General features: G+C 50.2%; 2 protein-coding genes across 2 annotated transcripts in view; one reads left to right on the top strand and one right to left on the bottom strand.

Moving 5' to 3' along the window:
* Positions 1-19439: 19439 nt before the first annotated feature.
* Positions 19440-49918, bottom strand: NOVA2 (NOVA alternative splicing regulator 2). The gene is made up of 4 exons (XM_082710622.1): positions 49138-49918; positions 40259-40402; positions 34930-35096; positions 19440-26792 (listed from the first exon to the last, which is right to left on the bottom strand). Exons 1-4 carry the CDS (start codon positions 49412-49414, stop codon positions 25710-25712), a joined length of 1671 nt encoding a protein of 556 aa, XP_082566748.1. The 5' UTR covers positions 49415-49918; the 3' UTR covers positions 19440-25709.
* A 13670-nt stretch (positions 49919-63588) lies between these two features.
* Positions 63589-68597, top strand: part of CCDC61 (coiled-coil domain containing 61) — a 20683-nt gene continuing 15674 nt past the window's right edge. The window contains exon 1 of the mRNA XM_082711153.1: positions 63589-63658. The gene's annotated coding sequence lies outside the window, so the exon portion shown is untranslated. The remainder of the gene's footprint in view (positions 63659-68597) is intronic.

The following is a 68597-nucleotide window of genomic DNA, read 5'->3' as shown; positions in this document are numbered from 1 at the left end:
GAATAAATTAATGCATCCAAGAGCTCCAGAGAGTCTTCCAGACCATCTAGTCTAGTTTGCCCCACTTTCTTATTTTGCTGATGTGGAAATAGGCCTCTGGATGAGAAGAATTCAAGAATTCAGTTCTTCAAGCCATGGTTCCTGGCCAAGATCCCTGGATTCATGTGCACACCAAGCACTTTCTGGAAATCTATAAATAAAAGGACCCCCCTGGTCATATGGTCAACTGTGAAGTTTTCTGCTGGTTCACCGCCCTCCCCCGAAGAAGTGAGTCTAGCACTCTCTGTTCTAGAGTGTGGGGGGGCATCCTTGGGTCAGGCAGTGGGGTGACTCGAGAACAAAACACCCCAGGTTAGTTGGTGGACAGCATCATGGGTAAATGCTTGTTAATCAGCCGTGGAGTCTAGCTGCTAGCCGAGCGGGCTTATTACCTAACGTGTCCTAGCCTTGGTTTCCCCTCTGTCAAGAGAGAATGATGTCATTACCTGTCCCAGAACGTAGAGCCTGGTTCCTTGGATGAGTTTATTAAATATTAGCTAAGATAATTAAGACACAGGTAAGGCGATAATTTTAAGGGCCCTTATTTCCTGAGCATTTTCTTTGGGTCAGAATTATGCCCTACCCAGACCCTGTACAATGCATTAAAAACCCCACTTATCAGATGAGCCATGGGAAGCTCAGAAGGGTGGAGGGGTTTGTGCAAAGTTATATGGACAGTGAGGGTAGGCTGGAGCCGAATTCAGGACATCCTCCCATTTCCTGTGAAAGTCTGCAAAAGTGGTTAGCAGAGAGCAGGGGTGAGGCGCCTGGATGGCTCCGTCAGTTAAGTGTCTGACTGTTGATTTTGGCTCAGGTCATGATCTCAGGGTTGTGGGATCAAACCCTGTGTAGGTCTTTGTTTGTTTGTTTGTTTGTTTGTTTGTTTTAAAGATTTTATTTATTTGACAGACAGAGATCACAAGTAGACGGAGAGGCAGGCAGAGAGAGAGAGAGAGAGAGAGAGAGAGAAGCAGGCTCCCTGCCGAGCAGAGAGGCCGCTGCGGGACTTGATCCCAGGACCCTGAGATCATGACCTGAGCCAAAGGCAGCGGCCTAACCCACTGAGCCACCCAGGCGCCCCTGTGTAGGTCTTTATGCTGGGCATGGAACCTGCTTAAGATTCTCTCTCTCTCTACTCTCCCACCTCTTCCCCCACCAAAAAAAGCAGGAGACAAGGTGGGACTTGCCAGGTGTGGGAACTGTAGGATGAGGTGGGAAACTGGGAAGGATGGGGGTAGCTGAGTCACATAGGTTTTCACAGACTGAACACATGTCCCCGGCTGGACAGGGATGTATCTTCGTGAAGGCAGAAGAGACAGGAATCTACCACACAGAAAAATGAGGCTCCTGGAGGGAGGGACCAGGACGAGTATGGGGGTCTCTGGGCTAAGTGCTTTCCACAAAGTCATCACAGTCGGGACCTTTCGCTCAGCAGGTGTGAGTCCTTGCGTGTGGACCCAGTGCCGGTCGCCAGGGCGGTGGGATCTGCTGGGAGCGTGAGGGTGACTATGGACAGGTGGAGGTTTCAAGGTTCCATGACTCCCCTTAATAATGGCACCTACTGTCTGGAGACTCTCCCATTCTGTTGCTCGCAAGACTTTGTGTGTGTGTGTTTTTTTTTTTTCTCCCTTTATTGCTTATCCCACGCCCCACCCCCACTTCCCACCCCCAGTCGTTTTTTTTAGGACTTTGTTATTACGGCCATTTCTACCCTTCCTCCACCTCCCGGTGGTGTTTTACTGGATCAGTAACTGAAAGACATTGCTCCTCAGACAAGCCTTCTTCCCTGGAGTGGCTGGGGCTGTGTACTGAGGGAAATGCAAAGATGATACTGATGAGAAATTCATCAGCCCTGGTGTTTACTCTCTCACAACCTCCACCCCCACCATGGCGGCTCCAGTCTCCAGACTGCAAGACTGCCTTGTTTACTGGTGAGTTTCCCTCTCTGCCTGGTGCCTAGAAGTCCTGAGAGGGGCAGGCGGGGCAAGGGTGAGTCAGGAGGAGGGGGACCCAGAGAAAGTGGGGGAGGCACACATAGAGAGGCAGTCCAGATTCCCAGAGGGACTGTAGGGCATGCTTGTGCAGAGGCCAAGATGGGGAGGCACCTGGGTGGCTCAGTCAGTTAAGCGGTTATGCGTCTGACTTCAGATCAGGTCATGATCTCTGAGTCCTGACATTGAGCCTGGCTTTGAGCTTGCACAGGGAGCCCCAACTCCACCTGGCTCCCGGCCCAATAGTGGAGTGTGCTTACCCCTTTCCCCTGCCCCTCTTCCCCTGTCCCTCCCCCTGCTCATGCTCTATCTCTCAAATAAATAAATAAATAAAATCTTAAAAAAAAAAAAAAAGAAAGAGAAAAGAAAGACAGGGAGGTGAGAGACTCCCTCAGGACCAAGGAAGTCACGGTCATTGTCCTCAAGATCTCTGTTGTGCCTGGCGGGAAATCTTGGCACTGCCACTCCCAGCTGTGTGGTTTTGAGCAAGTAATTTCACCTCTCTGGACTCCGTCTCCTCCGTTTAACCAAAAGGGGATCACGGCAAGGGGGATCCTGTTAAGGGGTTATTCTGAGGATGGCAGCTGACAAAACAGGTAAAGTCATTAGCAGAGGGATGTCCATGGTGAGTTTTAGCCGTTATATTTAATTTTATTCCCTCACTAAAGATTTACTGAGGAATGCTATGCAGAGGTATAGAGACACGGGGAGAATATTTGCTCATTCATTCTGCAAATATTTACTGTTACTCAATGTATATCTGGCATTGTTCTAGGTGCTGAAGATACAGTGAGGAACAAAACATACAGAAATGCTTGACTTCATGGAGCAGAATTTTATATAGATAACAAGAGAAACAAATGATAGAAATTTACTGGGTAAGGTTATATACTATAGAGAAAAAAAAATAAAGAGGGTAGGGAAATAGAGAGTGGTCAGGGAAGGTCTCTTGGAGAAGGTAAGAGAGGACATGTGGGGAAATTGTCTCATAGACATGTGGGGAAATTTGTTTCAAGCAGAGGGAAGAGCCAGGGCAAAAGCCCTGAGGTCAGAGCACACCTTAGGTATTTAAGGAACATGGGGATGATGTAGAACCATGTGGGCTACTGTTAAGAAATCTGCCTCGTGGGATGCCTGGGTGGCTCAGTGGGTTAAAGCCTCTGCCTTCAGCTCAGGTCATGATCCCAGGGTCCTTGGATCGAGCCCCGCATCATCGTGCTCTCTGCTTAGCAGGGAGCCTGCTTCCCTTCCTCTCTCTCTCCACCTGCCTCTCTGCCTACTTGTGATCTCTGTCTGTCAAATAAATAAATAAAATCTTAAAAAAAAAAAAAAAAGAAATCTGCCTCGTGCTCTGAGGAGGGAGCCAGGGAAGATGGGGTTTTCTGAGCAGAGAAGGGTCTGCTTAGATTCAAGATCTAAGGGGTCCATCTGGCTGCTGGATGGGGGAAAAGACTATGAGAGTTGAGGATAGAAGCCAGGAGCTCTGTTCAACCTACGGGAGGGATGATGGTGGTTTGGACAGGTGTGGGGAGAGAAGAAGGGGAAGGAAGCAGTTAGATGTTGAATATCACATAGCAGCAGGAAAAGGTTTCTTTATAAAGATTTTATTTATTTATTTGACAGACAAGAGATCCCAGGTAGGCAGAGAGGCAGGCAGACAGAGAGGAAGGGAAGCAGGCTCCCTGCCGAGCAGAGAGCCTGATACGGGGCTTGATCCCAGGACCCTGGAATCACCACCTGAGCCGGAGGCAGAGGCTTTAACCCACTGAGCCACCCAGGTGCCCCCAGAAAAAGGTTTCTAAAATGCAAATCAAATTGTGTCCCTCCTGCTTCAAATCTCTTATTCTCTGTGAACCTCAGAATACAGTCCCAAAATTTAGCCATGACCTACAGGTCCCTAAATGCCATGTCCACATTCCCCTCTGGCACCCACAGCCTCCACTGTGATCTCTCTGACCTCATCTCCTATCTCTCCCCTGCCATCCAAGCCTCCTTTCTGACCCTCAAATAGGCCACAGGGCCTTTGCACTTGCTGCTTCTCCTTTCCTGAGCCGTTCTTCTTTCCCTTTTATTTATTTTGGTAAGGCTGGCTCCTTAGCTCCATCCAACTCTTGGCCCAAGCCCAAATCAGCTTTCCCTGGCCATGCTTTCACTAGAACTCACCCTCTCACCCCCAGGTCCTCTGTCTCACCCTCAATTATTTTTTTACTCTGTTATTACCCTGTTGATCATCTAGTTTAACAATAGCTGGTTTTACTAGAGTGTAAACCTCACAGGGAAGCATCTGGTTAGTAGTCTTTCTAGTATTCCCAGGCTTGGTACATCAGGAACAGTAGAGATGGGTGAGTGAATGTAATGGATCTTCACAGTTCCCCACACCCGCGCCTTTGTTAAGTTGACATGGAGGGAGAACGCGCTCTGCAGTCACAGGCTTGAATCCCAGCTCCGCTACTTCCTGTGAACAACTGTCATGACCTCAGTTGAAGGCAGACACTTCACCAACTGAGCCCCCAGGTACCCTGACAATGAGACTTTTTATTTTAAGATAAACTGTAGAGTCCCCAGTCAGTCATAAGAAATAATAGAGATCCCATGTATTCCTAACTCAGCTTGCCTAAATGATAATATTTTACAAAACAATAACATAATACCAGGATGTAGACATTGATATAATCCCCTCCCTGATCATGTCCAGATTTTGCATTACCTTGAACTCATCTGTGTGTGTGTGCGTTTAGTTCCATGTGGTTTTAGAACGTGTAGGTTTGTATTATCTACCACCATTATCAAGATACAGAACATTTCTTGGGGTGCCTGGGTGGCTCAGTGGGTTAAACTTCTGCCTTCGGCTCAGGTCATGATCTCAGTGTCCTGGGATCAAGCCCCACATCAGGCTCTCTGCTCAGCAGGGAGCCTGCTTCTCCCTCTCACTTTGCCTGCTGCTCTGCCTACTTGTGATCTTTGTCAAATAAATAAATAAAATCTTTTAAAAAAAGATACAGAACATTTCCATCACCCCAAGGATCACCTGATTGCCCTTTTATAAACATGCTCATCCCTCTCTTGGCTTTTACCGTCTTCTTAATCCCTGGCAACATATTCTAGTGTCTATTTCTATGATTCTTGTCGTTTCAAGAATGTTATGGAAATATAATAATACAGTGTGCAACCTCTTGGGCTTGGCTTTTTTTCCCCACCAGCATACTTCTCTGGAAATTCATCCAAGCTGTTATACATGCCAAGAGTTCATTCGATTTTATTGCTGAGTTGTCAACCACGGGCTGGGAGTATCACAAGGTGCTTAACTGTTCACCTGTTGGAAGATACCCAGATTGCTTTTGATTTTTGGCTGTTTGGATGAAGCTGCCGTGGCCATTCTTGGGCCCGTTGTATGTGTGAACATGTATTTTCATTTCTCTGGGAAAGCACCCATCGTGTGATTGCTGGGTTCCCTGGTAAGTGCCTGATTCACGTTACAACAAATGGCCAAACTGTTTTCTCTTCATTGCTTCTGAGATGGGAAAAGACAGGTAGCCAGCATTTCCCTTGGGTTAAGTGGGAGAGTTGACACAAATAATTCAACCTGCCAGTATCCGAAGCAGAGAAAACTAAACTTGCCAACCTACTATCTTTAAGAAGATGGCCAGACTACAACTTCTCCATGTCCGCACCTTTCCTAAAGCTCCTTCCTGATTTCATTCTCATGTTCAAGCTCACTAAAGTGAATGTCTTTTTTTTTTTTTTTAAAGATTTATTTATTGAGGGGAGCCTCGGTGGCTCAGTGGGTTAAAGTCTCTGCCTTCAGCTCAGGTCATGATCCCAGGGTCCTGGGATCGAGCCCCGCATCAGGCTCTCTGCTCAGCAGGAGCCTGCTTCCTCCTCTCTCTCTCTCTGCCTGCCTCTCTGCCTACTCGTGATCTTTCTCTGTCAAATAAATAAATAAAATCTTTAAAAAATAAAAAAAAACAACCAAGAGTGGTACACTTGACTGACTGATTCACCCAGGCGCCCCTGAGCGTCTTTTCTTAGGTTGATTACTTGTTTGTTTTTTAAAGATTTTATTTATTAGACAGAGAGCGCACAAGCAAGCAGAGCGAGAGGGAGAAATAGATTCTCCACTGAACAGGGAGTCCAATGTGGGTTTCTATCCCAGGACCCTGGGATCCTGACCTGTGCTGAAGGCAGATGCTAAACCCACTGAGCCTCTTTTCTTATGTTGATTACCTGTTTGTATTCTCCCGTCCAGCGTGGCTGCTTTGCTGTTTCCAGGAACCACCCTAGTCACCAGAGAAGCGTTTTCAGAAGGTGGAACAGGGGTGGTGAGGGGAGAGAAACACTTGGGGAGGGGCGGGGAAGAGATGAGGGGGTCTGCCCAGGATGCAGGGGAGAGGTTTGTCCCGAACCAAGAGCCTGGTATCACCACCCTCCCTTCTGATTAAGAATGGGATCTGACCTACAGGTCCGTCCCTCCGCTCCTCACTGTGGGTGGCTTCCATTAGCTTCCACATCTGCCCTTCTCTTCCCAGCGCTGTCTCATATGCATCAATGCGATCTGGCTTCCCATTGGATTCAGCCAACATCTTCCCACCCCACCCCCTGCTGCCCCCCATTTCCCCTAACAGTCCCCAGCCTGGTGAGGCCACTGTTCCCCACATTACCTGCCCCAGGGTACAGTACCATCCATTGGGGGTTAGTTATACCCTTGTAAATTACAACCACTCAAATGAACTGAACAGAATGTGCCCTCTGCTTCCTTTTGGGACGGTAGTCTGGCCTTCCCTGGGGGGTCCTGAGCTTCCTTGGGGATGGGGTGGGGTGAGGATAAGGGTCCCCTGAACATGAATTGGGCTCTTCAAAAATCCTGATGGCCTTGCCTCTCCCCACCCCGTGCTGCCTCATCTCAGAGAACCCTTCCCCTTCCCGAGTCCAGCACCCCACTTCTTTGAACAAAACGTACACAAACACACAACTCTACGGCTCAAGGACCCCCGCCCTTCAGAGAGGCTCTGTGGACGCTCCACAATAAGGACCCCTGGTGTGCTTTATGTCAATAATTTCTTTAAATTTAATTTTTATTCTTACCCAACCACTTTGAACTCTTGTCACCCCTTCTTTTGGTGGTTTACTCCCAGGATTCTAGATAATGTGTTTAAATTGCTACTTATTTTTCGATTTCACATTACCCTTTGACTTCCACTGTGGAAGGTGATGGAGTTTCTTACACACAGGCCCCCTCCCCTTAAAGCACTCGCTCTCTCCTTCCTCATTGTGGAACTGCTTCCCAATTTATTATTAGATCAATATTCATGCCTTTATTATTAGATCAATATTCATGCCTATATTATTATGAATAAGTAAAACCCTGTCCCCAGCCGAGCCTTCTAGTATGCTATGATTACACGTCTTTTCTCGGACAACAGTTTTCAGGAGATTGAACAGTCCGTAGTTGTTGGCCTCATCTCCTACCACGAAAAATTCTTCACCGTAACACTAAAAGCTCCTTGGGGTGCCTGGCTGGCTGCTCACTAGGAGGAACACGTTACCCTTGACTTCAGGGTCCTGAGTTTGAGCCCCACATTGGATGGAGAGATTAGTACAGAAAAAAAAAAAAAAAGAAAGAAACTTAAAAAAAACCCCTCTTCTCAAAGGTCCAAACATGATGCGGAGACACGGCAGTTATATCAAGTGATATTAGGAATTTTTCTAAAAAAATTTTCAGGTGTGATCATTGTATTTTAGCGATGTTTTAAAAAGCTGCCCCCCCCTTTTAAGGATTTATTTATTTATTTGAGAGACAGAGAGGCACAAGCAGGGGGAGGGTAGAGGGAGGGGTAGAGGGAGAGGGAGAAGTAGATGCCCTGCTGAGCTGGGAGCCCAGTGCGGTCGGTGAGGGACTCCATCCCAGGACCCGGAGATCATGACCTGAGCCAAAGTCAGACACATAACCCACCGAGCCACCCGGGAACCCTAGTAGCTGTATTTTAAACCAGCACTCTGGGTGATTCTGGTGCACACTGGCATTTGAGAATTCTCCCCAAGAACTTTTTATTATGGAAAATTTCATACATACACTGTCATGGGCTAAATTGTTCCCTTCCTGCCCCATTCATTCGGCATTTGGTGAGGGGGTCATTGGGGAAATAATTAGGGTTAAATGAGAACATAAGAGTGGGGCCTAATCTGATGACATTGGTATCCTTAGAGAGAAAGAGACATGAAAGCACACATTTTCTCTGTTTCTGTCTCTTTCTCTGTCCCCCTAGCACGTAGGAAAGGCCACATAAGGATGCCGTGAGAAGGAGAGAAGGCAGCTGTCTGCAAGGCAGGAAGAGAGCTCTCACCAGAAACCAGACTGGATGGAACCCTGGTCTCAGACTTCCAGAAGTGTGCGAAAACATATTTCCATTACTGAAGCCACCCAGGCTAGGGTATTTTGCCATAGCAGCCCGAGCAGATTAACACACACACAAAAGTAGAGAACATGGTTTAGTGAAGCCACAGACCCATTACCCGCCTTCGCTGTTCCTGACACGTGGCCATTTTTCTTTCATCCTTGTTCCCACCATGCCTCTGGCATCCGTTAGATTATTTAAAGATCCACTCATTTATTTTTGAGTGGGAGAAAGAGAGTGTGTGCACACAATCAGGGGGGCGGGACAGAGGGAGAGGGAGAGAATCTCAAGCAGACTGCCTACTGAGTGGAGCCTCACTCCAGACCCTGAGATCGTGACCTGAGCCAAAAATCAAGAGTCAGATGCTTAACCACTTGAGACACCTAAGCGCCTCTCTTCGATTATTTAAAACAAACCCCGACCATAACATCATTTCAATCACATATGCTAGAGTATGTAATTCTAAGATTTAAAGTAGAGCAATACGGTATGATACCTAAATATTAATAATAATTTCTTTCTTTCTTTTTTTAAGATTTATTTATTTGACAGAGATCACAAGTAGACAGAGAGGCAGGCAGAGAGAGAGGAGGAAGCAGCCTCCCCGCTGAGCAGAGAGCCTGATGATGTGGGGTTCGATCCCAGGACCCTGGGATCATTACCTGAGCTGAAGGCAGAGGCTTTAACCCACTGAGCCACCCAGGTACCCCATAATCATAATTGCTTAATACTATCAAATACTCTCTTTTAAATAAAGATTTAATTTTTTAATTTTTATTTTTTTAAAGATTTTATTTATTTATTTGAGAGAGAATGAGAGAGAGCACAAGATGGGGGAGGATCAGCGGGAGAAGCTGACTCCCCACTGAGCAGGGAGCCTGATGTGGGACTTGATCCGAGGACTCTAGGATCATGACCTGAGCTGAAGGCAGACGCTTAACCAGCTGAGCCACACAGGTATCCCAAGAAAGATTTTATTTTTAAGGAAGCTCTATACCCAACGTGGAGCTCGAACCCACAACCCCAAGATCAAGAGTCACACATGCGCCACCAACTGAGCCAACTAAGCACCCCAATACTATAAAAAGTTCATGTGTTTAAAATTCAAATGCTCAAATATATATATATATATATATATATTTGAGACATCATTCATCCAGACATCATTCATGACTTACTCTGGTACATATTTCAGCATGCACATATTTCCTAACAGGAAGTACTTTCTCCTAAACGGCCATAGTACAGTTATCCAATTCTGGGAACTTAGAATATAAATAGAGTACTATTATCAAATATAGGTACTCAAATTTTCCTAATCATTTCAGTAATGTCTTTTACACCTGTGGGGTTCATTTTTCTCAACCAGGATCCATGCTACATTTAGTGATAACGTCTGTTCCATTTCCTTTAATCTAGAACAGTCCCCTACCTTTTTTTCTTTCCCATGAGATTGAGATAAAAAAAATAGACTGGGTGTTTGGTAGAGTGTCCCTCAATTTGGGTTTGTCTGATATTTCTTTATGATTAGATGTGTACATTTCAGGCAATTGGGCAAAGGTGCTATCCTGTCCTTCTATGTGGGGAGTGGTGGCATGTGGGGGCATGTGACCTTTGTTTGTGGAATTATCAGTGATGCGGAGTTCCATCCCTTGGTTAAGGTGCTGTTCACATCTCCCCATGTATAGGTGCCTTCTCCTCTTTGGAATTACCAAGTCATGTCGGGAATGACACTTTGAGACAATATGGAGATCTGGCTTAGGATACATTTTAACATTTTAAAAAGAGCTGGAGACCTGAATTCTCCTTGCTCTCCGGGAATAAACATTTTATTTGGGGATGGGGTGGGGGAGGAAGACAACAGAGCAGCAAATAAGCAAATACTTAAGAGGTTCAGAGTGTGAGCCCAGTGAAGGCAATGGCTGTCTTGTTTACTGTTGTGTCTGTTGTCTCGATCAGCACCTGGCACATACACATTTTAAAGACATTGAAATCAGTGAATGAATGGCATTCTGTGCTATAAAGACTCTAAAATAGGATACTGGTTAGAGACTCTGGGGTGGGGTGAGGTGAGTTGTGTGACTGTTTTAGGTAGGATGTTGAGTTGAAAAGAAGATGAAAAGCAAATGTAAAAGGTCCCTGAGGCAAGGCAGAATTTGGTGTGTTGATGAGCAGAGAGAGGACCAGGAATGGGGGTAGGGGGAAGGAGAGCCAGTCAGGCTGAATCCAGGTCCCCTCAAAATCGGCCTGATGGGTTGGCCAGTGGAGTGGGACTCTGCAGACCATGTTCGGTAGTGTGGCTTTTACATGGAAATCCTGGGGTCAGGGTAGGGGTTATAAGCAGAGAGTGATGTGATTAGGGATCCCTTGCTATGGAGAAAGACATCTCTTTGTGCCTTTCTGTGGATTCTTTTACCATATGGGGGGACCCACTGAGGAATCTAATAAAAGCTGTAAGTAAATGCATGCCATTTTGTGCACCGTTTCAGACGTCCATTTGGTCCATGCCAAGCCCCCCAGACAGATAAACTGATAAACTGAGACTCACATCTACTAATAACTAGCACCCTTAGTCTGAAGAGCCCTTAGTCTGAATCAGGCTGTGTTCTAAGTGCTCTAAACATAACTCAGTCTTTGCGGTAATCCCAGAAGGAAGGTCCTTGATGATCCCCATTATGTAGATGGGAAAAAGAGAACTAGAGACAGCCTTTCCCACGATCCCATAGGCAGTCAATGACAAAGGAAGGGTGAGTCTCTCTCTTCCTAGCTATTAGGTGAAGACTCCCTCCAAGTTAACCCAATCTCAGGGGTCAAGGACACCCTGAAGTCCATACTAGGTCTTTCCAAAGGTCTCGGGCTCAGTGGCTAGAAACTTTGGTTATTTAACCCTAGTTATGCCAGGAAGGCTGGACAAAGGCTAGGGGTGTCATTGTTGGGTCCCGGGAGGACCCGAGGCTTGGAAGGCGGGGAGGCTGAGCTGTGGAGTCCCACGGCGGGCGCGGTGGGCAAGGCGGGGAGAGGAGCATCCAGTCAGGGTGTGCGTTGTGTACATTTGCTGCTTGTTACCTTGTGTCTGCTCCCGGAGTCCGTGGGAGTATTTGAGTCTTAGTAAATCAGAGCATAGGCTCGGGAAGGAGGTTGCGTGGCTTCAACTCCCGCTCACGGCTCACTAGCTGGACGATTTCGGGCAAGTTACTTAGTGTCTCTGTGCCTCCTTTTCCTTGTCTGTAAAATGGAGATAATCACAGTTTCTATCTCATAAGGCCTTGTGAGGGAGGAGTCAAGGAGATGGTGCATGTCAGGTGCCACCTAGCCTGCAACGGGGAGGCGGCGGGGGGGCTCCTCAAGGGCAGCCAATTCGGTCTAGTGTGTCATTCAGCACCGTGTGCGGGGTGACATTCCATCAGCTTCACAGCGCTTCCCCTGGGTGTTATTGTTACCATCCCGTGTATTCCTGAGCGCTTGGAGGAGCTACATCGATACTTTCCGGATCTTCTGTTCCTGTGGCTAGTTACAAGGTTACCCCTGGCATCCACTCTTAGACCCCGTCGCGAACCCGGGTTCCAGAACCACTCCCTTTCCGCAGCCTTGCGACCCCGGGTCTACAAGCCGGAGCTACCTCCCCTGTCTGGGAGGCCGGCGTTCCTTAGCCACGCCCAACCACCCCCGTCACCCCTAAGCCCTCCAATCCCAGGAAGGAAGCCGTGAAGCCACGCCACCTGTCAATTCCAGGTCTCTGTGTGCACAAACCCTCCCACACTTTACCACGCCTTCCTCCGTTCCCGCTCTAGCCACGCCTTCTTCCCCACCTGGTCCCGCCCCCCAAATGCCTTAGGCCTTGAGCAGTCACTAGATTGTGGAGGGGTGTGGGTCCTGGAGACTTTATTTGCCCTCAAAAAGTTCTTGCCATGGGAGGTTGGCGAAGTACATCTTGCCCTAGGGACACATGAATCTCTGGGCCTTGGGGTGTAGGCAGCAGTGGAACCGAGAGATCTCTGCCCACCCCCTCTTTGTCCGTAAGTGATCTGTATTTCCAAAAACCTCTCCAGGGATCAGTCTTCCGGTGGGGAGAAGAGAGCCAAAGGCACCTAGGGTGATGTGGGGATACCCCTCACCAAAGGCCACTTGTTTTCTACCTTCATCTTCAAAGTTCCACCCAATCTCTGGAATCTATAGCAAGAGAGGAAAGTGTTATGATTGTTTTGTTTTGTTTTTAAAGAGGGGTGGTCAGAATTGGGTAGGCTCCCTCTTGCCTCTAAGATACAAAACTTAAAAAAAAAAAAAAAAGAAAGAAAAGAAAAGAAAGGGAAAAATGACACTTCATTTACTAAAATCAACAAATGAACTACATATTGGGGACGACCCAGAGTGGGGGTCATGCCTCACTGAGTGAAGAGAGTGGGGAAGGGTGGCTCCAGGAAAGGTGAGGAGGGGGCTTCTGGGTTTTGCCCCCAGCCATCCTGTCTGGATTTCTCTATTTTCAGTTCTCTTTTTCTCTTTCTCTGGGTCTCTACTCACCCCCTCTTGATCTCTGTCTCCCTCACTCCGGGTCTCTATCCCCCATCTCTCTAGCTCCCCTCTCTTTTGTGTCACTGTCCCAGATCTAAGTCTCTGTCCCTTTCTCTGACTTCTCCCCTCCTCTCTGTGTTCTCTGTCCATTTCTCTCTGTTTCTGAGTTTCTCTGCCTTCTCAATCTCTGCCATCTATCTGGACTTTTGGCCATATCCCTTCTCAGCCCTTGAACGCCAGGCTGAGGATTGTCCATGGATATCTCTCCCCATCAATTCCAGGGCTGTAATCCATTCTTCTCCTCCCAGATTCCCCTTTTGTATCACTGGTAAGGGCCACGTGACTAGTGCTCGTGAATGGAAGACTGGCAGAAGCGACAGAAAGAAGTTAGAAAGGCTTCTGCACCTTCCCCTTCCCGGTGATGGTGGAGCCCATAAATGGACACCTGCTGTAGGCCCGCATTGTACTGTTGTGTGAGCAGGAGCTAACCTACTGTTGCCCTAAGCCACTGAGATGTCAGGGTTTATTTGTTATAGCAGCTAAAACTACCTTACCTAATACCATGCCCACCCTTCCTTCCCATACAGAAAGCTAACAAGACCACGCTAAAATTCCTGAATTTTCAACTCACATCCATCTCCAGTGGTGGGACAATGTCCTCTCATATTAGGACCCAACCCACATCCTGCCAAAAACTGAGTCAACATTTAAAGGTAATTTTACCCCAATCTTAGTCTCTACCTTTGACCTACCTGACTCTGACCTCCGGTAAATTCCTAGTTCTGTTTCTGTTATAACCTACCTCAACTTTGTCCTTAGTGCCACTCCTGTCTTGGCCTAATTCTCTTTCTAATGGCCTTGGCTCTGATGCAACCCTTAACTGTAAGTTTGATTATTATGACCCACTTATATCACAAGTCTAAACCTTAATCCTGGTCCTGAGAAGAGATTCACCCTGACCTTGATCCCAGCGTCAGCCCCAATGCAGTCCTAAGATCCAAATCCAGCTCTGATTTTAGATATAATCCTAGCCTTGATTTTGAGTCTGGCTGTCTTAACTTTATAACCAATCTTTACCCAGGTCCTGGTACCTAGCCCTAACCCAAACCACAGCCATAACCTGAACACCAGGGCTAATTGTCACCTTTACCTGAATCTTAACCTTGTCTTCAAACCTCAAACGAAACTCTACCAATAACGATTGCTACTGATCCTTAATCTTAACCTTAGCTTGATCCTTAATTTCTAATCCTAATTGGACTCAAACACCAGTTCTAAGAGTTTCACATGATTTGGAGTCATCCCTGACTCTTCTTTCTGTTTTACTTCCCACCCCCAGTCTGCCAGTCAGTTCTGAGAGTGCTACTTTCACATTCTATCAGTGTCCGACCATCCCTCTCTACCTCCACAGTCACCAGGTCTGACTACCATCATCTTCTTCCTGGACTGCTGCAGCCACCCTCCCCCGGGCTCTATGTTCATTCCACTCTTCTAACCCTCAACCCAAAGGGATCTTGTTAAAACCCGAGTCAGCTCACATCTCTTTGCTCAGAACACTCCCATGGCTTCCATCTCACTGGGAGTAAAAGTCAAAGTCCTATATTGGCCCCCAAGATTCTAAATAAAATGGCCCCCTTTGTTTCCTATCTGACCTCCTTTCCTCCTCCCCTTTCCTCGCTCACTCTGTTCCAGCCACCCTGGCCTCCTTGCTAGTCCACACATACTCCAGGCACATCCCACCCCAAGCTCTTTGCATTTGATGTTTTCTCTGCCTGGAATGCTCCTTCCCCAGATATCCACATGCCCACCCCCAACTCTCCTTCAGGTCTTTACTCACATGTCACATGTCCAGTAAAGTCTTCCCATTCAGCTTATTGAAAATTGCAGTGCCTCTCTCTTCCAGAATTCTGTTTTCTTTCTCAGCCTCATTTTTCTTCATGACATGTATTATCATCTAGTGTAGTGTGTGGTTTATTTATCTTGTTTACTGTCCATTTCCTCCCACGGAACACAAGCTCACCAGGATAGGGAAAATTGTCTCTTTTGTTACTCAATGTCTAGAACACTGCCTGGCACATAGTAGACACTTAATGAATATTTTTGAATGACCATGTACTTCCTGAGAAGGATGCAGCTCCATTTCCCTGTAGTTCTAAGATGATTGTGTAAGAGGAAGAAGAGTGAAGAGGGGCTGGGGTGGCAGGGGCCACAGCTTCCACAAAAGCAAGTTGAGTGTTCAATTACACCTGGTCAGCAGAGGGCGTGGCTCTGTCCCCAAGCCCCTGTGACCACTTTTCAGCTGACCAGGAACTCCCTAAGCTTTTGGCTCATGTCCACCTGCAGTGAGAGCCGCTGAGAAGCGCGAAAGCCTGGGTTCTCTTCCTAGTTTGTCCGTGGAACCAGGGGCACCCATATATTCCGCCCCCTTACGGCTCTGAGCCTCCAGTTCAGCTGAGAATAGGGTGAAGGCTAAGAGGGAGACTCCCCTCACACTGGAGCTGGAACTGGAGATAGGGGTGGGGATGAGGCAGGAACACCGTGGGGCTCGGTACAGCCAGTGGCGACGAAGGAGAGAGAAGGCCATAGAGATGGAAGGACTAAAATACAGCTGGCCGGCGAAAAAAGAGTCAAAAAAGAGAAAAATAGAGACAAAAAGAAAGGCCCAACGTGAGAAGCACAGGAACACAGAAACAGAGGTGGACAGAGGACGAGTGTGTGCAATAATAGGGGAAAACGGCTCCCCCCAACATCTTTCCCGCCTAGCGTCTATTCGCTCTTGCCTAGCACTTTCCGGTGACTGCACGGACTGGTAAGCCCAAAACTACAGCTCCCAGAATGCCTTGCGGTGGGGTTCCGGAAGGGGGTTTAGGTTCCACCAATCAGATGCCTTCGCGGGAAGCTTGAATTTCTAACTCAAGTCAGGGGGGAGGGAGGTAGCCGCGAGGCCACTGCCCTGCTTGGGGATTTCTCAGAACTGGTGCGATTGCGGAACCAGCGGCAGGCTTCCTGATCGCGCTGGAGGAGCGGCAGTTCCCGGGCGGATATTTCTGGAGGGTGGATTTGGGGGTGCCTTCAAGGCTCGGACAGGCTCAGTATCCCTTCATAAGTCCTTTTCTGTTTACACTGGCCAGAGTGGATTTTGTTCACGCCACTGAGCCATACTGGGTACACAGAGAGGGAGAAAGAGATGCAGAGGCGGACAGAAACAGAAAGTCGGAGAGATTCCATCTCCAGCGGGGACAAGGAGAGAGACAGAGCCCTGCAGGGATACAATGAGATGATGATTTTTTTAAGGGGAGGGGGAGAAAAAGAGTGATAGAAGGAGGGAGATGGGGTGACACAGACACCCAGAGAAATACTGAAGGTAAACTGAGGCAGAGAGGAGCAGAGGCAGAGGCAAGGATAGGGAGGGGGGCAGAAACAATATCCCAGAGCTTTCCCTGGAATGTTGGCGTGGGAGTGTTGGAGAGGATCCTTTAGAGACTAAACTTCTCCAGAAGGCAGAGTTGGAGGCCAGAGATTGACTTGCCAGACTCACCAAAGCCTCGCCTGCTGATGGAGCGGTTTTCCTTTTCTCATTTTTCCCCCCATGCTTATTCCCAGCCCCAACCTTCAACAGCCCTAACTGAGGAAATCATAGTGTCTCTGAATAGACTCTCCACCTGCTTGCCACTTCCCTCTCGGGCCTTACGCCTGAAGACCAGCCTACTTGACTTGGGCAGAAGTGACAGTGGTGATTCAGCCACCTTTGAGGACTGAGGCCGATTCCTGAGCTTAGAGGACGACTGAGTGACCAAGAGGGGTGGAGGGAACAGAAAGAGGGTCTGCAAGAGAGGGAGACTGAGGCAAAGAGAGGTGGACCCAGGGGCAGAGAGATGGGGACCCAGGGGAGGGATGGGGCAGTGAGCCAGGCAAGCCGGATCTAGGATTCCAGGTAGTGGACTCAGATGACCGGGCTTCTCTAACTAGTTGTCCTGAATTCACTGTTGCCCCTCAGATGTCTTTCTTCTCTTCCTTCTAGAGTTGTCAGATAAAATACAGAATGCTCTGTTACATTTGGATTTTAGAGAAGTGACAGCTAATATTTTGTGTAAGTACAGCTCCAATATTGCGTGGGACATATTTACACTTAAGAAATTTTTTAAAAATATGAAATTCAAATCCCACTGAACATACTGTATTTTTATTTGCTACGTCAGGCCATCCTATCCCCATCTCTGTTTTGTTTCTGCCTCTTTTTTGTTTCCTCTTCGTGCTTGTCTTTCCCTCTGTCCTAGTCTGCCTCTACCTTCTCTGTTCTCTCCAGGCCACCTTGCTCTGATGTGTGATGGCCTCTCAGAGCCACTCCTGAAGACCCCGTCCCTCCACCTAGGCCCCCTCTTCCCTCTGTCCTCCCATCCCAGGCCTGTCTCTAGGGCCATCTCCCTCCTCCAGGCCACTCCTCCATCTTCTTTCTTCATCTCTCTTTTCATCGAGGCCCTCCACCCCTGAAGCCCACCCCCACCCCCACCAGAGGACAAGGTTTGAAGGCTTTCAGGGAGTTAGGAATCCCCCATTACTCACCTGCATCCCGACCTCATCTCCTTTCCTTTTCACCTCCTGGGTCAGAGAGGTCAGAAAGTTTCCCAAAGTCACACAGCAAAATAGAGACCAAACCCTCACCCCACCCCCAAATCCCTTCTAAGTTCCCTGCTTCCTGGTGGAAAATTCCTCTATTTTGCCAGAAAACGGCTGGTCTTGGCAATATTTCTGAACCCCAGGCAAAACTTGAGGGCCTGCAGGCAAGGACCAGAGTTGCCTGGGGTGCAGGGAATGGTAGACTTTTGAGCATCTACTATGCACTAAGAGTTGGAGATAACGGCTTCTGGGCTGGCAATATGGGAGTGGTGACTTGTGGCTGTTGCCATGTCCCTAGGCCTGAGAACATAGGGAGTGCTCGATAAATGTCTGTTGAACAAATGAATGAATGAATGAATGAGTGGATGAACAAAAAAACACACCCCAGGCAGTTGAGGACCCTTCTCCATGTCTGCTGCTCTCTTCATTCCCACCCCCGTCTCTTTCTCACTTTGTCCCTGCTCTGTCCCTTCTGCCTTGGTTTCTGTCCTTCCCTACAGTTATTTTATTATTCAGATTCGGTCAGAGGGGTCTCCACAGTGATCACCACGAGCTGAGCATCTCTTCTGTGTCAGGCACTGATGGGGTGAGGCACTCGTGGAATCATTCTGGAATATTCCAGAAGGATAAGTACAGCTTTGGAGGATCTTTTCCATACATGAAGACTGAGACCCAGAGAGAGGAAACGAGATGCCCAGGTCACAGCAGAACCTAAACCTGTCTCTCTATCTCACGTGCCATTCTCCCTCCCCCTTGGCACGTTGTCACCTGCCCAGCCATCCCTGACTCCTCCACAAGGTAAGGACATTCATACTAAACCCTGACTGCAGGGTCGTAAACTGAAATGTGTCCAGGGTGGGGCACATAACACAAAAAAGTAGTGGAGGGTTGGGAGGGGCTGAGGTTGTCTGCCTTGGCTGATGGGGAGAGCCTGGCCCGCTCCAGCCAGTTCTGGCCACCCAGAGATGCTACATCGGATTTCTCAAGAGGGTCTTGCAACCCACATTTTCAGAAGTCTCCTGAGGCTTAACTGCTGGCACCAAATTCACACAAAACGCTGTTCAGGTCAAACGAGATCACGTGTGCCCCAGATAGGCCTGCTGGCCGATTGTTTGCAATGTCTGAATTGTGTTTAGTTCCAAGTGCCAAAGAAGAATTTCCAGATTTCAGTAGAATATATGTTCCAGGAAGACAGAGATTTTGGGGGTCTGTTTCGTTAACGGCTTTACCTCCAGCACCGAGGAAGGTGCCTGACACCTTGTATGTGCTCACTGTTTTTTTTTTTTAAGTGGGTGTTGTACTGGATCCTAGCATGAATCATAGAAATACCATTAAAAACATTTCCTTTGTATACATAGGGAGACAGAGGCTCTGAGGGGCAAATTCCCAGGGTTCTGGAGCAGCACTGGGATCTGAATCTGGATCTTACCTGACTCCAAAAGGGAAACCCGAGGCTATCCTGACTCTAGTTGGGGTTGTGCATTTGCAATTCTGTGTGTGTGTGTGTGTGTGTACGTGGGTCCAGGGGTGCGTTTGTGGGACTGTGGTGCCAAGTATTTGTGGTGGCGATGGTGGCATCGACCCTCCTGATTGGACACTGAGCGCCCCCCTCACCCCCCAGTTAAACCTGGAGCCTTGCTTCCCTCTGACACACTTTCTCTGGGTGCTCACCCAGTCCAGAGAGAATAATCCACCCTTCCCCTCCTTCCCCCTCCTGGGCCCATCCTCAGGGGTCCCCCCACCCCCTCCCCTAGATACCCAAGAGCCCAGAGGGAGAGGGGGGGGCAAGAATTTAGGATGAGGGTGAAGGTGCAGGGAAGAGGGAGAGGAAAGGGGATGGGTTAAGAAGGAGTGTGTGATGTCAAGCAAAAAAGACAACATTAGACACAGATGCTGAGATGGCGTTTATCGCGGCAAAAAAAGGTGAAGTCGCCGAGGGAGGGGGGGAGGGTGTGGTGGGGGCCGGGGTGGGGGCCATGGAAGCTAATACATGGTGCACTAGGTCACACGACGGACACTGGGGGTGGGGGGGTGGGGGGCGTGGCCCAGGCATGGCAATGTGCGGAGGGGGAGAGGAGAGGGCAGCGGGCCCCAGCCAGGAGCTTCTGGAGGTGGTGGGGTGGGGGGTGGGGTGGAGGTGGGCGGCGTCTCTGGTCGCAGAGGATGAAAGGAATCAGTTAGAGGGGGTTGAATGGAGGCACTGGAGGCATGGCCACATGGCGGATGGTCTGGGCCCAAGAAATGGAATGTCAGGGCGGGACAGCAGGCAGCGGGCCAGCTCTGGGCTTGGGCTGTTAATCTAAGGATTGGGGACACCCAAGGGACCTTACAGATCCTCCAAGCCCCCCATTTTCCCAGAGAGACAATAGCCTGGGAGAGGCGAGCTTAAGGTCCTGATAAGGACTTAGCAGTCAGTTGTCCAAAGATAGTCATGCCCTCCTCCAACTCTCCTATCCCGGCTGCCCCAAATAGAGAAAGGGGACAGAGAGAGTCTAACTCCACCATTATCTCACTGAGGCTCCTCAGGGAACCCAGAGGGCGAACCCATTTTGTAGATGGGGCCAACTGAGACGTTCCTGTCAGACTACTCCTTTCCACGCCTCTCCCACCTCCCTGCCACCTGTCACCGCATCGCTCTAGGAGTAATACTGATATATTGAAATCCTTAGCACTGGAGACAGGTAAGAGGACACACGTTGGGATTCTCCCAAATGTAACCGGGATGTGGGCCATGCCTCCAGGGGCCTGAGATGCCAACACAAAGAAAAAAAAAAATGACTCCCCACGTCCCCTGGCTCAAACCCAGTACAAAAGTGACTATTTACAATGAAGGGGTGGGGAGTGGTGGGGGCACAGAAAGGAGTGGGGCCAGAGTGAGCGCTCCGCTGGCAGGAGGCCACGCCCCTGGCCCCGCCTTTGAAAGGGACAAAGCCAAACAGCTGAGATATTTATAAAGGTCACTCTCCCCAGAGCGGGGAGGACCCTAGGGGTGAGGGATGGGGGTAGGGCATGGGATAGGGTGAGGGTGGGGAGGCATGGGCGGTGGGAGGAAATGGAAGAAAGGTAGCTACTGCCCCTCGCCTACCCCCTCCCCCTTGCCGGACACACAGTTTTCCGTGGGATGAACACAGAAAGGGTTAATCAAAAAGAGTTCGATGAGCGAGTCTGACGGTCGAGTGGGGCGGGCTGGAGCAATGAGGCCGCAGGTCCCGGTGGCCGGTGGTGATGGAGTCACTTAGAAGATGAGAGGTTGGTGGTTTTGGGGGGGGTGGAGCGGGTAGGGAGGAGGAAAGGGTTGGGGGGAGGGGGATTAAGCAGCCCCCCTCCCCCAATTATCTCTGGGAGACAAGAGTGTCCTGGACTGGCTGAGAGGGGGTTAAATACCAGCAGCCCCCACCCCCACCGAGCCTACCCAGAGACGTTCCGCTTCTCCCTCCCTGCCACCCAGCAACCCCCAACGCGACTGGCAGAGGGCACCGAGACGGACCTTACACACACCAGCAGCGGCGCCACGGAGACAAGTCTCTCAACCACGGCGTCCAGACAGCTGACTGCAGTGGCGAGGGATCGGATAGCAGGGCTGGGTGTCGCGACTCCACGAGAGCCGTAAACTTGTGTCCCCGGCCCTCAGAGCCCCAACTTAGGCATCGCGATCCCGTTCTCCCCGTCGTGACATCCGGTTCAGGCTTTCGCGACAGCCGGCCTCGGAGTTCAAAGTCGGCGGGGCGGTGCGCGGCAAACAGCGCGAAGGCCTGCCTGGCTGTCGCGAGAGGTGTGCACCCAATCAGCAGCCTGGACGCCCAAATTGCCACCCTCGTCGCCACTCTTGGTTAATACTTTTCCCACCGCTCAGCGCATCACGACCTCAAATCCTGGTCTTGCAACAGCAATAATGAATGCAGGGGGATTCCCTCACTTTCCACAGTCGGCCACCAATCAGAAACAAAATAAGGAGGGGGTTGGGATGGAGGACTAGGCAAGAGAAACAGAAAGAGGGGGGTATTGACGTACTTGGGGATTAAGAAGGGGGAAAAGAAATACCACGCAGAGCAAAGTGGTACCATATTCTTCCAAGTATAGGTCCCCAACCGACTATAAGTCAACTCTTAACCAAACTCCACTTGGGGTACCCATAATAATTCCCACCTACAAGTCCAGGGCAGGAGTTAGGGCAGATAAAGATGGCACGATCTTCACCTTCTAATCCCCTAATAGTTATTGCAGTGAAGTCTCCTTGCCCATGGAGAGATGGTTGGGACAGGGCAGAAGAAGGTTGCTAGGGCAGGTTGGCTCAGAGCCCCCTTAGAGGGGGGATGAAAGAGGTGAATTTGGCACATTTAACCCCTCCTTCTCATAAGTGCTTTGAGGTCCTTCTCTGGAATCCAGCTGACACCATCCTTGGGGCCAGCAGAAGAGGGGCTGGGCTTGTCCCCCCCTCCCCAATTTCTACAGATTTGCCAGAAGGAGGCAAGTGGGGTTCTCCCCGGCTGGTGGAATTGGGGGGGGGCTGTCCAAAAGGTTAGGGATTAGTTTAAGGGGAGTTTTTTTCTGTCTTTTTTTTTTTTTTTTTCTTACAAAGATTCTAAGAAAAACTCAGGGTGGGAGGGGTGAGGAAGGGGGACCCAATTTAGCTAAGTGTCCACAGACTTTTTCAATGCCTCTTAGGGACCTCCTCAGAGAGGGATGGTCCCATTTCCTCCCCTCTAATCTGAGGTTCCCTCCCCCACCCTACCCCCCAGAGCGGCTCAGTTCCAAGGAAGTTTGGCACTTTTTTTTTAATCAGTGGGAAGGTGGGAGCAGGAAAGAGATTTAAGAGGGGTGAGAAGAGGGGAAAAGACAGACAAAGGTAGAGACAGGACAGGTGACAATGGGAGCCACAAGGAGAGAAAGTAGAAAGCCATAGGGAGCCTGAGAAAGAAAAAGAGAGAAGAGAGAGAGGGAGACTCAAGAGGAAGATGTTGGGAGCTGAAGGGCAAATGGGAAAGAACAGGGAGATAATTCAATGCAGCAAACACTTATTAAGCACCTACTGGGTGCTGAAGAGCAGGGGGCAAGGAGACCACTCAGAGTCTCTGAGATCTGACTGGCTAGCAGGGAAGAGAGGGGAAAAAGAGGCGGTGGGTTTTTTTAATGATCCCCATCCCTGACCCCACATCTGTGTCCCCTCTGAACATACTGCAGCGCAAAAGATTGAGGTCAGAATGCAGAAGAGACTTTCAAGGGACAGGAAAGATGGTAGAGTGAGTTTCCTAGGGTAAAAACAGGGAGAGGTGTGTGGCTCTCCACTCACCAACCTGGTGAGCAAACTAGCTCACTGAGCTAGCAAACTACCTTTCAGATAGTCCTGGCTGGTGGGGTAGGGGGTCCCCAAGAAATGTGAATAGGGAGGGGGTTGTCACACAGATACCTCAAGGGAACACTTTTCGGGAGGCCCAGCCTCCAGAGACGTGTCTGTGTGAGAGGAGTACTGGGTCCCTCTGATGGGGACCCAGACTCCCATGAATAGGGCTATAGAAAGCATAGGACAGACTGGGGCAGCTGAGGATGCAAATGATATGCAAATGAATACCTTCAAATCCCACCTCCCCACTCCCAGACCGTGTTTTACCTCTCCCTGGCTCCTTCCCCTCCTCATCAGGGCCTGGGGGGCTGTAGGGGGGATATTCCAGCTAGACACTGCACCCAGTGGGTGGAGAGACTGTGAAATACCATAGGGTCTTCTGAGAGGCAGAGGGGAGCAGCGGCCCCCAGGGCCACCTCCACCTCCAACCCCAAAAGCTTCCCCCCCTGCAGAAGATATGTACAAAGTTACATCAAGAATTGTTTTGGCACTCGAATCTCCATCTGGGTTCAGTCTGGAGATTAGGGGTGGGGGCAGCAGCGATGGGAGATGGGGGATGGGGAAATGGGGCCTGCCCCCCACCCTGGAGATGAAGAGGGCATGGAAAAAGTCACCCTAGTGCCCAGCTACAGCCTCCCATCAGGTGGAAGGGCCAGGGTGGGAAATTCAGTGCAAGGTACCTTGAAGGCTATTGCTTTCTAGGGATTTTCACATTTTGATTTGGGGGTGGCTCTCTAGCGAGGGGCAGGGGTCTCCCAGGCTTTAGGGGTCGGAATTGTCTCTGGCTTTTCTTCTCTCCCTTTGTGGGAGAGAGACGAGGAGGCCTGATTCCCCCAAAGCCATGGAGTAAAGAAGGGTCTGGAAGACCTAGGAGGGGAACAAATGGGGGAGAGGGTGGGCATGGGGTGCCCCTCCCCCAGAGATGCTGATGATGGAACCAGGGCACCGGAGGCCCTGCTTTGGGTTGGAGGAAGTGGAGGTGGTCTCCAAGGGGGAGGGGGAGATGGATGAGGGTAGAGGTGGGTCTCAGCTATCCTAAGTCCATAGGGTTGTCAGGCCCTGAAATCTCAGCCTGCCAACAAGGCCTTAGAGCTGACCACAGTCACAGTGCTCAGGGAGCCACTCCCAAACCAACTCTCAGGGCTGCCTGGCTTAGCAGACTCTGTCATAATATTCTAGCTCCTCAAGGCCCATGGCAAGAGCACCGAAACATTCTGATCCCTCCAATACTGCCAAAGTACTCCAGCTTGCTGGAAACCACAAGCCAACTTAATCTATTAGACCACACAAAACATTCACGCTCCAGGGACCCTACCGTGGCTCACTGAACCCTACACTGGGTCATGGTGGCCCGACCAAGCCACCACACATTCGGCTCACCAGACTCAATGAAACAAAGCCACGCAGACACAAGCATGCACACAAAAGGCGGGGGTGGGAATGGGGGATCTTTAACAGTTTTCACTAGCTCCATCTCCCACCCCTCCCTGTCAGGTGAGTTCACAGACTTGGTGTATTTGGATAGAGATGACCCTGACAATATTGGGTCTTTTTCCTTAGAGTTCTCCAGATAGGATCCAAGTCCCACCCCTTATTCTCCTCCTAGGCAAGACCCCCAGGCCAAGACCCATGGAGGAAGGGTGTGGGTAGAGAAGGAGTGTCAGTGACTGGCCATGGCCCAATCCAGGAAGTGCATGCTCCATTCCAATGACATCACAGGAAATAACCTGGAGCTGCCACAGGAAGTACATGCCCCCATGATGTCACTGAAGTAACCCTCAAGGGAGGCCCACTGAGACATCATAGGAAGTACCTGTCTGTCCTATCATCACAGGAAGTGACCTCTGGGGAACTACTTCCCGTGACATCATAAGGAGTACCAGCAGCACCCCAGAAAATACTTGACTCAGTGATATCCCAACAGGGAACTTCATTCCCATTACTCTAGGTAAAACCACAGGAAGTTGTTCCAGCCTCTCACAAGAGTCTTGCCCACAGGACTGGACCAATCCCAGAGCTGGCCTCATTCCCAGCAGCACTGCACCCCCTCCCCCCCTAGGGGCTGACAACAAAACAGTGAACAGTCCCACCTAGGAGAGGCAACTCCAATAGGGGTAGAGTCGCTGAGAAAATCTGGGAACTCTGGGGTCCCTGCTCCAAATACCCCATTTCAGCTCGGACTCCTCAGCTACCTCTATTCCCGTCCCTTCTCTCAGATCCAGAAATGAAAGCAGGAGAGGTGGGGTGTTGTTTGGGGGAGACCCCTCATTCTAGGCGGCCCAGAGGCTCCCTCCCCTCCTCCCATATGAAAACAAAAACTTACAAAGGGGGGGGGGAATCCTCACCAAAAAAAAAAAAAAAAAAAAAAGGAAAGAAAGAAAGAAAAAAAGAAAAAAAAAGGCGGGGTGTGGAGAGGGGAGAAAAGAAAAAAAAAAAGAAAGAAAAAAGAAAAAAAAGGAGGGAAAGAAAGAGAAAATAACACTTTGTTTTCTATTAAAATCAACAAAATGCAATATATACAGATATCACACAGACCCGGGCCCTGGGAGAGGAGGGTCAGGCCCAGCCAAGCGTTGGGAGGAAGGAAGAAGGGGGTCAGTTCAGAGCTGGGGGAGGGGGCTTCTGGGCCCCTTCCCCAGCCATCACTCAATCCTGCCTATGACTACCAGAGGGGGGGGGGTGCAGTCAGGCCTACCCCAGCCCCTTCCCACGAGGAGCAGGACTATACCCGAGCTGAGGTCAGGAGTTGGGGATGGGGTGGGGGAGGGGAGGAGAAGGAAGAAGGGGCCGGGAGGAGGGTGGGAGCACACACCACAGGCCTCATCCCACTTTCTGGGGGTTTGAGGCCCTCACTCCCTGCTCGTAGGTGACCCGCTGGCTGATGAGGTATTGAGCGGCTTGTGTGGCCGCAGGGCTGCCTGTGATGGTGACCCGCCGGTTCCGCGTGCCAGGCAGGAACTCTCCCTTCTTGGAGATCTGGATGCGCGCGCCTGTCAGCTCCTGGTACTCCACCAACGTCTTGCCCCCTTTGCCCAGGATGGCCCCCACCAGGTTCTCAGGCACCGCAATCTCCACCAGCTCCTTGGCACTCTCGGCTGCCAACTTCTCCGCCGTCAGGAAGCCCCCGGCGGCCCCGGCTGCAGCTGCGGCGGCCACCAGCGGGCCACCCCCACCGCCCGCCCCGCCGCCGGCTCCAGCCCCGAGGTAGCCGTTGGCGGCTGCGGCCAAGGCGAAGGACCCCAGGGCTCCGGGGGGCGGGGGTGGAGGCGGGGCGGCCCCTCCGGCGGGCCCCGCCCCAGCCTCCCCCGCGTAGGACGCCAGGAGGTTGGCCGCAGCGGCGGCGGCGGGGTTGGCACCGGCGGCCACGGCGGCCAGGACCCCGGAGGCCGCGGCCGAGTTGAGGCCCAGGCCGAGGGAGTTGGTGTTGTAGCCGTAACTGGCCAGCGTGTTAAGCGCCGTGCTGATGGCCAGCAGGTCGGTGCCTGAGAAGGCAGGCAGGGCGGCCGGAAAGGCGCCCACGCCCGCCAGCCCCGCGGGGCCCAGCAGGCCCGAGGCGGCAGCGGCCGAGGCGGCGGCGGCGGCGGGCAGCACGTCGGCGGGGCTGGCGTACGGTGAGCCGGTGGGGTTGGAGTTGGCCACGGGGCCAGCCACGTTGGCGTAGCTGATGTTGAGGCAGCTGCTGCTCTGGGGGTCTTCCTGTACCTTCTGCACGATGGCGCTCACGGCCTTGTGCACCTGCTCCGGCTCGCCGCTGACGGTCACGACGCGCTCCTGAAGGTTGATGCCCTCCGGCTTCTGGGACAGCTGCACCCAGGCACCCGACTGTTCCATCACGGCTTTCACGGTGGCGCCCCCTTTGCCGATGATCAGGCCCGCGGTGCTATTGGGGACGATCAGCTTGGCCTGCGTGTGGGGCGAGAGGGAGGGTCTTTAGGACGGTGAGTGGAGACTGAACCTTAACGTTAGGCAAGGCCTTGCACTCTTCACTCGCCCCGCTCTCCCCTGGCCCAGATCAGGCCTGCTGTGCCCCCTTGAAAAAATAGCGAAATACTTTCATATTGGTTGGTTAAAAAAAAAAAAAAAAGAGCTAGTACTCCAAGTTCTCTTGGTAGGTTCTCAGGCACCCTGTCCTGTGTCCCTGGGACCCCTGGGATTTCCCTTCCCTCCAGCACCTTAAAGACTTAATGGCTAACCCAGTGGGTGCCCTCCAGGACAGCGGGTGCTCCCAGCTTGCACTGGTGTTCACGCCTTCTAGAAATACTAAACACTCTGACTCCCAGCCCCAGAAAAGGAGTCATTAAGTCTCATTTTACAGAGGAGTCACTTGCGACCTAGGAGAGAAAGGGACTCCCCCCAGGGTTACCCAGATTGTGGAGAAGCTGCAGTCTGGCCTCTTGGATTCCTGCTCCGTGGTGTTTCCCACCCTACTGGCAAGGTCACTGCGCTTAACCCTCTTTTTGTTATGGGTCAGATTGTTGCCCCCGACATTCAGATGCTGCAGTCTGATCCACCCCTCCCCTGTACTTCAGGATGTGACAGCATTTGGACAGAGGGTCTTTAGAGAGGCAATGAAGGTTAAGTGAGGTTATTGGGGTGGGTCCTAATCCAAAAGGAATGATGTCCTTATAAGAAGGAGAGCTTAGAACACAGGCGCACACAGAGGAAAGACAGCGTGAGAATGCGGAGAAGAGGACAACCATCTCCCAGCCCAGGAGAGAGGCCTTGGAAGAAACCAGCCCTGCCCCAGATCTCAGACTTCTAGCCTCCGGAACTATTGAGAAAATGAATTTCTGTTGCTTAAGCCACCCGGTCTGCGGTCTGTTGTTACGGCTGCCCTAGCAATCTAATGCAGTTGTCCTAGCTGTAAAATGAAGATAAACCTCACATCTGAGAGGATTGGGCACTTAAATACACTGGTCCCCTTCTCGGGTGCAGAAAGGCCCATCTTTTGCTGCTGCAAATCTGATCTATCTTAATTCTGGGGGTGGGGGAGGGGGAGCTTTCAAAACCAAAAGTCTCCTTTGGCATATCCAAGAGCACTTCTACACATAGGTTCCTCTTGCTCAATCCTCTCACACCTGCCGGTTCTACCCGCTAAAGCCCCCGCCTCCCCTCTCTGCCTCTGAGCTGGACCCCAGGGTTGTTTGGGAAATTTGTGGGAGAGCTTCTGGTTGTCATGACGACTGAGGGGGCAGATGCGGGCACGCTGTGGGCCTGGGCTTTGGATGTCAGTTCTTTACAACATCCAACCGACCAATCGTCCGCCCGTATGACTTTTTAAGTCACTCCCTGGACATTCGTCTTGGCAAAAAGTCCGTTTATAAAATTCGGAGCCCAGACCTGAACCCCACGATCCATATAAGTGCCGACTATTTTCTTTTTCCCACGTGGTTAAGAGCTACTGAAATTTCCAGGAATGCAACTAATCTGTCAAGGAAGGGAAGATTGTACTTCATTTTGTTCTGAAATTTACCAAGACTGGTTCATCGTTTCAAAAAAAACAACCATGATAACAGTAGTAATGCCATGTGTCTTATTTGCATCTCTGATAAGACACCCTGGTTCACTGTGTTTGTCACTGTCTCGGACTGTGTTAGGTGCGAGCAGCTAACTATGGCACTACATCTGCTGTAGTAACATGTAACATTTACCTATTAAAATTCATCTCATTTCATAACACATCACCTTCCTTTCATTTCTCCTTTATGTAAAAAAGTCTTACGGGATAAAGAAATTATACACGCATACCATGGAATATTCCTTGGCAATCAATTTAAATGAACAAAGTACTGATCCAGGCTACAACATGGTTGAAGCTAGAAAACATGCTGTGTGAATGAAGCCAGACACAAAAGACCATATATTGTAGGATTCCGTTTATATGGATGTTCAGAACAGGGAAATCTATAGAGACAGAAAGTAGATTAGTGGTGGCTTAGGGCTGGGGGCTGGTGCTGAGCTGTGGGGATTGAGGAATGCTAGCTAAGGGGATCAAGGTTTCTTTATGAGGAAATGAAATGTTCTAAAATTGATCGTGGGCATGGATGCACAATTCTGAATATAATAATAACTTTGAACTGCATGCTTTCAGTGGGTGAATTGTAGGTATGTGAATTAATATCTTAATAAAACTGTTGAAAATCTTAAGGGATTTAGATAGGTAATGCATCTACATTATATGTGCTTTCCATGCACTGAAATGAGTGTGTGTGTGTGTGTGTGTGTGTGTGTGTGTAATTTCAGAGGAAAGAGGGCTGGGAAAATATTTGTAGGAGAAAGAGGGCATGGGGTTTGACAAGCCTGAGAAGCACTGCTCTACTTGCTCTGTTCTTTGTTGATCTGAGTTCGACTTTTCCCTCCCTCCCTCTTGCTGACTCCATGGCAGGCATACTAGGCTCCCTGATGTTCCTCCAAGTTGCAAGCTTCGTCCAGATTCAGGGCCTTTGCTCCTGCTATGCCCTCACCTAGAATGCTCCTTCCCAGAAAAGGAGGCTCACCTCATCATTCAGGTCTTTGCACTAAGGCACAAAGAGGCCTTACCACCCCAATTATTGATGCTTGTTTATTTGCTTATTTTATGTCCCTGGCAGAGACACCTCCAGACTTGTATCCAATTGCTAACTTCATATCTCTGGAATGATGTCGAATGGACACCTCAAACTTAAAATCCAAAGTGGAGGGGCGCCTGGGTGGCTCAGTGGGTTAAGCCTCTGCCTTCGGCTCGGGTCATGATCTCGGGGTCCTGGGATCGAGCCCCACGTCGGGCTCTCTGCTCAGCGGGGAGCCTGTTCCCTCCTCTCTTTCCGCTTGCCTCTCTGCCTACTTGTGATCTGTCTGTCAAATAAATAAAATCTTTAAAAAAAAAAATCCAAAGTGGACCACCTCATCTGCTCAGATGTGTTTCTACCATGATCTTCCTCATTTCAGTATGTGGGAAATGCACCCTTTCCCTTCTCAGACTCAAGACTTAGAAGTCCTCTCTTTCCCTGCCACTCAGCATCCAATCAGCAATTCTGTTGACTCTATCTTCAAAATATATAGTAGATAGGGTGCCTGGCTGGCTCAGTCAATAGAGTGTTGTGTAACTCTTGCTCCTGGGGTTGTAAGTTTGAGCCCCATGTTAGGTGTAGAGATTACTTTAAAAAAATCTTTAGGGGCGCCTGGGTGGCTCAGTGGGTTAATTGGGCCTCTGCCTTCGGCTTGGGTCATGATCTCGGGGTCCTGGGATCGAGCCCCGCATCGGGCTCTCTGTTCAGCGGGGAGCCTGCTTCCTCCTCTCTGCCTGCTTCTCTGACTACTTGTGATCTCTCCCTCTGTTAAATAAATAAAATCTTAAAAAAAAAATCTTTAAAAATACATGTATAGTAGACTATTCTAGATTAAAAGAGACTAATAAGTTATAACAACTCAATGCAATGCAGAAATACTGACTGAATTTTGGATAGGAAAATACTTTATAGACATAACATATTTTGGAACAATGTGAATGTGAACTTTTTACTAACCGAGAGCATGGAATTGGTGTTAATTTTTGTAGGTGCGATAACTAACATAACAAAACAGGACACATCCTTAGTCTTGGGAGACACATGCTCAAGAACTGAGGGATAAAGAGTCACGAGGTCTATACTTATTTTCAAATGGATCAGCAAAAACAAACAAACCACCCAACAACCAAGCAAATAAAGCTAACAAGTGCTTGTGTGTGTTCATGTGTGTAAAGAGATAAAGCAAATGTTAATGCTTACTGAGTCTAAGGGCAGTGTATAGAGAGTTCATTGTATTATTCTTCAACATTTTCAAAATAAAAGGAGAAAAAAATGCCCCAGGACTCTTTCCCCCTCTTTTTTCTGCTTTGTCTTTTGTCATAGCACTTTTCACTCTCTGACTTTTTTATTTGCTTGCTTGTTTTCGGTTTCCACATGAAAGAATGTTAGATCTACAAGGGTAGAGATATTTGTCTGTATTGTTTATTACTGGGTTCTCGGTGCCTAGGGGAATGCCTGGTATGCATTCAGCAAAGACTGTGTGAATGCCTTGGACTCTCCAGACATTTGTTCAGGTTGGAAATCTTGGCTCCACCACTGATGCTGGGCAAGTGACCTAACCTCTTTGAGACTCAGTTTTCTCATCTATAAAATGGGGATATCCATCCCTCCTCCACAGATTTATTATGAAGCTTAACTGAGATCATTCATGAAATGATGAGCTTGATTCAGGGACCAGTGCCCCTTAGCTATGTTTCTGCTTGGCCCTTATGGGCAGGCAGATCATTATCCATTAATCAAACAAGCAACATTTTTTGAGCACCTACTATGTGCTGAGCGTATGGTGCTATGTAAGTGTCCAGGTAATATGTGCTCATAGTAGATGCTCAAGAAATGGTTGTTGTCATTGTTACCTCCATGGGCTGACCTGGATTTAAATCTCACATCTGTGGTATAGTTGTTTTAAAAAATAGTCTGACAGTTCTTCGAAAGGTTAGATCTATCATCTGACCCAATTCCATCCATAGGTATATGCTCCAAAGAACTGAAAACCATACCCACACATATGTTCATAGCAGCATTCTTCATAATAGCTAAAAGAAACAACCCAAAGACTATCAACTGATAGACAGACAAAATGTGATAAATGCATATGGTGGGATATTATTTGGCCATAAAAAGGAATGAGGTTTTGATATATGTTACAGTACGGATTAATCTTGAAAGCAGTACGCTAAGGGAAAGAAGCCAGACACAAAGGCCATGTGTTATGTCATTCAATTTATATAAAACATCCAGAATAGGCAAATCCATAGACACCAAAAATAGGTTACTGGTTGGAAGGGACAGGAAGGGGGAGCTGGGACAATGGACAGTGACTGCCAAAGCATGTAAGGCTTCTTTTTGGAGTGGTGAAAACGTTTTGGAATTACATTAGGTGATCAGTGCACAACTTTGTGAATATATTAAACAGCACTAAATGGTATACTTTAAAATGGTGAACTATACAGTATGGGAATTATATCTCAATTTTTTTAATATCTCAATTTATATATTCAAAAACATCGTCAGAAAAAGAGTCCGGCAAGTCAAGAGGCTAGAACCAGACCTAAGAATCAAAAGGTATTTAGTATGATACAGCATTCAGAGGAAAAAAGAAAGGATGAATTAACTATTCACCAAAAATGGTGAGAGCAAATGCTTTCACCTTTCTGTGCCTCATTTCCTCTCCTCCAACACAGATGTAACCACAGCTACTCCATACAACCATTGGGAATATTCAATGACTGGAGTGCCTGTCACATGGGAAGCCCTCGGCAATGGTTAACCGTCTTCCTGATGGGCCCAGGTGGTAGACCCACAGCATCTCAGAGAGATCACAGGTGCAGTTTCATAGAATCCTGGAGTGCCAGGACATCAGTCAGAACAGTAGAGTCTTAGAATAATGTACATCAAAAATCTTGAAATCACAGAGCCATAGAATTGTAGGAGTTTTAGGGCCAGAAAGACCTCAGAGAACATCTGTTCTCCTGATTTGCAAGTCTGTGGAGATTTTCAAATAGTAATAGTAGAGTAATAATTTTACAGCTAACGGTCCTTCCATTTGCCCGACCCTTTGGTAAACACTTTCATATGGTTTTTCACTTTCAAACACTATATGAACACTTTCAAACACTTTTCATAATCATATAGTCACTTACTTAATCTCTACAGCAACCTTACAAGAAAGAATAGGCAGACACTATTATTATCACATTTTATGGCTTGGAAAACAGAAGCAAGAGAGGTTAAGTAACTTGCTCAAGGTCATACAAATAGTAATAGAGCCAGGATCTGATCCCAGTCCAGAATCTATGTTCAGATTTCCAAGCCTTCACCCCAGAAATTCCGATTCAGTGGCTCTAGGCTGGGAACCAAGAATCTGGATTCTAAGACACCTAGATGATTCAGATACCAGCCAAAGCTGATAACCACTGGTATAACCCAGAGGTGGCAAAGTGGGGGTCCTTGGGCCGCAGGTAGCCCCCAGCCACACAGTGGTTTTAAGGTTGAGCCAACCTTTAAAAATCAGTTGATTTCAAATATTTCTGGCTTCTTCTGAAAAATTTGTGAGATGTGGCAACACTTTGTCTACATTCCCAAAGGGTAAGAATTGAGTTGAGTTGAATAGTAGCTGCCCCCTTTAGGGATAGCATCATATCTCTCTGGTGAGGCCAGAGTCCTCAATTCTTTATGTTCCCTGGCTGAATCTTGGAGGCATTTCAATTTATAATCCCTGGTTTGGCCCAGCTTCCACACTGTAAAGTAAGGAAACTGAGGCTTACAGAAGGGAAAGGAACCTAGAGTAACACAGCAAGTCCAATGTAGAAAGAGAGTAGACCCGTCTCCTGACTTAAAAATCCCATAATAATATCAGCAGCTAACATTTTTTGAGAACTTTCTATGAATTAGGAATTCATGCTAAGTGCTTTTTAAACAACAGTGAACACTGATCACTGCCCTTAAGTAGGTGCCATAATGAATCTCATTTTGCAGATGAGAAAAATGAGGCATGGAGAAATCAAGTCACTTATTCAAGGTCGCCCAGGTAAAGAAATAAGTTATCAGACTAAAATTCAACTCAACATCTGACTCCAGAGCCTTCAGCCATTATCTCTTTCATTCTTTAGAGCCCCCTAAGTAATGAATAAGGAGAGGAAAAATCCTGGTCCTATAACCTTTCGATTCCACTATCTAAGAGTTTCTGTGGATTAGAGGGAGGGGTGAAAGGATCAGGTGCAGACGGTGTTGACCCCATTTTCCCTGAAGCATGTGCAGACTCTTCATGAACTCTTAGCCCTCTGTGGCCGTGACCAAGGTGGAGGAAAAAGGTGATATTCTTGCCACCGTGTAAACGGCGTGGCCTGCTGGTGGGAAGGAATTCGGGAGAGACCCGGCAGAGCCGCTTCAGCACCAAGGACAGCAGCCACTGTCCAAGCCCCAAGCCCCAAGTCTTTTTTGGGAATGATTCGCTTGGCAGCATTCTTCCAGGGCTTTCCGCCCACCATTTCCCCAGGAGCTCGGGGGAACTCAGGTCCGTGGTTTCTCCCATCTCAGGGTAACTGAATTCCTAAGAATTCCGGATTCCTTTTACCGAGAGTCTCTCTCTGGTCTTTGCTTCTAGGCAGAAGTTAAGGAACCCTCATAAGGGCCCTGTCCTCCTGCCAGGGGCTCTTGCCCCTCTGCGTCGTGTTTGCAAGTATTTGGGAGTGGGTAAAGGGGGAGAAAATGGGGAGTGTGCACAGTTCCCCTGCCCTCTCCCTCCTACCCACCCAGGGCCACGCCAGGGGCTTTGCAGCAAGCCCACCTGCCCGGTGAACACCGTGGTCATGGCAACCAGAGAGGCCGGGGTACTGATTGGTCCGCTCCCTGCCACGCCCCTACGCCACCGCTTCCCCGTAACTGAGGCAACCAAGAGGAGCTGTCCTCCTCCTTCCATCCCTCCTAGAGAGGGCTGTGTAGGAGAAGGACCTGCCCCCTCTCTCACTAGCAAAATACCCATTTCTCCCAAATGGTGGCTACACCATACAATAATTAAAGGAGAGAGGGAGTATGAGGCCATTTCTAAACTTTTCTGGATGTGGATGGGTTGTCAATGAAGTCACTTCCGGTGAGAACAGGAAGTGGGAGGCGGGTTGCTCTGGGAGACAATGGGATGAGGTGGAAGGAAGGAAAGGGTCTAGAGAATCCCAGGAAGGAGGGATAAGGTGTGCGGGGGGGGGGGGGGGGGGGGCGGGGGGGACGCTAGTGGGTGGCGTCTAGGGCAAATTCTCCCAGACCTTCACTCCGTCTCTGCATCAAGCCCACTCTAAGAGGTTGGAGTCCCTAGGCTGACTCCCTAATAATACGACCTAATATTACCTAATACGACTAATTACTACCATGTATTTGCTTGACAAATATCTTATCAGCGTTATCCCATTCAACTCCCACAGTAATCCAGTGATATGGGAGAAGTATCTTCTCCTGAACTTCACCGGCTTTACAGAAACCCAGTCTTTGCCCCTGCTGACCTGCTTGGCTCTGTCGGGGTTCATCGTGGTTTGGGGTTGAAGGATGTTGACCACCTCAGGCTTGGTCATTGCTTGTGGGATTTCTCGGACCTTCTCAGCAATAAAGCTGTGCACAGCATTCAAGGCCTCTGCTGTGCCCTGTACCAGGCATACTCGTTCTGTGGTTCCTGTTGAGCAAGGGAGAGAGAGGGCACCCTCATCACACAGGAATGAGAAGATTCCTGGGAGACAGGCCCCATTTAATGGAAAGAGAAACCTAGATCTAGAAAGTGGACCTAACCGGGCCCAGGGCACATGGTAAGCCTGGGGAAGTTGGCATGGACTCCCAGGCCATGATGGGTAGCTGGGAAAGTGAGTGGAATGCCTGTTTTATAATCTGCACTTTGTGTCCCTCCCCCAAAACAACCCCAGGGGATGGAAGAATGATGCTTAAGTGCTTTGCGATGCCCACAGCAGCCCTGGGCAGGGAAGACAGGGCTCAGCTGCCTCTTCCCAGTCCTTGCCGGCTCCTGGTTGCTCTGGCAACCATTCACTCACTACCTCCCCCCCACCCTAGAAGACTAGAGCTCAGGCCTGCAACGGTTGCCACAGTAACTGGAACCCCCTTATCGGTCTGGCTGGCCGGGTCCTCAGCCCACCCCCAGGGGGACGAGGGACGAAGCCCCGTTGCCGTAGCAACCCCTGAAAGCCTGCAGCGAAGGCCTCTGGGCTTTTGGAGAGGATGGGGAAGGGCTGGGGGATGGGGGAGGCAGAAGAGAGACCAGAGTGCCTGCCTGGACCCACCAGATGGAGGGCTGAAGGGTGGGGGAGGGCAAGGGTATGGACAGGGAGAGCAGAGGCAACTTAGGGAAGGGTAGGGGCTCAGGGATGGAGAAAGGAGAGTGGGATGGATGCCTTTGCTGGAGAGTGTCTAGATTTTGGCTGTGGTTCTAACCTAGGCACCCTCACTCTGCGTGCATATGTGTGTGTACTAGAGGTAGGGAGGCAGTGGGGAACAGAGAAACCAGCTCTGGGTGATGTTGGGATATGTGTGTGGGATAGAGCCTGGGTGACAAGCTGACCAGTGCAAATATATCTGTGTGGCTGTTTGGGTGAGTGGTGTGTGTGTGTGTGTGTGTGTGTGTATGAGCAGGTGTCCATGCATGTGTATACCTGGGCTGGAATGGCTCAGTTGTCTTTAGCTGTGTACGTGTATAAGAGAAAGAGTGGGAGAGACTGAGTTGTAAACCGACAGCACGACACAGTGAATCCAGTAACCATGTATGCACTCTTGTTCATGGGAAAGACTTTGAGTATCACTGCGATGTTCAAGGTTATGTATGTACCATTTGTGAGACCGAGCTGCTTGTTCAGGAGAGTTTGAGAGAAAGAAACAAAGGATCTCAGGAAGCCGTGCTGATGCTGTATGATGAATGACTATCACTTTGAGACTGATGTCAGCGTGAGCGTTGGCAGCAAAAAAACCATGAGACACCTTTCAGTGTTTGAAAGATTATCTGGGTGCCTGGTGTGTGGCATGCGTGTCTATGTGCGTGAGCCTGTGTGTAGGAGACAGACAGACAAGGTTCTATCACTGGTGTGTGTCAATGTGAGCGAGAGAGAGAGAGAGAGAGAGAGAGACGGAAAAGTAGACTCAAGCATTAGTATGACAGGAGGACTGGTGTGTGTGTGTCTGTGTGTGTGTGTGTGTCTGTATGCATTACCGCCAGACAAAGACAGCTCTACTGTGACCGGCTGGTGTGAAAGTGTGTGCGCCTGGTCGAGCTGTGCATTTTTGCTGTGTAGAGTGGGTGTCTGTCTCTCTCTCTCTCTGGTGGGACTGCCTGTAGGGACCAGTTAGCTCCCTGGATCTATAAAAGGTCTTGAGCCCGTGCCAGGCTCCATGTGCCTGAGTGTCTGGGACATTTGGGGGTGAGGGTCCAGTCTCCCATGGGCATTCTAGCGCAGCACATTGGTGCCCCCACCCTGAGCCCTCACTGGCATCTCTCAGCCTAGCATGCCAGTCTATCCATATGTCCGGGTGTCACTGTCTTGGGGGGCACTTGGATAGTTGATAACCTCCATCTCCTCTGGGCCACTGTTCCTCACTTATTCCCCCCAACCCCAGAACAATGGACTGGTCTGAGCCAAGGGTGAGTCAGCGTGCAGGCTGCCTCCGTCTGGGTGTAAATAGGAAAGGGTGTGGGTCAGGGTGGGAACTGGAGGGGGGGGGTCCTAGGGAGAGCCTGGCTTAAATGGGTCTGCTCTCCATTATGGCGAGGCTCCCTTCCAGCTCAGGGAGTCTGGGATTTCCCACACTTTGTAGTTCTCAACTGGGGTCCATGAGGGCTTTGGAGGGCTCGGCTAGCCTCTGAAAGAGTGTCCAATAATGACAGCTGGTGCTTACAAAATACCAAGCGTTAGGCACTATTCTAAGCACTTCGTATATATTTGTGCACTTCATGTAGGAGGTAGGCGCTATTATTATTCTCAATTTACTGCTAAGGACACTGAGGCACAGAGAAGGTTTGGGATCTGTTCAAGTTCACTCAGCCAGTAGTGGAAGTTCAGGGTCTGGAACCCAGATATCTGGCTTCAGAGTCTGAGCTTTTAACCACTGAGCCACCCTTGTGTTCGATGTGGGGTATGCAGACTGTGTGTGTGCTGGTGCGTGTGTTGGGAAGAAAGCATAAGATGACTCCGTTTTTGCTATCATATTTTTGATAGTAAAAAAGAGTAATGTATGGATTTATGAAGTAATCTCTCAAGATTTTGTACTTTAAGGCAATATTATAAATCAGTAATTTTTTAAAAAGTCTGTTGTGTGTCTGTGCTTTTCTTCTGGGGACAGAGCTTTAGGCAAATGCTCCAAATCAGAAGCAGTTTGGAATCACTATGGTACTGAGTGCGTGTATGTAAGTCTGTGTGTGGCTTTGGGCAAATGCCTGCTTCTTTCTGGGCCTCAGTTTCTCTATGAATGATCTGGAAGGATAGTCTGAGGCTTGGCGTTTCCTGTACCAAGGAGGGGACAACCTTTGTACTCTGCCCCTCTCTTGGGGATAACGGTCAGGTAGGTTTTTGTTTCATGTAGTAGACACAAGTGAGTGTGTGTGTGTGTGTGTGTGTGCATGCATGTGTATGTGTGTGTCCATCTGTCTGTGTGTTTCACCATTGTCATTTCTCATCTGCTCTGTCTGCTTTAGTCACAGTGAACAAACTCCCCCTCCAGCCTTTGAACATGCTAGTTCATCTTTCTGGAGTGCTCTTCCTTGCTTTTATCTAGCTCACTTTTACTTATTGTTCTGGGCCCCTCCTCCAGGAAGCCCTCCCTGACCTTTCCAGGCTGGGTCAGGTGCCCTGTCTGGGCTGCCACCATTCTCTGAGCATCCCTGTCCTAGCCCTGACCACGCTGGGTCATTGCTGGTGTTCAGTCTGTCTTCCCTACTGGGCCGTGAAATCTGTGAGGGAAAGGGGGGATATCCTCATCTCTGTCCATAGAATAGGTAATCAGAGAATGTAGGTTGAATAAATGAATGAAAGGGTGTTAGCCAGGAGCAAAGTGAAAAACGCTCTTCCTTTCAACCGGTAGCACCCTCATTTCTTGTGTTCCTGTGGGTCGTAGGAAGTCGTAGGGGCTGGACTAGGATGTGTGGGGCCATGTCCTGAATCTATGAGGTGGCACAAGCTTTATGATCTGAAAATTCCATGTCAGCAGTGGGGAAGGGGCGCTGGACACATTCCTGGGGCTGGGGAGAAATGCTGGCTCATGTTGCTTGTTTGAATAGTATTTGGCCCAAGAAAGCCAATGACTGTCCCATCCTCTGGGGTTCTCAGATGCCTGGCCTGTGGGGTATGTCACTGAATTGGGAGGAGACGATGTGTTTCATGTCACAGAATGTGATCCAAGCATAAGGGACCAAGAGTCCTCGGACATATGCCCCAAGCAGAGGTCTTATCCATATCTTGTGGCCCAGGGGATGTGTGGGGGAAACTGGGCCAGGGTAGAAGAGGAAAGCAGGGTTGGGGGTGTGTGCCTGGTTCCCTGGACAGTTCCCTAAACCTCTTGCCAAAGCTGCTTAGTGAGATGGGCGGCAGGGTGGATGGAGGCAGGAGGGAGGGAGAGAGAGAGAGAGAGAGAGAGAGAGACAGAGAGAGAGAATATGAATGTGTCCTGACCCTGGGCTCCAGCTTTGGTGTTTGACCTAAAAAATCCAAGGGGATTAAGGATGAACTAGAATCAGCTCTGGTCCAAAGATGCAATTCTGGGGGCCCTTCCTGGGGGACATCTCTAGATGTCAAAGCTCAGGCACTGGTCTTGGGAGGGGGAGCTAGAGGGGGTGACAGATAAAGCAGGGGACAGTAGAGGGTGGGAGGGGACTTGGAAATGTTATGGCCACCAGAGAGAGAGAGCTGGAGGAGAGGCAGAAAAGAGGCTGGTTTGGAGGAAGGAGAGAAAAAGTATGTGGGGGTTGAGACTGGGAAAGAAACATGAAGGGAGAGGTGGGTGACTAGAGTCAGGAAGAAATGAGGGGCAATCCAGCAGATCATTTAGGGGGTGTTACTGGATATTGGCTGAGTGAATGACTGGCCAGAGAGGGTTAAGGAGCAAGAGAAAGAAAAATATGAGACAATGAGAGGTAGAGGGCAAGAAAAAGATGGGGCGAGGGGTGGGAAGACGAGAAGGGGGAGAGAGAGGAGGAAGAGAGGAGGGAAAACAGAGATGGACAAGACGGACGGATGGGGATGAGGGGTGGGGGACAGCCAAACAGAATCAGAGAGATAGAAACAAAAAGAAGAGCAGGAGGAGCCAGAGAGAGGTAGATGGGAATGGAGACTTGGGGAGCAAGAGATGGGAAAGTCGGAAACAGAATGAGAGAGACATAGGGAAGAATGACGCAGATAGAGAAAACCAGTGGGACTCAAACTGGGCAAGATGGGGTAACAGAGAAATCCAAAGGGAAAGAGTGAGGGAAAAGAAGTGTGTGTGTGGGGGAGTGTGCAACACGGCTGGCTGGCCCCCCAACCCCAAGGGACACCCTGACACCTGCCTCCCTGCCCACCCCCCTCCAGCAACTCCAACTGACCCAAAGAGGCAGGTGTGTGGGAAGGGGCACATCTGCCAGCACATCATGCAAATGAACTCATGAATATGCAGCAGGCCCATTGTCTTGCCCTGCCCCCACCCCCATCTGCTCAGGCCTGGCCCCTGGGGCTGAGGGCAGCTCTGTCCCCTTAGGAGGAGGGGAGAGCCCCATCACTATGACTGCCCCAAGGGCAGCTCTTCCCCCTTATCCAGGGCCCAGGTGGGAGGGACAGGAGGCCAAAGGCAGAGTCCTGGGCCAGGGCTCACCCGGATAGAAGTCTTTGGACTTAGAGAGCTTGATGGTGGCTCCTGTCTCCTTCTGCAGCTGCACGATGGTCTGCCCGCCCTTGCCAATGATGGAGCCTGCCGCGTAGCTGGGGATCAGCACCTTCAGGAAATATTCGCCTTCCTCTGCAGGGGCACATGGGGAGGGGAGGTAAGGGAGGCCGGGGAAGGGGTCTTCCCCCTCAGCATGGTGTGGTCATAGGAAACCCCTGGCATCAAAGGAACATACAGGAGCAATGGCCATGAGAATAGCAGCAGGGAGAATAAACACATAATGATCTTCATTCATTCCCTCACTCATTCATTCATTCATTCCACGGATAGTTACTGAGCACCTGCTATCACACGCTTGGCAGTATTCTAGTGAAACAGCCGTGAGGAAAACAGACAAACTCCCTGATTTTGCAGGCAAATGAGGCAAATAAGGCCGAGAGAGTTTCAGTGATTCAGCCAAGAGCTCACACAGCTACATTCTTCTAGAAGGAGGGGGAGACAGACAGTATGCTTTATGTCAGATGGTGGTCAGCACCAAGAACACAAAAGGGGGCAGGAGAAGGGAAGGGGGATTGCAGGGGCTGTAGTGTCAGATCCGGTGGGCAGGAGAGCCCTCCCCAAGAATATGGCATTCTTTGTTTAACAAACACTTCTACAGAACCTAGTAAACACTAGACTCTGTTCCAAGTACTACACAAATATTAGTTCTTTTAATTTTCACACTGATGCTATGAAAGCAGTACTTTGTAACCTGGCTTTAGAGTCCAGGCTCTGAACCCTTATGACTGATTGTTTTTCAGGCTGTGGAGGTGGGAATGGAAACATGTGCCTCCATGGGAGAGCAAGTGCAAAGGCCCTGGGGTGAGACTGCGCCTGAGTTGTGTGAGGGAAGGTGAGGTAGCCAGTGGAGCTGGGGCTGAGGCAGAGAGGTAAAGAGTGGAAGGGGGTGAGGGGCTGAGAGGGTTGGTGGTAGTGGTGGGGCCACAGTAGGCTCTTCAATTTTTTACTCCACGTGAGATGGGGTCCATGGGAACCAGAGATGGCTCTGAGCAGAGGAGGGGCAGGATCTGACTTAGGTTTCCAGAAGATCCCTCAGCGCTCAATATGGACCCTGTACTGGGCTGAGTGCTTTGCAAGCTTGACCTCAACCATTCCCTACAACTCCCAATGAAGGAGTTATAATGAGTTCCATTTTTATGAGGGGGGAAACTGAGGTATGCAGGTGGTGAAGGCACCAACCCAAGGTCGGCTGCCCAAGGGCACCAAGAAAGTCACTGGTTTGAGATTCCAGTGCAATCCTGTTTCGTTCTTGGTTCTCACTTGCTTAGCACTTTCCAAAGACCAATGCACTCAAGGACAGTCTCCAAGACCCAGGGGTGGGGAGGTGGTGCCAGTGGTCCCTTGTGGGGCTGCGGTAATTCTTCATTAGGGACCAGTTTTCTTGGTCATGTGTAAAGTGCTTCGTTAATGCACTCAAGGTACATGCCTAACCTCTTCTACCTTCTAACCCAACTGCTGTCCCTAAGTTCTCATAGGGTAGAAATTCTGGAGCCTTCTCAGTATTAGATCCTCTGTGACTTGGCCCTGTACTTCTTTCCAGGTTCACGTCCTCATCTTCCTCTATGTGCATCGGACCTACTTCCTCTTAATTCCTTAAATATTCCCTCCTCCCACCCACCTCAGGGCCTTTGCATGTTCCTTTTGCTTGGAACTTCCTTCCCACAGCAAATTCCTCTTGTCCTTCAGGTCCCCACTCAAATGTTGTTTCTTCTTGGAAGCTTTCCTGGAACCCTGAGGAGGAGATGGATCCTCTCCTGTTCGTTTTGTGCCTTCAGAACAAGGTACCACAGAAGTCCACTGGAGCTCACCCCTGTGTCCCAGGAACTCATGCCATGGCCCAGCACACAGTAGGCATGCAATAAACACTGGGGAAAGGAAGGGAGGAGCCAGGCCATTCTGCTTCCAAAGCTTAAGGTCTTAAAACATCCCCTAGTGGTTTTTAAATTTTTTTTCTTTTAAGCAAAGGAAACCTATTTTCAATGTCTCACATGAAACTCCAACACACAGAGCAGATAAAAGAGAAACTGTTCTGGTAAAAGTGGAGGCAGGGCGGGGGGGGGGGGGGGCGGAAGCCTGCCCATCTCTGCCTGATCCCTTTAGATTGAAGGTTCTGGGATCCCTGATGTGTTAAGATGGGGGTGTGGGGGCAAGAGACTGGATGTGGTTTCATAGGTATGGGGAGGGGGTCCAGAATGAAGGGGTTGCCCTAAGCCCATGGCAATCCACTTAAACTTGCCTCATCAGACCATTAAACCTATTAAGTAATTAGCCCCCCAGAGTGCCTTCCCATCAATCATCCTGACCCCCCTTGAATTCACTTTCTTCCCTGGGCTCACAGAGGCAGCCTCTTGCCTGCCCCCACCCCTAAACCTGTCAAAGAGATGGGAGACCAATCCTCCATCCCTGAAAGGCTCAGAAAGATGGGGAGGGCATTCTCACAAAGGACTCTATCCGCTTTTTCCTTCTTTAACTTCAACCCCTATCTTCTCTCCAGCCAGGGCCTCTTCCCCAACTTCCTTCTTGAAGGTAGAAGGTATTCATCTACTCTGAAGAAAACTGGGATTACATCCCCACCCCATTTTCTGTGCCCTCTGCCTTCCCCTTCCCCAGGAATCTCTGTATGCAACAGCAGAAACAGCTTTAGACTGAGTGTGAATTTTGTCCCTGACGGGATGCAGGGCCTTGGGCAAACCACTTCACCTCGTGGGGCCTCAGTATTCTCATCGGCAAAATAGGGATATGAAAGCACTACCTCATGGGACTATGGAAATTAAGTGATAAACCGTAAAGTACTTAGGCTGGTCTCAGGCACGTGCAACACTTAAGAAACCTTAGCCATCGTCACCTCCACTATCATCATGACATTTACCAATGTCAGAAACACAAGCAAAGTTCTTCTAACAGCGTCTGGCCCAGGATAAGTGCTCTGCAAGTGGGGAGACGAGCCTCTGAGGCCTGAGGTTTTCATTGGGCAATGGGAGAAGGAGGGGAGACCCCACTTCCTTCATCACTTCCTCCCTAGAGGATGTCCCAGGCCTTTCTCTGCTTCTTGGAGGAGGAATGAGCTCTCACTGATGGAAGCGAGAACCTGTCCCTCATCTCTCTGATTTTCTTCCTTCTTACACTACTTCTTGCCTTTGCCCTTGATGTATCCTCTCAGTACTGTTTCCTCCCTTCCTCCAACAAATCCTTCCTGAGCACCCACTCTATGCCAGACCTTGTTTGAGGTGCTGGTGACACAGCAGGGAACATGACACAGACCATTTCCTCCAAGTTCACTCACTTTTTAAAATTTAAATGCGTCTCTTTAAAGAGGACACCTAAAAACCACTGCTAATATTCAGAGTCTGAAGGCTGGTTATGTTTTCCCCTCCAAAGCATAGAATATAAACATACAATGGTTTAAAAAAAAAAAAAGTTTGTCCATGGATCCTCTTAAGCCCCTTCCGGGTGCTTGAGGGTCCCTGTATCAGACTAGTACAAACCAGGAGCCTCGACCGGAAGCCAGCCTCCTATGGAGAATGACTAGGTGGGATCTCCCACTTGCAGAAGCTCAGAACACAGGACAGTAGTCCCCACTGTGGCCAACAGACCCCTCTGATCCTCTTCAGAATCCTTTGCATGTCTTTCCCATTTGGGAGTATGCTTGCCCCCTCCCCTTTAATGCACTCGGTGAGTCCCACGTCCCCCAGCAAAAAGCCAGGCCTCTCTTTCCAGCCTGCCTTGCACCAAGGGGAGACACACACCCTCAGCTGAAGGCGGAGCCCCCAGACCTCACATGCTCCCACCCGGTTTGAGAAACCAAGGCTCTGCCTGTGAAAAAGTTCTTCCTTCTACTGAAGTAGGATCTAAATGCCAGAACTCCACACCCACCTACTTCCACCACCACCCCGTTAGCTTTTCCGCTGGGGTTCAGGCAGCCCCCTTTACCCTTGACCATGACTGAAGAACTAGAGGTGCCCATTTTTCTCCTGCTGGTTTTCCTCCTGCTACAACTTCAAGCATTCCCACCTTGGGAAGGGGCAGTCCTCTCTTTACTAGTCTCCCCATCATCTGTTGTGCCCACCTTCTTCAGAAATGCTTCTGGAGTTTCCAAAAAGCAACCAATATCCCTCTCTCCTTAAATAATGGTGACCTAGGGGTGCCTGGGTGGCTCAGTGGGTTAAAGCCTCTGCCTTCGGGCTCAGGTCATGATCTCAGGGTCCTGGGATCGAGCCCCGCATCGGGCTCTCTGCTCCGCAGAGGGCCTGCTTCTCCCCTCTTTCTCTGCCTGCCTCTCTGCCTACCTGTGATCTCTGTCTGTCAAATAAATGAATAAAATCTTAAAAAAAAATGGTGACCTATCTGAGAGATTTGGGGTGCTGTGTGGTAAGAGTCACACTTTTTATCAGAGAATTGACCCTGATAGGTGGTTTTAAAGGGGGGATCACTAACGACAAAGGGAGAGCTGAAGGGGTGGGGGGTGTGTTGTTTTCAATGACAGGAGGTCTAGGGGAAACCAAAGTTGGGGTGCGAGCTTATGGGACCCGCTCTGGCTTGAGGGTTGGGGACAGAAGTATCGGTGTGTTCCACGGAGGTGTGAGGCGGAGGGGGTGTGATGTTGACACTGTTGTGGGAGCGTGTGGGGATGTGGCTGGTGGAAGACAAGACGACACGGTGGCGGGGAGCAGCACTGCTCAGGAGGGTGGGGACAGCAGGTATGTGAGGCAGTCTGTGAATGACGGTGCTGCCCATTCCCGTGAGAAATGCAATACAACCGAAGCAGGGGGGAACGGCATGCCGAAGGTGTGATGCCATCTTCGAGCTGTGACACCGTCTCTGAGTGAAAGAAAGGTGGATGGGTATGATTTCCACAGGGTGAAGCACTGCGGGATAGCGCAACAGCGCAACAGGCTCCGATGACATTCTTGGTGGCACCGTTCGTAGTAACGACAGCTACTGTGTATTGATGATTTGTGGTGTGTATCATATATACAGTCCTATTTAAGCCACAGAAAAGCCCGGAGTGGTAGTAGCAGATCTTAACGACTCCCATTTTCCAGATAAGGAGACTGAGGCTTAGGGCAGTGAAATAAATTGTCCCACACCAAGCCCATGGCTGTGATGAGATGGACCCTGGAAGGTCTCACTCTTGGGGCTCTTAACTTTGGTGACATTGTGTTTATGGGAAACAGCGAGGATGCTGGGAGCAAGACCTGGGGGCCGGAAACTCATTCGGGGCAGGGGGTGGGGTGGGGAAGGAGGTGTGTGTGTGTGTGTGTGTGTGTGTGTGTGTGTGTGTGTGTGTGTGACTGGTGCACATGTGCGTGTGTCTATGGGCAAGGAACACCTTGAAGAGTTTCATCTGTACTCCGGGTGGGTTGCATCCCTTGGTGTTGTCCCGCTAGACTACAGCCCTTTGTCTCTCTGATGAGTGAGTTCCTAACCTGAGTTTCCATTCAACTCCCAGCCCCCTCCCCAGTCCTCTTGTCCTTAAGTGCCTTGTCTCCCCACCAATGGTGTCTGGCAGTACCGGAGCCCAGACGTTAGTGGGAACAGCCCCCATCTCCTCTCTCAACCCCCAAGAACAGGAAGGAGTGGCAGGCAGGCTGGCTCTGCGGGCCCGAGCTTGATCGACCCCGTCTGCCATGCCTTGTCATTACATCCCCAGAAGTCTCCCTCAACCCTCTGGGCCTCGGCTTCCTCATCCAGAAATGGGGTTCACTATAGTGTCTACCCATATCATGAAGCCAGTCTCCCAAGTTCAAACCCCAGCTCTGCCTCTGATTAGCTGACTGACCATAGGCAAGTTACTTAGCCTTTCTGTGCCTCAGTGTGACATCTGTTAAGAAGGGGAACATACAAGAATTGTAAGGAGTACATGATTGGTCTGTGCCGAGCACAGAGTCTTTTCCATAAGACTTCCTGGTGCTCTGCAGACCATAGATATTAGCCATTATTATAATTTACTGTGGTTAATTATTACATCACAGAGTGTGGGGAGAATTACATGACTTACTGCCTATAAAGCAGAGAGCCGCAAAACGGGTAGTGATTATTACTATTATCCTTGTGATTATTGTGATTTTCCCACTTGACAGATGGTGACTCTTGAGGCTCAGGAAAGGGGTGAGGTTAACAGAGCACCCCCACTCATGGCAGTATTATCGCAAGGAGCCCTCAATTTTGAGTTGAAAATCCCGGATCCTTGCCCAACGCTGTCTCCTGAGTGTCTCTATAAATGGAGGACTGTCCCTTTGCATCTCCGGACCTCAGTTTCCCCACAGGTCACCAGGAGGGGAGGTGGAAAAGACCGGAGGGGAGGGTCCCTAAGGGCTCATCCTAGTTTTCCCCGCTGCTGAGGGAGGCAGGATGCCCAGGGTTAAAGCACATGAGCTCTGGAGCCAGACGGCCCAGGGTTGGATAGATCCCAGCTCCACCAATTTATGAGCTGGGTGACTTTGGGCAAAAGTGGCTTCATTTTGCTGAGCCTGTTTTCCTCATGCGAAAAAGCAGCTCAAATCCTCTCCCCCAGAGTGTTGTATTAGGAAATTAACCCATATCTCAGAGCCTGACTTCTAGTAGGTGCCAGGTACTTGGGCCTGACTGTGACTATTGTTAGGTTGAGCTGTCCCAAGCAATCAGATTTGGAGCACCTCAGCCCCTTTAAAAGAAGGATGAGATGCCCCACCACCACCAACACATACACACACACACACACACACACACACACACACACACACACACAAGCAGGGGCAGGGCTGGGCTGCCAGGTCAGGCGCCCAGGGACCGCCTGGGTCCCTGCCTGGGTCCGCCTGGGTCCCTGATTCTCTCCAGCACTGGGAATGGCAGTGGGGCAGGAAGAAGGGAAGGAAGTTGGCTGGGACATATTCATGTGTGTGCTGGGGGTGGGGGGAGCAGGAAGAAGGACAGGAAGCTCCCTCCCACCCCTCCCCCAACTTCCCTTTCCTTCAATTTCTGCTGGACACCCTCTCACAGGCAGCCAGGGGGTCCCCGATTCCTGTCCCACCTGGGCAGGAGTTGAGGGGGAGGGTGGTGCTGGAATGGAGGAAAGAGACTTGGCTTGTGTTCCATGGAGGGGAGGGAGGTGGGAGGTCCCCACCCCACCCACTACAGGGCCTGGCGGAATGGGGAGCATGCACTCTGACCCAGGTCATTCCTCTCCCATCCGGAGGAAAAGGCCAGGGGAAGCAGATTTTGGCCAAGGTGACCGCAGGGAGGGGCTTGTCTGCTCTGGGGTCTCCCTCCATCCAGGGAGTTAAGAGGCTGAGCTCTGAGACTCTGAAAATCCCTACCTCCTTCCTGAATCCCTGGCCAGAGAGACACCGGCTAGAGCGCCCCGCTTGTCTTTTATTCTCTGGTACACGTACTTCCCCAGGTCACACACACAGTGGGGGCCCTCCTGTCTTACACACGTATACCTTCTGTGTTGTCAAACACTCAGACATCACACACGTACACACACAATCCCTTGTCTCTCTCACACATAGAAACATTCCCGCATCTCTAGATCTCTAGTTACATACTCAACCATTTCACACACACCCCCTCCCCTTGTTATAGACACACACACACACACACACACACACACACACTCTTCCCTTTTCATACCCTTTAGGTGTCATATACACACATTCCCTGTCACACAGGCACTATCTTTCCCTCCGTTGTTACACACCCTCGTGCAGCTCACCCACAGAGCCCTAACCTCTCCCGTCATACACCCACCTTCCCTTGTCGCACACGCCCCCTCTGATGTCACTGTTGCACACCTCCATGTGTCACACCCAGGCACAGCCTCTTTGGAGTCACACCCACACCCTTTTCTTGTCACATACCCTCACCAGCTTCTCCTGGTCCCACCCCACCCCAGACACGCCGGTGTCACACACACTGAACTGCCTTCCTTGATCCACACAGCCTCTCATGGCTCACACCCGGAGCTGGCCCATTCAGCTTCCCCCACACACCCCCTTGCATGTCACACACACCCTCTCACTTAATGTGTCACACTGCCACAACCCCCCCTCTAGGGTGACATGCACACACTTTCCCTTGCCACACGTACCCCTTTGAGGGTCTCAAACACAGAGCCCAGCCCCTCATCTCACCCTGTCTCTTAACACACACGCACACACATCTTCTTTCCTGTCATATCCATGATCCTTAATGTCACACATCCAGGCCTTACAGGGCCCACACGCGCACATACACACAAATACACACACACCTGTCCCAGCTACATATTCTCCCACCTAGCTTTACACACCCACCCATTCCACCATCTCACCCAACACACCCACCCAGCTTGTCCCCACGCACAATCTCGCCCATGGCCCACGCACACCTCCCTCTGGGACAACCCTTGCTCAGGACATCCCCAGGGAGGGAGGCTGGGAAGCTCCAGGTCCACAGGCCTCCTCTACTCCTTCCCCTCCTCCTCGCCAGGACACGCCAGCCCGGGAACACCCCTGCCCCGAAAGGGTCACATCACACACCCCTCAAGGACACAGAGACGCCCGCCCAGAAGGACCCACGCCCCCCATCCTTTGCGCCCCCCAAGGACACTTAACCACCCCCTCCCCCCCCATCCCCTCTCATCGCAGACAAAGCTCCCAGCCCCGGGCAGCGGCGAGAGGGGGAGGGGGTCCGGCCCCCTCCCCAACGCCCCTCTCAGCTCCCGGGTCTAGGGAGGGGCGCCCTTCCCCGCCCCAGAGCCCTTGCACCTGCCACGGCGGGGGGAGGAGGATGGAGAAAGGCGAGGCCCCCTGCCCGCTCCCCCACACCGAGTCGCAACCCTTTCTCACCTCCCGTGTTGCTGCGCTTAGTGCAGACCACCTCGGGGGGCGTTTCGAGGGGCCTCTTGCGGGAATCCGGGGCCTCGGGCTCCATGGGGGGGGCCTGGGGCGGCGGCTGCTGCTGCTGCGGCGGCTGCGGCGGCGGCGGCGGCGGCTGCTGTGGCGGCGGCGACGGCTGCTGGGGAGGCTGGGGTTGCGGCGGCGGCGGCGGCGGGGGCGGCGGCGGCTGCGGGGCCGCGGAGGCCGTGAAGAGGCCGTGCACCGCGCCGGCGGCCATCATCCTCATGGTCGGGGGGGGGGGGCGGGGGACGGGGGTGGGGGGAGGGGGAGGGAAGGGGATGTGGGAGGGGGAGGGGGCGGCGGCGGAGGGATGGGGGAGGGGGAACCCTGGAGAGGGAAGAAGGGAGGGAGCTGGTTCTGGGGGGCTGTCAGAGCCTGGAGAGCCTGGAGAGCGGATGTGAGCAGGACGGGAGGGCAAGGGGGGTCCCCAATACGGCCCGGAGAGAACTGAAGGGTGGGGTCTCTCTCAAGATTACCGAGACCAGGGACTGGCCGCGCCACTGGGGGCGGTCCGGACCCCCTTGTTTGCTCCCCCGGGTGGAGGGCCGAGCCCCCCAGACCCTGCTCGGGGCGGGGGGCCGGAGGAGGGGGACCGGAGGTGGGAGGCGGAGGCAGCCGCTAATGGGGACCCGGGGGGCGGCGGGTGCGGGCGGCAGCGGCGACAGGGCTGGCGGTGGCTGCTGGCCCGAGCATCTTCTTCCCGGAGGCTCCCACAGCGGCCTGGCCCCTCCCACCCGATCAAAGCCACGCCCATGTCGGTCAGGGCCGCGCCCTTCTGCGCCCCCATTGGTCTTCCCTTGAAGCCCTGGCCACGCCCCCTGAATTGACCACGCCCTTTCCCGCAGCTGGGAGAGGGACCAGGCTCCCCCAGGCTACAGGAAGGACCCTGGGCTCATCTACACCTTCCGCAGCCCTCACCTGTAATGTACGTTTATTGAGCACTTACTGTGTGCTAACTCTGGTTCCAAGTAAGCGCTTCACAAACCTTACCACGTTTAATTCCAAGAGCAACCGACTCTGTCTGGTACTCTTACTATCCCCTTTTACAGAGAAGGAAACTGAGCCTCAGTGACGTCACTTGGTCCCAATAAGAAATCTCACTTCACATGTCTCCCACCTCTGACAGCTGGGAAGTTCCCTCTCGAATCTTTCATTCATCTCTTGAAGAATCAACACAGGATTTCTGCAAGGGTTCAGGGAATTGAATTTAATGAATACCTGTGTTAGCCGTGTAGAGCTGAGCTTAACATCCAGTGGTGCCCAGGTCAATCAACATCACTTACAAACCCCCTACTACGTGTCAGACACTGTCCCAAACACTGGGGTACAAGAGGGAACAAAACAGTCTTGGCCCTTGTAGATAGACAAAGTATTACTATTCATGTCATTAAGAAAACCTGATTCTCAGACAACAAAGTGGACGCTCAGGAAAATGGAGTGTGGCTCATCCAAGGGCACACAGGTAGACAGGCAGAGAGGAAACAGGGATTTGAACTCAGGACAAGCTTAATTTCAGAACCTGAAGTAGGGGGCCCTTCTTTGGAGTGGATCATTGCTAATATTCAGTGTTCTCCCTGAATTCCTTGTCTTCAAGGATTCTTCCTGTGTCAGCCAGACACAAGATTAGGCTCAGAGGGGGCTTAGGTGGGGGTAATTGTGGCAGCTGGGGGCCCTCCCTCTGCTCCATCCCACTCTGCCCCTCCCTTGTCATGCTCTTAGGTCCCCAGGATGGGGACGGTAGCAGATGGCCTGGGGAGGATGAAGTGGCCTCCCATCTGTCCCCTCCCCCCCATTGTCCCCAGAGCCAAGGGGGATTCGAGGGGGTTGTGGTCCACTGCAGTCTGGATCCTCCCCCTCCGTCTTCCTGGAGGGAACTGAGGAGCTAGTTGCTATGGAGACAAGGAAGAGGCAAGAGAGATGCAGGGAGGCACCCGGGTCAGGCTGAGCTCCACACCTCAGACCCTTTGATTCACATATACTCCCATCACAAAGGTACATATCCCTACATCTATAGAGTTTGGCATGAATTTCCACATCCCCAGCACACACACATTCACACCAGCCCTCCTGCAGACATACAGGTGTGTACTCAACAGTCTCACACTGGCATAGGCTGATATATGAAGAAGAGTCATGGGGATAGGTACACACACACACACACACACACACACACACACAGAGTCACCCATAATGCATAATGCACATTCAGTCATGTGGACCATATATATCACAGGCTCTCATGCAAAAATAGAGAGACACACATCTGATACCCGAGTATGTCCCAGGTGCACATGTAGCCAAAATAAGCCAAAATAACTCCACACTTGGCCACACATACCCTGAAAGTTACAAGTACATTATCAAAGCCATAAGACATAAACAGCCTATGTTACATAAGGCATACATGTTAGTGACATGCGATATGTAGACTGACAAATAGACCCAATCCTGCCTTCTACCAAACTGGATAATCACACACATTCAGATCCAGGGCTCTCGTAGTCGAATGCACAAAATACACGGGACCTCACAGGCCACTCAGCAACATGCTCAACACACACGGAAATCCCCAGTATTGGTCAGCCCCCACCCCCAAGTCATGCCTGCAGCCCCAGCTAACACACCCCCCCCAAGCCCTCCCATTTGGACACACACGACAGCACGGTTGGTCACGCACTCACACTCACACACAAACACAAACCTCCTCCTAGATATTTTTAAACCCAGGCTAGTTCAGCTGCTATGGCAACCGCCCCAAACCCATTGCCATGGCAACCTAACGTCAGCTTTCCAAGCACCAAATCCTGGGGGATTGCAGGGCCCCAATCAGAGGCCATCATCCATGCCACCCCAGTATCTCTACCCCCAGGTCTTCAGGGGAACAGTCACCTTAGGGTGGGTACGGAAAGGCTGGAGCCAAGGATAGAAGACCCCCTCTCAGACCGAGCTGAGGCAAAGGCACCACTCAATGTGTTTTTTTCTCCTGCTCCATCAGAGCTTTATTGGGGGGGGTCATGGGGCAAAGGTCAGCCTGCCCCCGGAAACACACAAACCTGGGTTTAAATCTTGGCTCTGACAACACGCTGTGTGACTTGGGCATGTCCTTACCCTCTCTGAGTTTCATGTTCCTTAATTTGGAAAATGCTCCTGGTGTTGCTGCCGATACTAATACCCCAAGGGCGATTGTGACTCAGTGGCTAAAAGCCCAGCCTGATCTGCATCCAAATTCTCAGCCTCCCATTTTCTAGCTGTAGGAACACAGGCAAGGGCCTCTGGGTCTCCACAACAATGTTGGGGGGCACAGAGAAATCTAATTACATAGGGCTGTGGGGATGATTCCCGGCAAAGGGTTGTGCCTGCTGAGCGAAGAACTTTGCATGTATTCCAACTTACTGAAGTCCTAAGCATGGCCTTATGGGTAAGTACTATTATTATTCCCATTTTGCAGGAAAGGAAACTGAGGCCCAGAGAGGTTGCCTGAGATCACACGGTGTTGAAACATGAGATTTGAACCCAGGCAGTCAAAGACATGGCCTTAGCCATTTCTCTCTCCTGCTACTTAAAGAAGTTGGGAGAAGGAGTGATAGAATGGTGGATTCCTGGAAATGCTTGTCTCAGTATTCCTGCCTGCAAAATGGGCGTTCAAATGGTACTGCCCGCTGAGGATCTATGAGGCACCTTGCACCTGGGGTGCTGAGGATGGGGCGGTAAACCTGAGCCATCCATGTAGATGGGGTGGGGGGGGGCATTGGGAGGGGCAGGGCAGGCCAGCAAGTGCGCAGTTTGAGGAGGGAAATTGGCTCTTCTTCCCAGCCCTGTGATCTCAGGCATGGGCTTTCCCCAGTCTGAGCCTCATCTCATCATCTATCAATGGAGAACTGTAACAGTGGTTAGGGTGTGGCAAGGAGTCCAAGAACCAAAGCAGGTGAAACCATTTGGCTTGGGTCCCCGCCAGCTAAGAGAGAAATCTGAACTGGTATCAACAGTCTCCTTTCTGTCTGTGCATGGGATTTAGGAGTCTGGACTATGGAGTACAGGATTTTGCAAACTGTTTTGACCACGATAAGAGATATTACATCACAACTGAATGCATGCAACACTGAAACAGAAGTTTCATGAAATTGTACTTCACCTATGTCTGCACTATGTCTACACTCTGTGCACAGACTCCGGTCTATTCTTTTCTGCTGAAGAATGTTGGTTGATTTCACAGTCCCCTAACTGGTTGTGACCAACAGTATGAAAAACCCAGGTGTGGTGGTTATGAGAGGCAATCCTGGAGTCATTGGAGGAGTTTACACAGGGGAGTGACATGGGCAGCAACAGGGCAATGTGGGGGGAAGGGGTGAGCTAGAACAGACTCCAGGGAGGAAGGGGCTCTTTGTCCGGACCCTAGCAGGGGCAGGAGAGATGGAAAGATGTGATCAGAAGCCAACACGTGAAGAGTTAACACAGTGTTTTGAACACAATGTATGGTGGTTACAAGCATCAGCCTTGAAGACAAATCCTTACTCATCAATTTGACAATAATATTTATCAAGCATGTGCTATGTGTTGGGCACTGTTTTAGGCACTGGAGATACAGCAGTGAACAAAAGAGACACAAATTCCTGACCTTATAAGCTCACATGCTAGGGAAATAGACAATCAACATGCAAAAGAAGTTAAAAAAAACAAACTATATATATATATATATATATATATATATATATATATATATATATAGTGTGTGTGTGTGTGTGTTAGATGATAAAGACTGCAGAGAAAATATATCTGGAAAGGGGGATGAGGGGCCGGAACACAAGAGGGTGAGAGTAGGGCTTTGGGTTTAAATATAGTGGACAGGGGAGGCCTCACTGAGGAGGTGGCATTTGAGCAGAGACCTGAAGGAGGAGGAGGTGAGGGAGTGGGCCATATGGGTCTCTGGGGGAAGAGGGCTCCAGGCAGAGAGAAGAGCAGGTGCAAAGGCCCTGAGGCAGGAGTGCACCTGGCATGTTGGCGGAAGAAAGAGGAGCCCAGGGAAGCTAGAGCAGAGTGGGGGAGGGGAGAGTGGGAGGAATGAGGCCAGTTAGGCAGGGAGCAGACTGTGTGGGGCCTTGAGGACCACTGTAAAGTCTTAGCTTCTACTCAGAATGAGATGACAACTGTGGGAGAGGTTTGAGTAGAGGAGGGATGTGAGTTGACATCGGCTTTATCAAAGATCCTTCTAGTTGTGTATGAAAAACATAGTATGTTGGGGGTTGGAGGGTAGAAGGAGCCCAGCGAGCAGGTGACTCTGACTATCCAGATGAGCAGGGCTGGTGGCTGGCTGGACCAAGGCGATAGGTAGCCGTGCAGGTGGGGAGACATCACTAGAGTCCTTGCGCTCCTACATGGCTTTGGACAAATCATTTCACCTCTTCAGAGCCTCAGTTTCCCCACTTACAAATAGGGGCGGATAATAAAGCACCCACCTCTCAGGTCTCTTGTCTGATCTCAGTGTTGACAAGAGTGCAGACAGCCCTTGGCACAGGATGTATGCTCAACAAATACTACCCGCCATTGTCACTGATGTTATGTCCCTCCTGCCCAGACCAGAGAAATTCTGTGCCCCTCTAAGGGGACTTTGGGGTGGAGGATTCAAAAGAAAAAGTTGATCCTTGAATAATGATTGTGTATTTATCTCATCCTGAGAATATTTGAGTCAGAGAATCTTGGACCAAAAATACTTGCCCTGAGGGGGCTTTCAGGGTGCTTTTATTCCTACCAGGCTCTTTGTAGGTTGGAGAAATGGAGGCCCAGAGAATAGTTTTATCCTGCCCAGGAGCCCACAGTGAGTTGGGGGCTGAGCCAGGGCTAGAATCCATCCTCGTGGCCTGTCTCCCAGGCCTGTGTTCCCAGGCCTGGCTGCCTCCTTGGTGATTATGGCATCTGACCCAGTCCCCTCCCCCCGCCCCCCCCCAGGCTCAACATCTTCCTATGACTTCCGACTGCCTCTGGGATAAATTCCAAACTCTCCCTGTCTCTCAGGCCAAAAACCTTGCATTTGCCCTTGACACCCCCTCTTTCCCTCACACCTACATCCAATCCATCAGCCTTTGCCGTCTTAGATTCTCAATCTGACCCCATCACGCCTGCCCCAATTGTCATCACAACCCGGGTACTGGCCCCCAACGGGTCCTGACTAGACTCTCTCACGGGAGCCTCTTTCTGGGCTCCCCGCTTTTACTCTTGCCCCCTTTCCACAGCAGCCAGAGCCAGCCTTTTAAAAGGCAAGTCAGAGGATACACTGCGCAGTATCCAAGAGAGAGAAAAATGGGCTTTCCGTAAGAACATCCAGGAGCAATATAGATTTCTTGCCTTAGGTCTGTGGGAGGGGTAAAAGAGGCTTTATATGTTATCTCTCTTGAGGGTGTGGCTTTAAAAATATTAGGGCGGGCTCGGTCCCTAGGGCACGTGACTCTTGATCTCTGGGTCGTGAGTTCAAACCCCATGTTGGCATTAAAAAAAAAAGTATGGTGAGCGCTGTGAATTGTGTAAGACTGATAAATCACAGACCTAAACTCCTGAAACAAATAACACATTATATGTTAATTAAAAAAATCATGAAGAATTACTTATTTAAAAAAAAATACAGGAAACAAAGCCACAGGGAATTTGAATCCCCTGAGGTTGAGTTGGGATTTGAACCCTTGGCAGCCTGGCTGCAGGGTTACCCTCACACAGCTTTACCACCCTGCCTCTGTTTCTTGCTGGTCCCTCTTCTCCGACCAAGTTTCTCCCAGGTACATGTGTCCCCCCACCCCACCCCCTCCCCCGCCATCTCCTCCTCCCTGGGAGTCTCCATGCTTCCCTACTTAGGTACCACAAGCACACAGACTTGAACTGATTCTGTGCAATCATCTTTGATCAAATTTAATTTTAGAAATTTCCCCCTTTCATCTGCCCCCCTCCCATAGGCATCCACTCTAGCGTGCTTAATTTTGGGCCTCCATCCTTCTTCTGTTCTTTTATTAAGATTCATGTGTATCCTTACAGTTAGTTTCTTTGTGTGTATTTTAAATTTGCAACAGTGTCATTGGGCCACAAACCTCATTATATTTCTTTCATTGTGCTTTTGGAGAGCTCTCTGTGTGGCTATGCTTATTTCTAGCTCAGGATGAGTGAGTCTTGAAAGGATTCTGAGAGGCTGCTGGGGTTTAAGTAACCCACCAGGCTGCTTGCTAGCTGAATGTCTTCAGGAGAGTTTCTTAACCTCTCTGGGTAGAATGGGAGATTGTCAAATAATGGCACCTTCAGGATGCTTGGGTGATTCAGTCGGTTAAGCATCCAACTCTTGATTTTGGCTCAGGTCATGATCTCAGGGTCGTAGGATCACCCCGCATCAGGCTCTTGGACTGGGCATGGAGCTTGCATAAGATTCTCTCTCTCCGTCTCCTTCCCTTTAAAAAAAAAAAAAAAAAAAAAAAAAAAATATATATATATATATATATATATATATATATATATATGGCACTTTTCTCATAGGATCATTGCCAGCTGGCATCTTAAAGCATTTAGCATTAGGCATTTACTAAGCAGTGCAGTGACGTGCAAATCTTTCTCTTCTCTGTGGCTGCGGGGTATCCCACCATAGAGTCGACATTCTGCTTCTCAAGCCCTAAAATTCCCTCCAATGTGGACATCAAATTCCCTCCAATCCTTTGCCTCTAAACACTCAATTCGCATCCTCATACGTACCTCACGTACAGACCTGTTGGAGAGTGGAGAAATTGGGTTGTCAGGCATCCTTCTCTTTAATTCCTCTGAGAATGCCAGACTGCTCTCCAGCAGGGATGCCCCTATTTATACCTGTGCCAGATGACCTGTTCTTTCATATACTTCTCCAGAACTCGATGTTCCAAGACCACCTAATTTTGGCCAATCTTGTGAATGTGAAAAATTTGCTTTATGTACCGATGTAGATTAGTTTAGCTTCCCTGGGCTTCTTTATTCTTCCTTTCCACCCAGAATTATTACAAACACATGCAGCCGTGTGTGTGTGTGTGTGTGTGTGTGTGTGTGTCTTTGCATACTAACCCATTCAAGCATTAAAATTTTAGTTCCTGTTACAGTCAAAAAGGGATCATAATAGTACCTCTCTCTTAGATTGTTAAAGGGATTTGACGATATAATAATCACCATGGTTATTTGGTGTTTCCTCTGTGGCAGGCATTGTGCTAGGAGATTTACATGTAGTGACCTATTCATTCCTCCCGCAAAAAATCCCTACGAGGCCCATCTGCTGTTATCATCCCCATTTTACAGATAAGAAACCTGAGACATGGGAGAAGTAGACTGTGAGAAGCAGAGCTGGGATTCAAACCCAGGCAGACAATCTCATTAACCACCTCACTGCCTTTCACTGAGACGTAAAGGAAAAGCACCTACAGCTTAATGACTTCTCTACGTAATCAGCTGTATAACCAGCAGGACAATCCAGGGCAGCTTGGGCTATGTTTGCTGATGACCTCAGTCCGTCTGATCCTGGGTTTATCTATTGGGACAATTTATTTTTTTTTATTTTTTTAAAGATTTTATTTATTTATTTGACAGAGAGATCACAAGTAGCAGAGAGGCAGGCAGAGAGGGAAAGAAGAGGAAGCAGGTTCCCTGTTGAGCAGAGAGCCTGATGCGGGGCTCGATCCCACGACCCTGAGATCATGACCTGAGCGGAAGGCAGAGGCTTTAACCCACTGAGTCACCCAGATGCCCCTCTACTGGGGACATTTTATGAGCATAATAATTATAGCACCTCACATTAAAAAAAAAAATCATGTTAGAAGCTCCTGGGTGGCTCAGTAGGTTAAGCATCTGTCTGCGGCTCAGGTCGTGATATAAGGATCCTGGGATTAAGTCCTACATGGGGCTCCCTGCTGAGCAGGGACCCTGCTTCTCCCCCTCCCTCTGCCTGCCACTCCCCCTGCTTGTGTTCTTTCTCTCAATCTCTTTCTGTCAAATAAATAAACAAAATCTTTTAAAAATTTTAAAAAGTATCATGTTAAGGTGTGGGAAACCTGGACCTGCCTGGGCCTCTGTTTCCCTATCTGTAAATGGATAGGACTAAACAAGACCTTGGTCCCTGTTCTTTTCATAGCCCTTCTATTTCCCAAATCAAAGCACTTCTAGCCATTAAGTCCTTTTAGCACTCCCTGGGCACCAGGTCTTGTTCCCAGCTTTTATGTGAATGAGACCAGTGGGCAGTTCTTCCCCAGCTCTCTGCCTACTCTGTGCCTGCACCGGCTCAGTGTGGCTGGACACAAACACACGCTATGTGATCACCTGCCTGGGGATGGCCTGGAAGCCCTCCTCTTGTCCATTCACTCTCTCACGCTCCTGGAATAACTACACACCTTCTCCTCCCCTTGAAACTCTAGCCCTAACCACACTCCTTATTCTCACCCTGGACCCTGCTTCATTCTGAGAGAGAGAAGAGAAGCCATCAGAACGTTCCCAGGACAGCTACCTCCTACCTGCACCTGAGACCCTATTCTCTGACTTCCTATTAGATACAGAGACACTCTCAGTGGACACTAGGTCCTATCCTCTCTTGTCTGCTCAGGGACTAAATTAACCAATTCTTCCCTCTCTCTCCTGCACCATCCATTTTCTGCTTTCTTCTGGATCACTCTCATTGGCGTAAAACACGTTTTATTACAAATATGCTTTATTAACCTCATATAACTACAGCTCCACTGTTTTGCTGTTCTTTATGGAATTATAGCAAAACCCTAACAGAGAGAGAGAGAGAGAGATATTTGTACTAATATCTCACCCCAGCCAGGGTTTGCCTTCACAACTTGGTCAAATCAACTCTCGAGGTTACCAGTGACCTCCATGTGGCTCAACCCAACAGTCCAGTGACCTGCCCTCATGCCGCTTGAGACTTCTTACTGATAGCCACACCTTCTTCCTAGGTTTATTTTCTTCCCTTGGTTCCCAAGATCCTCCACATTCATGATTTCCATCCTATCTCAGTGTCTCCTCCTTCTCTGTGGTTTCTTTGCAATCTGGGGGTAGGGAGGGAGAGAAAGAGAGGAGGAAGGAGATAGAGGATGCCAAGCAGGCTTCACACCTAGCACAGATCCCCACGTGGGGCTCGATCCACGACCTGGAGATCATGACCCAACTTGAGCCAAAGTCAAGAGTAAGATGCCTAACCAACTGGGCCACCCAAGTGCCCCATCTTTAAACACTGGGACTCAGCACTTGGTCTTCTTCTCTTGGCCTCCCAAATTTATAGATCTCTCTAGACTGGACCTCACCCCAGAATTCAGACTCATATATTCACTTAGCTTCTCAACACTTCCACATGGAAGTCCGTGAAGTACTCCATCGTGTCCAAAACCAAACTCCTGATCCCTCCTTCTCCCTGCCCCCCACCTGCTAGTCATCCAATCTCAATAAATGGAAACTTCATCTTCGCAGCTCTTCAGATCAAAAAGCCTCACAATCATTTTGACTCGTTTCTTTATCTCCCTCCTGACACCCAATCCATCAGCGAATTCTGTCAGCTCTACCTCCGGAACGTGTGCAGATTCTAACCACATCTCCCCACCTCCACCACTGCCACCCTCATAAAAGCCGCCATCATCTCTCATTTGAATGTTTTTTTTTTTAAATCTTTTGCTTAAAAATATTAACCATTTTAAAGGGCACAAGCCAGAGGCATCTAGTACATTCACAGTGTTGTGAAAGCATTATCTCCATTTAGTTCCAAAACACTTTCATCATCCCCAAAGGAGACCTCACACCCATTAAACAGTGACTCCCCCATTCCCACCCCTACCCCCACCCCCAGTCTTTGGCTCCACTAACCTGCTTTTGTCTCTATGGATTTGCCTACTCTGGACATTTCATATGAACAGAGTCATGCAATGTGTGACCTTTGTGTCTGGCTTCTTTCACTTAGCATGTTTTCCAGGTTCCTCCATGAGGTAGTATGGACCAATACTCCATTCCTTTTTATGGATGAATAATATTCCATGCCATAGATATACCATATCTTGTTTATCCACTCATCTATGGATAGACATTTGAGTTGTTGCCACCTTTTAGCTATTTTGAATGGGATGCTGTGAACATTCATGTCAAATATTTGTTTGAACACCGGTATTCCATACTCTGAGGTCAACGTCAAGGAGTGGAATTGCTGGGTCAGATGGTAACCCTACATTTAACTTTTTGAGGAACTGCCAAAATGTTTTCCATAGGTGGCACTATTTTATTTCACTTGAATTGTTCTAATAGCTGATTCTTTTAAGAAAAGATTTATTGATTTATTTGAGAGAGAGTGAGAGAGATAGGAGGAGGGGCAGAGGAAGAGGGAGAGAGAAACTCAGGCAGGCTCCATGCTGAGAGCGGAGCCCGATTCAGGGCTCAGTCTCATGACCCATGAGATCATGACCTGAACCAAAACCAAGAGTTGGACACTCAACCGACTGTGCCACCCAGGTGTCCCTTCACAGTCTATTCTTAACACAGCCACCAGTCTCACCACTTAACACATGAGTAAAAAAGTGTCCCTGCTGCCCTCAACCTTCAGTGGGTCCCATTTCAGAACAAAACCCAGAGACCTCACGGTGGCTTCCAACATCCTACATGACTTGGCCCCTGGCTCCCTCCCCGGTGTCTTATTCCACACTCCCATTCACTCAGTATTGACTTCCTCCCTGATTTTTTTTTCTTAAGTAAACTCCACCCCCAACATGGGGCTCAAACTCATGACCCCAAGATCAAGAGCCACATGCTCTACCAAAAAGCCAGCCAGGTGCCCCTCCTCACTGTTCTTGAAATGCATCAGGCAGGCTCCAACCTCCAGGCTTTTGCACTCACTGTTTGCTTTTCTTGGAATGTTCTACCTCTGTACCCGCAAGGCTGGTTCCTTAACTTTCTTCAGGTCTCTCTTTTAAGTCACCTTCTCTGAGGTACCTCTGGGTGCCCTATTCCCTTCACTCTGCTTTATTTTCTCCGTAACATCTACCACAATCTGACATATATATACATTTGTTTATATTTTAATTCTTTGTTTCCCTTTCATGAAGCATGGACTTTTTCCTCTTTATTCACTGATGTACCTACCCCAACTCCCAGAAAAGTGCCTGGAGCATAGCAGATGCTCAGGAAATGCTTGATGAATAAAGGAATGAATTGAACTCCATTTATGAATGAAGAAAGCTTGAGGAAGAAGCGTGACTTCTGGAAGCTTCCACAGCTGGTGAGAGGATGTTTTGGGATTCCTTTTTTTTTTCTTCCCCAGTGTGTCTTGGATTCTAATCCAAGGCTGGGGGGAGGCAAAACCAGTTGGTGGCAATGGCAGGATTGGCCTTTAAGCTTTGGGGCAAGATGTTTTGTAATAGCCTTTGGCACATAATGGACACTTAAGTGCACGATGACGTGTTCAGGATGCATTGATAGCCAAGCTCATGCCAGCTTGAGGGCCCTGATTTGCAAAGGTCCTTCAGTGTGTTCCTAAGGTCTGAGGTCTTCATCACATTTGCAGAAGGAGGATATTTTAAATGCAATTGGTGAAGACTACTGTCTTTGCAATTCTACTTCCCCCCTGTTGCACTTCTCTTTACCGTGGGTGGTGCCAGAGTAGCATTTGTGGTATCTAGCAGAGGGGAAGGTGAGTTGAGGATACATTTACGTTGGGTTTCATGGGATATGGGGATGTGGTTCATAGCCACTTTCAGATATACTTTAATGGCCTAACTAGCAGTCCTGCTTTAGGAATGGATTCCAGGAATGCTCCTACTGTGAGCGGTGCTAACTGAGTAGGTACAAGGCCCATAGTCTATTGTGGCATGACCCTATGCTCTAGTGGCCTACTCCACAAGCACCTGTGGAGGTGAGTTAGTAATTAAAAGGACTGAGTGAGGGGTGCCTGGATGGCTCAGTTGGTTGTCTGCTTTTGGCTCAGGTCATGATCCTAGGGTCCAGGGATCAAGTTCCACATTGGGCTTTCTGCTCAGCAGGGGAGTCTGCTTTTCTCTCTGCCTGTGCCCCTCCTGCCCGCCCCCCCACCCCACCCCCATGCTCATTCTCTCCCTCTCTCAAATAAATAAAATCTTAAAAAAAAAAAAAAAAGATTGAGCCAGAATCTAGTCCACAAAAAACATTTTCCAAAACATAGCTAATGTGAGCTAAACTTTGTGAAAGTTTTTACCAGTTTCCAAAATGTTTCGATGACATCACCAATTCTGACTTGGGAGGGTGAAAGTTTTTCTAAACTATAGGGACTAAAAAAAAAAAGTTCCACCAAGTGCATACTAGAGGAAAGTTCATTTACTTTTCTCTTCTCTCTGCAGACTAGGACATTATGAAATAAGTATATCCAGCCAAAAAAGTAGGCGACTACCACAAGAGGTGTGTCAGGCAGTAAATTAATAAAAACATTACGTTATCTTTGGGGATTTTGCAATGCTTGTGGTATTTGTCAGCTCTCTTAAATATGTAATTTGTTATTATTTCATATTCTAAGTTTTCACGTTCATACCCAACATTTTTTTTTTTAAGGTTTTATTTATTTATTAGAGAGAGCGCAAGCACTAGCACAAGCAGAGGTAAGGGCAGAGGGAGAAGCGGACGCCTAGGTGATCAGGAAGCCCGATCGGGGGTTCGATCTCAAGATCCTGGGACCATGACCTGAGCTGAAAGGAGACGCTTAACCTACTGAACCACCCAGGCAACCCTCGTACCCCAATTTGTGTTAGTAATTTGTATTTCTTTTCTATAGGAACGCCCCCTTCCCCATCTCCCCCACGAAACTCCGCAAGTTCTATCAGCCCCGTTAATGACTCATTGGCCCAGAAGAGAAATACATTCCCAAACTGTGCGATCCCTGGACAGTGGCTGTTCCTCTTTGCGATTGTTTCCTTAAAAGCAAAATGGGGATCATAGTAGCCCCTACACCGCAGTTGTTGTTAAGTTTCAATAAGCCAACGCCTGCAAAGCGCTTAATGCTGGCTTGGAACGGAGTGAGCAACGATAAACCCCTGCCCCACTTTACGCAAAGAATTCGCAGCTCCCAGACGACCCGCAGCCAAGAAGCTCCTGCGCGCAAGAGCACCCAACTCTCCTCCAGTCCGCCCCTCCTCGCGCGCAGGGGGTGATGGGCGGAGTCAAGGATTCCTACTTCCTGGATTTCCTCCCCCTCCGAGGAACAACCCTCTTTGCATGACTGGCAGTAGGAATTAGCCAGTAACGATTGGAGTGAAGACCGGGGACTAGGCCCATTTAAGGAATCGCTCATCCGAGTTGACCAATGGCAAGCTTCGGAGGGTGGGTTCGTCTCTGAGGCGGGACACGGAATGACGGGCGTCTGTTTTGACTAATGAGAACTCAGCTGGGAGTGAGCCAGGGCCAGTCAGAAGCGAGAAGGCCGGATCCTGGGGCGGGGCTGGAGCTTCGGCAGTTGAGCCGCTCGCGAGGAGGGGTGGCTGTGGAGAAGGTGAGAGGCTGCGAGAGTGGCGGGTGCGCGGGCCAGGGTGGCGATCCTGGGGGGAGGGGATGCTTTGGGGGAGGGTGGGCTGCGGCGGGCAGCTGACCCCGCAGTGTAGGAATCGGGAGGGGTGACGTTTAACACGGGTAGGCGCTTTGACGAGGGTTTGTGAGGCAGAGGGCAGCGTCTGAGTTGGGGCGGGTCATGTTTTGTTTCTCGCAGGAGGGTCTTTAATGGGAAAAGTGTGTAAAGCTGGAGACAGCAGGTGGTCAAATACAGACATTCTCTTATAGCCTTGTGATTTAATGGGGGGGGGTTGAAGAGAGGGGTGATTTTAGCGCGGTGTGGAAGAGAGGAGGTCCTTGAGATGAGTTACAAGCCTTGATCTGGGTGCAGGGCAGGTGAAGCTACGCGGAGAGAGAGAAGGAGCGGACAGAGGACTTGGAGGATGGAGGTGTGCCTGGGCGAGGTGTGAAGTCATATGATACATGGAGCGTTTATCTAGGGCTGAGTATATGCCAGGTTTTGTAAGAATGACCCTTAAACTTCCTAACACCCTCCCGGTGGTTAAGACTGGGATCTGGACTTGGGTTGCCTGAGTTTAAATGCTGGCTTTGCCACTGGCCCTGCTGCTGAATGTCAGGCTGGCTTCGGGCAAATTCCTTAACCGTATGTGCCTCAGCTTTAGCATGGTTAGAATGACTTCATCTCTTCTCTGTACCACTCACCTACTGTCCTCACTCAGTCTCTTGGCCTCACATGCTCTTTATATAATGATAACTCCCAGGTGCCTGTCTGCAGTCTGGATCTCTCCCCTGAACTCCAGACTCGCTTGTCCAACGGCAACTCTTCTTTCCTTGGAAGTCCAACTGACATCCATGCTTTAAAAAGCTTGTCCCAAACCAAACCTGTAGCTTCCCCTTCCAACCTCCAAACCCTGCTGATGGCACTTCCATTCTTCCAGGTACTCAGGGCAAAAACCTTGGAGTTGTCCTTGACTCTGTTTTCCCTTGCCTGTGTGTCATCTGCCAATCCGCAAATCTCATGCGTCTATCTTCAGAACACTTCCAGAATCCAGCCCTGTCTCACCACCTCCCTTGCTACTGCTCTGATTCATGCCATCACCTGCCCTAACCTGGTCTGTTGCAGTGGCCTCCTCGCTGGGCTCCTTGCCCCTCACCTGGAGCCCGTAGTCGAGGGTTCCTGTTGAAACAAAAATCAGATCATGTTGCTCCCTGGTCCAGGCACTCCCACACTTGCTTCTACTTCGCACAGTACAAGACCTTGCCAAGCCCACAGGACACCACCTGATTCGGCTCTCCCTCCAGCCTGCCCTCAGACTCCTGCCATTCTCCCTTATTGACATTGTTTCAGCCACCCTGGCCTCCTTGTTCTTCAGACATAGCAAATACATTCCCAGCTGGGGAATATCCCTGCTGTGCCCTCTGTCTGGGCAATGTTCCCTCTAGATGTCTGCATGGCTTCTCCCTCACTTCCTTCAGGTCTCTGTTCAAATGTCAGATCCACAGACCGGCCATTGCTGACCACCCAAGCTAAAATAGCTTCTGTTACTCCCGGGCCTCTTATCACCTGGTTTTGGTTTTCTTCAGTTAACACCACTTACCCAACTTATATTAGGGTTTGTTTATATCCCCTGGCTTCTTAGATTCCCAACCCCCACTAGAGTATTGACTCCATGAGAATATAGTACCTGGAAGGGCCCATAGGGCCCTAAAAAAGTGTTACTTGTATTATATCATCACCGTCACCATTTCTTGGTGGGGAGGAGAGACTCCCTGTGGTATAGGGCAGGGTTGTTGAGCTGGGAGAGTCTTGTGTGGGGTGGTGGGGTCATGATGGGGTAATAAACTGGGCAGACTGTGGTATCCAGGGGCAGAAGCTCTCAGATCTCAGTGCTGGTGGAGTTTGTAGAAAATGCAGATTCCTGGGCCCACCCCCCAGTTCTACTTCTTTAGATTTGGGATCATGCCCAAGATCCTGCATTTTTTTTATTTTTAATTTTTATCAAGCACCCGAGTTCATGCTGAAGGTCTGCAGTCCTCACTTGAAATAACAGACAAGTTTGGAGCTTGGACTGGAGCTCTTTCATCATTAAACTCCCCCTCTGGGGCTACCTACCCCTCCACTGGGCAGTGCTGGGGACACTGGTGATTGAGACAGCTCCTTACCTAGCTTGGGAGTCCGAGAGGGCATCTGACAGGAATGGACATTGGAGCTGGGACCTGGTGACACAGCAATGAACTGAGGGGAGAGGACTTTGTCTGTACCTCCAGTGCCTAGAACCCTGTTTCCTGGCCTCTCACATAAATTCACAAGTAGTCCCCAATCTGTGCCAGGCCCAGGGTGCTGAAGGTACAAGAACGAACAAAATGGCTCTGCCTTCTTGGGCTTCTGGTCTGTCAGGTAATCGTCAGCTAGTTGCACAGATGGTGGACAGTTGACCGGGTGCCAGGCACTGTTTGAAACTCCGTACATGTATTAATTACTCTAATCCCCACAACCATCCTATGTGAGATGGGAGCTCTTATCATCTCCACTTTACTGATGGGAGAAGACCCAGAGAGACGAAGTGCCCTGGGCCATATTGTGGGTAAGTGGAGGAGCAGGAGCTGAACCCAGGAGTCCCTGTCCTGCGGTGTGTGTCATGCTTAAGGTACCAGGCCACACGTAAGGATTGGTGCCTGGAGGGAAAGGAGCAGAGAATTATGGGAGGAAACAGAAGCATAGCTGGGTGATGGGGAGGGGAACCAGTGTGCCAGCCCCTCACTGCAGGGTTCTAGGCAAACATGTTTCATCCTTTGTGAAATGGGGGATGGTTACAGCATCTACCTGAGAGCAGAATTAGGACAAGTCACTGATGGGTGCGTGTAGTCCTCATCTAAGGCAAAAAGCGTTTGAGGAATAGTAGGGGAGGGTATTTGGATATTCTGGGGATAGGGGGAGGAGTGGGCTGCAGTGTGCACTATGGAGAGGCAGGTTGTGGGGAGTCCTTAAAGGCTTTTGTGTTTATATATTCCAGGGGGACAGGGTGGAAGGCTCTTGTCTGTATTCTGGGGGAGTACAGGGTGAGGGGAGGGGGATTCTAGCCAGCTAAAACTCACATGGTGGGGAGTGGTAACTCAGGCCAAGCGTGTGTGTGTGTGTGTGTGTGTGTGTGTGTGTGTGTGTATATATGAGAGGTGTGGGGGTCATATACTGTATAGGACAGGCCAGCTAAGTCCTGGCCAGGCCGGAATCTGTGATGTTGGAGGAAGCCGGTGCTGCAGCCAGTGCGAAATAGCTGTTGTGACTGGGGGCTGACAGAGGTGGGGATTTGCCCGTGTCCTGTGTGGGAGATGGTGATGTGGATTTGTTTTAGGGGAGCCCAGCGTGGAAGATTCTCAGCTTCCACCCTAGGGCAAGGACTGTGAAATCGGAAATATCCAGGGAGCGCTATTGGGTGGAGGAGGAGCCAGGGACAGTGATGTAACCCTGGAAACCGAGAGGGGAGTCACCTTAGTGAAAGATGAGAGGGAAAGGCCCCAGGGTCGGAAAGCTGAGTGTGCTTGTGCGTGTGTGCTTGCGTGCGTGTGCGTACGTGTATGCGCGTGTGCGCTGAAGCCGTGATGTCACTAGGCCCGAGAAATGGGGTCAGGTGTGTGGGCCAGAGTGGGGTGCTGGGGTGTGCACGCAGAGCGCTCAAGGTTGAAGGGCTGACGTCATGGGTTGGTGAGGGCGGGGCCTCGAATGCAGGGTCTGGAAGCTGAGGCGAAGAGCTAGGAGAGTCTTGGGACTGGAACGAAACCAGCAACCAGGATGGGCCACTGGTCACAGAGCAAGGACAGAGGATGCAGGTAGAAGGACACGGTGGGGAGATTGGAAGGGGGGAGGGAAGCGGGGCCTGGGGAACCCCCCCAAATTGGGGGGGAGCAGGGAGGGGTGTTCTGGGAAGGCTCTCCAGGGAAGAGAGGTGGAAAATATTGGGGGGGTATACATAGGATTTGGGAGGGAGCAGAATCTAGGTGAAATGTGGGGATAATGTAAGACAGGCTGAAAATGGGGGTAGATCCCCACTGTGGCGTAGAACCTTGGGCAAATATGCAGAATCCAGGAGGAAAAGTAGGAGGGAGCAAAATTTAGGTAGAATATGGGGAAACCCATGGAGAACATGGGGGCTGGTTTACGGAGAAGGGGAATGCACCCCCCCCCCAATCTGGGAATGCAGAATGGCAATAAGGGACTTGGGGAAGGGAGTGGAGAGGGCTGGTTTCACGAATGTGGTAGAAGGAATGAGGCTGAGATATGGAGGGAAGGAGGGAGGTTCTGCAGCGGGGAGGGGTGGGAGAGTCCAGAATCTCCAGGCCCTCTGGGGCATGAGCGATGGGGAGCTGGCAGGGGTGTGGGTTTATTTCATCAGCAATTGTTGGGCGCTCACAACAAGCAGCGGAGAAGAAGGGATGAGGGGAGGGGAGCGGGCGAAGTTTATGAAGTGTGGGAGGCAGGTGTGTGTAAGGGGACAATGGAATTCAGCGAGAATATTCAGGGGCTTAATATCTGGGGACTGAGGTGGAGGCGGATGACATCAGGGCAGTTGGATTCCGAAAGGCCCTGTGATTTAGTGAAGGGCTGCTATTCTCTGGAAGAGAGTGGGGAGCTTATGCGGGGGAGTGGGGAAGGAGGAGAGCAGGGGTGGGTTGGTGGTGGAGATGGGGTGGGATGGGCCCCTTTATTTTTCTGTCACCCCCCGGAGTTGGGTACCACGAGTGGGGTGGTGAATTGGGCAAGTGAAGGTGTGCAGCTCCTCAGGCGTTCTGCGGGTACCTCCAACGCCTTGGTAACCAGAACGGCGCAACCATTGATTGGCCCTCGGAGCTGGAGGGGCGGGGTCGGGGGGCGAGGTCTAGGACACCCGGTGGGGCGGGGCCAGCGCTGCCTGGCACCCGCACTG

Source organism: Mustela nivalis (assembly GCF_964662115.1).
Source record: "Mustela nivalis genome assembly, chromosome: 18".
NCBI classification, from domain to species: domain Eukaryota; kingdom Metazoa; phylum Chordata; class Mammalia; order Carnivora; family Mustelidae; genus Mustela; species Mustela nivalis.
The sequence above is the reverse complement of the archived record's forward strand: the minus strand, read 5'-3'. Positions and strand labels throughout refer to the sequence as shown.

What these genes read in the sequence shown, in the direction of transcription:
- NOVA2 (XM_082710622.1), bottom strand. Translation starts at nt 49,414, where the DNA reads ATGAGGATGATGGCCGCCGGCGCGGTGCACGGCCTCTTCACGGCCTCC. An exon ending in TAAGCGCAGCAACACGGGAG is followed by an intron (nt 40,403 to 49,137) that starts GTGAGAAAGGGT and finishes GTGCCCCTGCAG; the next exon opens with AGGAAGGCGAATATTTCCTG. An exon ending in ACCCCGACAGAGCCAAGCAG is followed by an intron (nt 26,793 to 34,929) that starts GTCAGCAGGGGC and finishes CCCCACACGCAG; the next exon opens with GCCAAGCTGATCGTCCCCAA.